Genomic DNA, 72,089 nt, shown 5'->3' with positions numbered 1-72,089 from the left:
CAGTTTTAGGTCTTGATAATCGCATAACATATTTATTAACAGGGTTACTACGGATTTAAATAATAGTAACACCTACATTCTTTTTTTTAAAGGAAAGCAACACTGACTTAAATCGTGAGATAATGTCCCTTTCCCATTATTCTCTACTTTCTGGTAAAGAATCTGTTGATTAAATATATGCAGTGTGTTACATTACCAAACAAAGAACAGTATTTATAAACATGTACGTTAATAATTTATAATGCATTTAATTGAAATCTTGCAGGTGTCAACCAAAAAAACAATGTAGTTAAAAATTAGCCAGTTTCTTTACACATGCATGTCGTTTGAGAAGAAATCTTATTTGATATTTTGTTGTTTGTATCGGTTGTCTTACATCAAACAAACATGACATTGTATATATAAAACCAAGTTTAATCAACCATTTTCTACATAAGAAAAATGCCTGTACCAAGTCAAGAATATGACAGTTGTTATCCGTTCATTTGATGTCTTTGATGAATTGGATTAGTGACTTTCCGTTTTGAATTTTCCTCGGAGTGCGTTTTTTTTTTATTTTATCTTTTTCGCAAGGAGAATGTTTCTTTTTTTTTATTGTTAGTTTCTTTTAATTATGTAGCAACTACAAGCACCATCTTACTAATTCTATTGTGAACAAATATATGTCTTTTCCTTTACGAACCATTCAATGATAAAAGATAATTAGCTGTTAAATGAATTATTTATATTGGGACCTTGTCCGTGTTATAGGTTATGCAATACGTATTCTAATAATTGCAAGGAATCAAATTTTAATTTCAGTTTACTTAGCATTTTTTTTTATTTAAGAAATATATTGTTATGTATATAAATCGTCTTGTCCAAAGCAGCAATTTCAACATAGACAATTTTTACCATTCTTGTTCGTGTTGTTTATTCTTTAGTTTTCTATGTTGTGTCCTGTGTGCTGTTGTTTGTTTGTCTTTTTTCATTTGTAGCCATGGCGTTGTCGGTTTGTTTTGGATTTATGAGTTTGACTGTCCCTTTGGTATCTTTCGTCCCTCTTCTTTTACATGGTAAGAATATATTACGAATCTAAGGTCAATTCACAATACAGATACTTAGATGCTGTTATTGAGTTGTTGTCTTACTGAAGGTTGTTTAACCATACCTCTTTACATTTGTAAATGATGGGATTTTTAAAGGCTTGAATCCAGCAACATGCAGCCATAGTATGTTCAAATATTCTAATATCTAGTTGATACTGCAGTATTCATGTTTAAAACTCTAGCATGAGCGATCATTATATTGCTTTATAATAGATTATTCCATAAAATCCTTATTTTCATTTCACGTGTCATATAGGTTCGTTTGTCCAGGTCAACTGCTGTAGCTTACAGCATTATTCTTGACACTTCCGTTTTCACTTGAAGTAATTGTTATATCAATCTATTCTTATTGTTTAAATATTAATTGCATGAATCACCCATTCTCTTTATAATGTGCCAACATAATGTACATGTATACATGTTTTCATGTTTCTATTAGAGCATACACATAGAAGAAGGGGACATCGATCTATAGTTTTGTTCAATTAACTAACTAATTAAAATTTAAAAAGGAGGGATTTTGTACATAAAAAAGTAAAATAACAAAAATACTGGACTTCGACGTAAATTCAAAATCAAATGACAATTGCAAAAGCTCAAACACATCAAACGAATGAATAACAACTGTCATTTGCCGGCATTTCATTATGTAGAAAATGGTGGATTAAACCTGGATTGATAGCTAGCTAAACGTTTCACTTGTATGATAGTCGCATAAAATTTCATTATATTGACAACAATGTGTGAACAAAACAAACAGACATAAAAGGCAAAAAATAAAAATAAAAATAAATGGGGTACACCATTAAAGTATTTATTGAAGACAAACACATATTACGACACTATCAACTAATAATTTATAGGTTATGCTTATGTACAAAATGCATATACTGATATCTTTTTGCCCTGCATTGTCATTGTAAAATACCGAAACATTACAGTCCTTTAGAAAACCTCGTGGCAAATGTACATCTGAAACATAGATCTTTCAAACTGTTCTAGCCAGAAATGATATATTATAGCCTTCAGAAAGGCAGATAATATGAAGTGTCTAATTGTTATGTTCACGTTTGTATTAGGTTTTTGAATTATTATTTTGCTTTGACCATGACTGAAGATATTTTAATTGTCGAAATACACATCTGGTGTATTAAAACTTATAAATTTATAACATAAACATATTTATCTTTCCCATGTAACATGTAGACTTATATGGGATCTGATTGGTTAAAGGACTACACGTGGTGACTACATATATTTGATATAAGGTGTCCTAAAAAATATGGGGTTACTTACCATTTAAGGTTAGTTACTATATGGGGTTCGTAATGAGTTATACCCCTTTCAATGAAAAAAAGAAAGAAATCTGAAAGGTGCCACCGAAAACAGCCGAAGACCTCCAATGGGTTTTAATACACGGCGAGAAAATCCCGAACCAAGAGGAGAGCTTTCGCTGGCCTCGAAATTAAAATGTGTATTAGTTCAGTGATAATGGACGTCATACTTAACTCCGAAATATATAGAATTAATCACTTTGATAGGCTGCTAACCAAAGAGCAGAAAACAGACGAAGGCCCCCAATGGGCGCTGTTCTAGTGACCTAATACGCTATATATATGGGTGTCAGTGAATTCCATATGGGGATCTAAGCTTTTCTAAATAATTTTCATGTTACCCTTTTGAAATACCTTTGTAATTTAACTTATATATAATGAATCACTGTCAAATAATTATTAGATATGTTACAGTACTATAGAAAACATGAACAAGGTTATAGAAGTAGCACAACATCATATATCAGCAAAAATTGAAGTGCAGAAAATAGTGTTATTTCATACCATAGAAAACTTCTTTGGGTTTCTCCTAAAGCATGGAGTGGAATGCTGAAATTTTACATTCATAATTTTCTCTCCCATATTTGTGTTGTGTGTTGATAGTACTTTCACATCTGACGAATTTCATTTCATTTTCCTTTCGAATGTTTATTTTTACATGTTTAAAAGAGAGAATTTTCTAAGTATTTCATTGTTACAAGAAAATTTTATATTTCTCTAGGCTAATCAATGTAACTGGTGTTAATTGTACATTTCGAATTTCTGTTATTTCTTCCATTTATAACCATTAAGGCAAAAAAGAGGAGCGAAATATACCAAAGGGACAGTCAAACTCATAGATTGAAAATAAACTGACAACGCCATGGCTTAAAAATAAAAACACAAATAGACAAAAAAATAGAACACAAGACACAACATGGAAAAATAAAGACTAAGCAATACGACCCCCACCAAAAACTAGGGGATATCAGGTGCTCTGGAAGGGTAGGCAGATCCTGATCCATGTGGCACCCGTCATGTTGCTTATGTTATTACAAAACCGGTAAATAGTCTAAATCGGTAGGTCACATTCGTGAAAAGGGAAGGGTAGTGTAGATACGACATAAGGAACATATCCGTTATCTGCGAAACGGTTATACCGTAACGGTCAACCAACTCGTGATGGCGTCCGTAAAATTTACGAAGGGGTGATTTCAACTTCATCATTTGGAACTCTTGATTTAATAGCTTCCTTGTGAGCAGTAACCCTATATCAAGGAAATCAAGATAGGAAATACAAGCTCGGGAATATCGTATCAATTGGGAGATATATACTCCGTATGCAGGCGCTGCTGGAATGTTGCTACATAGAAATTGAAAGTTCACAATTGGAAAGCTGAAATCATCTCTTTTGTCGTAAAGTTTTGTTTTCAACCGATCCTCATTGTCAATTTCTAGATGTTAGTCAAGATATGAGGCAGACTTAATTGTATCTGTAGTATCCTTTATCTCTAGTTCGATGGGATAGATTATTTCAACATAGTCACCAAATTTTGTATTATTTAGTGAGAGAACATCATCTTTATGGCGGAACGTAAAGTTAAGGGATATTGCTAACTTCTTATATTTCTTCCTAAGAAGTTCCCAAAGTTAGATATTACAACACGTGAATACTATTTGATCAAATTAATGACATGGAACCTGCAGTTTTGTTTCTCAAGATCCCCCCCCAAAAAAAAAAAAAATAAAAAAAAATGAAATTATGTGATAGTCTGGCGAAAAACAGCACTTAACTTTTGCGTAATTTAAAAAAAAATGTTTATACTAGGAAATGTAGTATTTACGTGAGTTTAGCAGACTGAAACGCAGATTTTAGCAACATAGCATTGTAATATATGCACATGAAACTTTTTTTCTTCCTTTTTACCTTTTGTATTGTATTGTTTCGGTGCACACATAATGCCGAATGCCTTCATGCGTGTCTGAGACACAATACAGGCCATGAGTTTACTGTCCTACCATGTAGGAGCACTGTTATGATAATAATCACCGAGGATTGCCTATACCCGCTATGTAATGTAAATATCAAAATGAACAAAATGAGAAATATACACCAAGATAAAAATGCACTACTAGTAATCAACCTTATATAGTGATAATAGCAAAATACGTACTGTTATTATTAATGTTTTAATGGTAATAATCGGTAGTTAGATATAACGATAAATCATGGCGAGAAAAACACGTGTATTGATACTTGTGTTGTTGCTTAAAAAAAAAGGTGAACTTCTATTTCAATAAAATTGTAGACGGTTTTTAGATATCTCCATTCATATTTTGGTTGTGGTTAAATAATTTGGTTTTTGTGGTGAATACTTAGGAATAATAAGTATACTGATAATATTTACTTAAGATTATATCAATTTTGAAATATAAATTACATATGGTACAGACAACAATAAGGAATAGAAATATTTACGATTTGATCATCTTTCTGCGGTTCTTTTCAATTCGTAGAAAACTCAATTGAATTTACATCTGATTGTAAAACTATATACTATAAATCAAATTTGTATTGATAAAGAGAACTCAAAGCTTCACGATACATGAATCGCTCACCTGGTAAAACTGTAACGTTTTATGGAGAGTATATGATGCAGCATTAATGACACACCCTGCTTTAAACACGCCTAAATACATGGTAATTCGACAGTTCTTATGAATACATGACTACGCAAAATGAAGTTAAAAATGAAAACCGTTTTTTGGACAAAGGCAAGATCATTATCGAATTTAACAACATATCTGAGAGACAACACAGTAAGAAATAATAGCACTTCGAATTTTTGGCGGGACCTTAGCAGCCGAGCGGTCTAAAAAGTTCTTTCTCCAATACCTATAAAGCCTGTTTAAACGTAAAGAAAAAACTCGTAGCAAGACGCGTTCCACAACAACCTCATTTTTTTACTAGGTTTGCAATATTTTCTTTCGATGCTCTGGGGTTCTCTCCGGTTTCTCCGATAAAATCTAGCTGAAAGTGGCGGGAAACACAAACAATCAATCGATTGGCTTTCAAATGGTTAGGTTTGAGCGTTCCTGGTGAATGTAAATACAGAAAAAGCATGTCGGACTCACGCAATTAATAAATTGTTTGTTCTTTTTTTTCTATTTAGTCCATCGTACTTTCCCTTTCTAAAAACTGGTGTGTAGGTATTGTTCTTATAGTGTTATTGTGGATAGACAGATTTCAAATAGTTGCATATTTACTGAGAGTGGGTTACATTTTTATTCTTCTGTTGTGTACGGTTTTTTAAGACCTTTTGCTTGAGAAAGAGAAAAGATCGCCATTGTCAACCAGTAGAAATAAGCCGGTATTGAAAAAATAATATATTAAACTGATTTGAAATTCTGACCATCCACGCTGAATAAACTTTTACCATGAAAGATACCAACGTGCATATTTTTTTACAAAGAGTTATGTAAGACAATAATTAATTCTATACAACCATTGTACAAATTGAATGAGGATTAATTTTTGAACAATCTAGATAATTTGAAAATGGTCACACTCCCAGTATATTTTGATAGTTTGATAATAGATAGTTCTTCTCCCACTTTTTTTTGTTAAATAAATTTGTTTAAAAAATAATTATAATAATGATGATAAGAATAGTTTATAATAATTGTAATAATACTTATAATGATAATGCGGATATCAAAATTATAGAAATTATTCAAAAGTATTATATGTTGCTAGATCACCTTTTTCTAAGACATATAGATAATTCGGAGATAAAAATTAAGAATGTTTTAGAGAAAACAAAATATGTTTATTGCCTATTTTAGAATATTAAAAAGTTCCTGTCTACGCAAATATGATTTGAATGTGTTTCATCTGTGTTTCATCAGTTTTTCCTTCTTTTTTTGTATATTTCTTATATGTAACTATTCGGCATTTTCTTTTTGATAAAAGTTTAATATGTAAATATTGTTAAATATTGTATGTATTAAAAGTGAAGTTATAAATGCTCTCTCTACACTTATGTATATGGTCATAATTATAAATATTACTGAATTTATGTATAAATTTGACAACATTAATATTTGGATATTTTCAATCCATTGTAAAAGAAATAAAAATTAAAGGAAAATAATTTGGTTCGGCATATTTTTTTTTTGTAAATCATAAATAATTGACGAATTATCATTAATGAATCCTGAATCAGAGTTATTGTTCCGCCCAAAGATGAGACATAAAATAAACAAAACTCTCAGACATGCATTTAATCTGTTGGCCAATAATAACAAAGTTAGGTTTGTCACATTTAATATCGGATTACAGACATAATGTCAGGAAGCATGTCTGCGCATACTATTGCGCATCTTACACTTGTGTTATCTAGATAATGATGGTATGACCAGTAACAAAAGCGATCAATAATTAATTTACATATATTTTTGCTGAGTAAGATCTATACATGTGCAACGTGCATGAATGCATGTATCTGAGGCATGTATGCATATTAAGGCGCACATTCCCATTGATTTATGTGATAGAAATTGACAAAACGCACTTTGTGACATAAATAATATTGATTTATGCGAAATATTTCAGGTATTAAACGGAAAATGCTTGTTAAAATGATAAAGTTGTTAAAAAAAATGGCAGTGTTCATACATTTTAAAATTGCACAGTTAAAAAAAATCATAGATGGAATGAATATCAAAACAAACCAGTTTAATCGTAACTACTTCATACTTTATGATTATCTTCTAATCTATAAAATGAACTTGAAAGGAGTCGCAAATGAAAAAAAAGAAATTCATATACAAGAAGTATTTTTCCAAGAATGTACGAAGAAGTACTGCTAAAACCGTTATTTGAGATAATAAAAATTTGCAACAACAAAAAGAAAATAGAGAGAGAGAGAGAGATAAGGGGGGGAGAGAGACAGATTTTACACTTTAAAATACTTATTTCGGGTATTTATTGCGGTATTTTCTATTGATTGATTTTGTGCCTTATTATCCTAGTTTATTATAAGAAATCCAAAGCCAGTGACAAACAAATATATTCAAATAAGTATAGCATTCAAAAAAGTAAATAGTCATCAGTCCGTCATTTTCTTCTTTATAACGTGTCGTAATTAATCCACCACTCATTTTATCTATATTTTTGAGACATATTGATTTACACGATTTCTTTTCTTAAATTTCATTTTAAATTTTTAGTTGTTGGAATTCGTAAACCTTATTGATGCCTCAGTTTGCCAGTCACTTTGAAACGAGGAATTTCATTGGCTAATTTATAATCACATTCAAAAATGTGTCTATTGAAAATAAAATAAATCATGTTTTATAGTTTGTTTAAAATACAAACTTGACTAGCAATTAAAATTTATTAAAATTTTTCCACAAGTAAATACGATTACATTTCTGTCCTTATCATCTTAAATGTTTGGTTTTTTTTATCTAAAGTTACAAAATGCCAATCAAGCTTACTTTTGATCGAATTGTAAAATCATACTTATTATTTTCTATCATGAACAATGCACTAAACTGTGATATTAGAATGATATTATAAATTAGATGGATATGAAGTGCAGTATGTGCTTTTCTTTTATGAGCGTCAATATAAAAAAGAAGATGTGGTATTATTGCCAATGAGACAACTATCCACAAAAGACCAAAAATGACACAGACATTAACAACTATAGGTCACCGTACGGCCTTCAACAATGAGCAAAGCCCATACCGCATAGTCAGCTATAAAAGGCCCCGATAAGACAATGTCAAGCCCATATTTCGTCTTTTATTTTTAATCACTATGATATCTATTCTTTTTGCTTTTAAATTTTATGATGTGAATAAATAAAATATTTTAGTAATTTTGCATTAATTAAAAGGATTTAGAAATATAACAAACAGAGGAAGCATACAACTTTCCATTTACTCTGTTTCAAAAATATAATGGATTTACAAGATTTAAGTTAGGTAGTCGCAATTCCATCCTCTTTTCGCATTCATCACGACCAACAAGACCAATGCAGCTGATGTATTGACCATTAGCTGCTTAACCTTTTCGAACACAAAAGAACCTCCTGTCAGATTTCTGAGATTGCTCGTTTGCTCCATCTCAAATTTCCTGCGTAGAGAATATTGGACATGTTTGTCTCTTTCTTTTAACCATAACGTTGTTTTTCTTCTTCGACTGATGATCTTGATTGCTGCTTTTGCAAATTATCTCATGCTGGTGATATCTGTACTTACATCGGTATATCAACAACAGAAACGAAGAGGACTAACTAGTACCACAATTATATTATCTATAAGCTTACTCATATAGTCTTTATACAAAATATAACACTCAAGTCAAAAGGTTGAAATTTCAAGCAGACAAATTAAGTCTTCACTTATTCACACTCTCCAACATACGACGATGTGCTTTACTTCTCAGAGTTTTGTTCGAAGAAAGTATTTTCAAAAATGTTTCACCTGAACTTTTTGACTTTTAACTGACTGACATTTTAATAGCTGTTATGTTTTTACAGTTTTTGTGGTCTGCTTTTTCTTCCGAACAGAAAAATAGTCATTTCTTTCGCCTTTTGTAAGTAAGCTGCCGCCTAAAGAAGAAAGAAGACTAACCCAGAACATAATCTTTACAAACAACAATTGTGGCTCACCACAGCCTTAACAACACTTCTGTTCTTGACTAGTTCTATAGAAATAGTACCACTCCTAGTCCAACTCATTTTATGAATTCAATAGTCGACTCAAACTGACTGCATTATGTTAGTACATTGGCTATAATATGACCCCACTGTTTACCAATGTTCTAAACTACAAACAGGACACACGTTCTCCTCAAGACACCCGATATCACTCTCCATATTAGGTAACAATTTGTACTTCTTACATTGAAGGTGTTCCTTGTTTGTATACGATTTCCGTTTTTGTTTGTTCATCTTAAAGAGAGGCGGGAGATATCAGAGGGATATTAAAACTCATAAATCGAAAATAAACTTACAACGCCAAGCCCATGGTTAAAAAAGAAAAATACAAACAATAGTACACAAAATACAAAATAGCAAAATAAAGACTAAGCAACACGAACCCCACCAAAAACTGAGGGTGATCTCAAGGTGCTTTGGAAGGGTAACTAAACCCTGCTCCACATATGACATAACCTCTGTCACAGTAAGATTTTAAACAGTGGCTGCAGACACAGCGGGATATATTCAAAACTGATAAGTAAAAAAAAACCACGAACACTGTTATGCTAAAAAACAAATAACGACAAATCAAAACCCGAACGAGTCCATAAATTGAAAATTGAAGATTAAGCATCATGCTAAAAGGTAACAATAAGGATGTACAAAGCAGGATTTATCAAATCCCATGAAATTAAATTTTCCGTTAAATATCTAAACGGCTGTAATAATTGAAAAAAAAAACTGTTTGAATTAGTGGCATGACAGTTATTGCTAATAGTTTGTTTCCTTTGAAGATAAAGCCAAGAAATGCTCAATTTCTCAAAAACAGATTCGTTATTTGATATATCAAAACAAAAAGTTATTTTTAAAATTTACTATGTTTTAATCCATGTAATATATTTTTTTCTAAGTCAGAAATGTAATATGATATTTGTCCTCTTGACCTGACATGCATGCATCTGAGTACCTACAGGAAACAACTAAGAGCCTGAAGCCAATTTTCAAGGTTTTCTAAGATGTAACATGAGTTGGGGGTATTATATTACACCTAAAACAACTATTTGTACTTTTAATTTTCATTGTCTGTAAAATGTTTTGTTTTGGTAATTTGGTAATAAATTGGGGGTGTGACAATGGTGTCTTGTGAGGACATAATAATGACTTGCAAACATTTCCACTTCACCTTTTACATATAACTTTTACATCGTTAACAAGTGTTTATGTATAAGGGCCAACCGTTACAACTAGGTAGACTGCACAATGCGGGATTCCGCGAATTCAATGTTGCAATTTCCCTTAAATACATTACAGGGAAATAAAGTATATATTTCGCTGAATTACTTACTTGACATGCATTCAAAAGTTAATTTGGTAAACAAAACATTTCAAATTAAGGTTGTTTACAGAATACTAGTATACTTCGTCTGAAGATCAGCAACATGAAAACAGACAAACAAAAATATGCTGATTGCGTAATACCACCAATAGAGAAATTATCGATGCCTTGACTAGGCGACCACATCCTTTTATACATTTCGAAGAAACGCCTTTAAACAATTTTCCACTTGTTACACCACTTGCGGCTGTCTTTATGATAATAAGTATTGTAAAGTATGTTAAACAACTATGCGGTTTACTGTTTTAATTGTGGTTTACCAACATCTATACTGTATCTGCAGAATTACTTTTCTTCTCATTATTATCAGTATATAATGTTTTGTGGTTCAATTTGCTTTATCAATGCATCATGTGGGATAAGTGTAAAAACGAATCTTTTATTGCTTAACACCTGCTTACATTTGAGTGTGTCTGATTAGGCTGAACTTACCGCACTTAGACATCATTATCTGGTTCTGTACAATAATGTTTGTTAGTCTATACCTTCAGAGAGATCTGTTACCGAACTTTAGTGGTAAATTACCCCTGTGACCATTTACATCCATCCATTGGTCGTCTTAATCAGACTCCGGACATTAGGCTTAGGTCCATTTATTGAAAGAAATACGACGAGTCCCTTAACTAAAATTATTCAAGCGATAATTTTATGTCCTGAACAGGGAATTTCAAGTCTCCAGTTTTTAATACAGATGGCGTTACTTATTGTTATTCCTTTTAAATTTTGGTATAAGATTATGAAAACTTAATTGCAAACGTGGTGCTTTTATTTGGTGTTGCAAAGTCTTTTTTTTAAGGTATAGGGAGCAATAAAGGTGATTTTTACGGATGTGAATTTAAACATGGATGCAATTTCCGTTCATAACTCTTCATTACAGAATATTGGGTCATTTTGAGGTAGTTTCAAAACTCATTTCTCTATGATTCAGTCTATAGTAAAGATGGATTCGTCTTCAAAATAAACCCAGAATGAAAACTGGATCTGCAATAAACCTGGGACTATTATACTAACGGGACTGGAAGTGGTATAATTAGTATAATAGTCTAAGAATAAACGTAGGTGAATAAAGGTCGAAGAAGGTGCAATTGGATACCCTCACGTTATACAGACATGAATGAAATTAAACAAAGCTATTTTGGTTGATAGATAAACTCATTGAAATTTTGTACCCATAATCTAAGGTATTACCTTAAACTTGTAAATTTTCTACAGAATGCCTTTGTGAACTAACAATTGCGGTTAGTTGATTTCGAAGTTATAAATATAATATCTAACTTCGTTTTCAATAATGCATAATACTATTTCTCTAGTCGGTTAATAAACTTGATATTTTAAAACCTAATAATGAAACCGACAAGAAATGAATGAATTATTTAAATCTCTTTGTTGTTATAATATGTTTTGATATAGATATAATTGATGATATATCATAAGAACTCTCAATGTGTTTCCCCTAAGCCATTTGGAAAAAACCAATACGGTTAAACTACTAAATTAAACTGGTACAAGCCACCGTAGATTTGAAAATTAAATCTGAAGATCCAACATTATGTTGTCTGTGAAATTGGGAATTCCATAGACAAGTGGAAAATCCATAGCATCAATGGTATTCCTAGTCTTATAATTTTATCAAAATAAGATCTGTCTATAAATCATTTGTAAATTATTATCTTTGTTGATACATTTTACGTTTTAATTTGATTTAAAGATTAATATGCATATTATCTATATAGTCACATTTCTACAATATAAATCTTTTATTTTTGAATACCAAAAAAAAAGAAGAAAAGATTAGCATATCCAAGATACATTAACGCTACAAATGTTGGTTTTTTTTTTGGTTTTTTTGTGTGAAATATAATCGAATATATTAAAGGATAAAAATCCTGCATCTCTGGAATTAGACAAGAAGTGAATAAAATTGAGAATGGAAATGGGGAATGTGTCAAAGAGACAACAATCCGACCAATGAGCAGACAACAGCAGAAGGTCAACAACAGGTCTTCAATGCAGCGAGAAATTCCCGCACCTGGAGGCGTCCATTTGATCACTGTACCAAGTAGGATACTACAGGTTACCCAGTTTGATACTGTACTGTTCCAAGTATGATACAACATTATATCCATTATTATGCTTCACTGTATCTGCAAGATACAACAGGGTATCCAGAATAGTAGGTCCGAGTACACAGTTATCGTCCCTTGATTTTCGTTGTCCCCCTACTGTGGACAGTGTGTTACTTGTCAATTTTTTTATACCCCTTCCAAATTTATTTATTTATGTTTTATGCCTCAAGTAGCAAGAAGGGGGATAAAATAATACTGTAAAAAAATTTGATTCATGAATTATAATGTAAAGTAGTGATTTGGTCCAGTTGAAAAAGGTAAAAAAAAATAGCATTTCGGAAGCTGTCAAAAGATTTCAAGCCCCCCTTCACATAAAATTGTCCATATTTTGAGTTAGAGCTGATGAAGTTTTCTATAATTTTGATATAATTTGTCCCAAAAGTAGTACAACACACTGTAAAAATATTATGGAGAAAGCGCAGGTGGGATTTTTTTTATTTCCATTTATTGTCTAAAGGAAATGCACTACGAAATAACTGTGTACTCGGACCAGTACGCTGTATCAATAGGGGTACTACATTATATCCGTTATGATGCATCTCCCGATTTAGATACTACACTGTTTTCAGAAGATAATACATGTACATTGTATTAAGAAGAATGCTACACTTTATCTAGTAGGATACTACGCTATATTCAGAAGGGGTATACACTTTATCTAGTAGGTTACTGATTTTTTGAGTTAAGCCATTTGCTACCGATGTTTACAGTTTAGTTTTATATTGTGCTGTTAGACCACTGTCCAATGATAGAGAAGGGCTGAACGCTCACAAAAATGTTTTACACACAACATTCTTTATTCTCAATTGAATTGTTTCACATTTTCACTGTTGTGGCCTTTTATAGCCTCCTGTGCGATACGGGGTTTCTTCATTGTTGCTTTACGTGTGATTCCCTATATTTGCTTTCATCGACTCTATTTGAAATCTGATGATTTGCCTCATTTCCAATCATACCACATCTCTTTAACTTCATAGAAACATACATTTTTACCTTTAATTTGTTTGTGTGATTCCTGTTTGACCAACATCTGAAAAAATTGAACAAAATACTAGTTATTGATCAGAAATTATATACGAAAATGTTCTAAGTAGACTACTCTATGGTCGGGTTGTTGTCGCTTTGACACATTCCCCATTTCCTTTCTCAATTTAAAAAAAGTAAAAGAACAAAATGTCTTGGTTCTTACATATTCGTTGCTACTTAGTGTCTAGCCTGGGGTCCTGGCTACTGATTAACTCCGCTACATGTTCGACGCAGTATGATTGGGCCAGGTTTCCAGGCTACTTAGTGTCATGAACTGATCATCATATCATGTTTCTTGAATAGGATAGGGACTAATTGAACGAAAAAAGTTATTGGTTGATTGATTAGTGGTTCCTTAACGTCCAGTGTCAAATATTTCATACATGTACAGGATGAGAGACTGAAAAAGTAACCACAATATATGTCTTTATGAACATTTGTTTAACCAGCAAGTGATGTATCGTTTATCTCTGTTAGTCCTGAGGAAGATCTGATCATTTATTTACTTCAACTTTCAAAATGAAAATAAGATGTGGTATGATACCAATAAAACAACTATTCGCAAGAGACAAATTTACGTGTATTTTGTAACTATCTTCAGAATTTAGATGTTGGTTTATATATATCTTCTGAAGTATTTTTTTATCGTTGGCCTAAATATATCAAAAACTAAAAAGTAAAGAATTTTCCCATAAATTTAAGAGAAGAACATTTTTAGTATAAACACAATTTTAGTTCTGATTAATCAAACATTTCAATGCATAAATGTGATTGTTACATTATTATTTGTAGAACTATCTACGCTTCGAAAGAATATTATGATTTTGCCTTTATTTTTTTATTGACAAATGTCCGTCTATAATTAGTTAAGGATGTAATTTAGCAATATTGGTGTTTTGAGGATATTTCTTACATTTTAGATAAGTTGTTCATATGGTTCTATGCTATTCCCCGTTATGTATTGATGAAAATAATGTGTAATTTGAAAAATGTCGACGACCGGTTTGATTAATAAGAAAGTTTTTATGTACCCATTCTACTTGCACGTAACATCAGTCTTTCTGTCAATAACAATAAATAGTAATCATTGAATATGTGTTGTATACTTCAGTGAGATCGCAACCAAAAAAAAAACAACTATGGTCTGATTGCATCCCAATTATCACCGAATTAACCTGCCATGAATAGTTTGACACATAAACAGTACGGGATCTAGTTATACATCCGGAGCTCTCAATATTACCATAACTGTTCATTACGCCTTGTTCAGTAATTCGTTTTCGTAGAAATGATTTGTAGACCGTTGATGGATTTGCCGGTTTTTCTTCGTCTTATGAATTTTTATCCTTTGGAAAATAACTCTCGAACTTAAAGCAAAGACATTTTTGACTGTACATCTGACAATTTGGCATCAAGAACAGCAATAAAACCGCTGTGGCTTTGCTTTTGCTTTTTTATTGTTCGTGTAGTAATATTGTACACCACCACCTTTATTTCTATTACGGACTCGACTAACAAAGAGGTTGATAAAACAGAAAAAGTAATATAGGAAATTTGGATTGCCTGAATTTACTTTGATGTAAATTTACAAATTTCTTCATAAGCAATATAATTGTGACTGTTGAATTCTATGAAAACAAAATGATTTCAGTTTATCATTTTAACTCGAAATTTAATTAGACTCCATTAACTTTTCTATAGCAAGTCTGTTAATGCCACAAGGGCTACTCTTTCTTACTGATAAAATAATATTCCTGTCGATGATTTATACCGGAATAAGATAGGCAGTAAGGTTAGTTTTATGCGCCGATTTTGATGTATGTCTTGTCGTTGTTCTCGATGAAACCGCAGTGACCTTGCCTTTGAATTTTATTTGTTCGTGTAGTATTTTGTGTAAAAAAAATCCTGAACTGGTACACCGCCACGTACTCGACTAAGAAAGAGGTCGATAAAACAGAAAAAGTATGAATAGAAATTTGGATTGCCTGAATTTAATTTGATTTAAACATTTACAAAGTTTTTAATTAGCAATACATTGTCAATTGCGACTGTTGAATTTTGTGAAAACATCATATCATTTGGACTTGAAATTTGTTTAGACTCAATTAACTATTCTTTACCGAGTTCGTTAATTACACCAGGGATACTTTTTCTTACTCGTAAAATTACATTCCAGTCGATGATTTATATCAGTATAGGGTAGCTAATAGCTTTAGTTTTTCACGCCGTTTTTTTGTGTATATCTGCTTACCCTTCCGGGTCACCTGAGATCACTCCTAGTTTGGCGAGGTTTGTGTTTCATAGTTTTAATTTTTCTATGTTGCATTTGTGTTCAATTATTTCTCTGTTCGTCTATTTCTTTTATAGCAACGGTGTTGTCAGTTTATTTCCGATTTATGAGTTTCAATGTCCCTTTGGTATCTTTCGTCCCTCTTTTGACGTTGTTCTTATGTTCAGTCGTGATGTTGTTCGTTTTATTTTGGACTTGAGGTTTATCATTGTCTCTTTTGTAGCTTCTCCTTGTTATTTTCTTTGTTAGTACGAATCTTGTTGATGTTGAAACTTTTGAAACAATACAAAAACAGTACAACATTACTATATGAAGTTCATGCACTTATATGTTTTTGCTTGTAAGAGAGACCGTCTAGACGAATTATGTTCTTTTTAAAATAATCATCATTTGAACAATCGTACTAGTGACTCTGAACTAATAATAAGTAAATACAACGTTAATTGTAACAAACAATGTCGCTTTTGTGTTCTTCTACATTATATTTTGCATTCTAATGCAACATCATTTGTAACGTTCATTTTGATTGGATAACGTCAATAATTGGCATGGCATCAATTCGTACAAATGTTTTAATAAACGAGTTGACTCTTCTTTTTCTATTGTTAATCATCCATTTCTCGATGACGCTATTCTCGATGACGCTATTCCGTTTGCTTATGAAATGTACATCTCGTTTTGTTTGCTATAAGCTCAGATCAGGTTTCAATGGATATCATAATGTTTTCATAGTCAAACTATTTTTACACAGGGATACATAGAATGAAAAAAAGGTTCAAACTTTACTTGTTTTTTTTTTAGTTGTTGCGTCTGAAATCAAGGCGACATAGAGGATAGACGGTATAAAGGACAATGTCAGATATTCAAAACTTTTATGGAGAAAGATTGATGTTCTTTTTTTTGCGTCTATCAGTCCTCTATTGTTTTCATTCTGTAATGTTAGTTAAGAGGGAATACTGCATTCTGGGTATCTGAATCATGTTCTCTGTTGTTCATCTCGACATCTGAATTGTTCTCGCTGTGTTTTTAATGCACATTATGTTTTACTTTTTTGTCTTTGATTAAATTCGTTGTTTAATTTTACATTTACCTTTTCGTATTTGTTAGTTTAAAAAAAAATATGATTAGATCTAAATCGGCGATTCTGGAAAAGTAAATTCCTTATGTACTATAAAAATAACTCTATTATATCTAGGTACATTCAGTGAGAGGTTTAGATAGCTATAAAAAAAAGGTCTAGTCCATCATTTTCTACAATAGAAAATGCCTGTACCAAGACAGTAATGTGAAAGTTGTAAGCCATGCGTTCGATTTGTTTGAGATTTTGATTTTAGAACTTAAGAACGGACATTCCTGAGAGTTCGGTATTTTTGTTATTTTACTTTTTTCAGGTGATTTTTTTGAGAAAAATAGACGAGACGTTCTTTGACAATACCCTGGCTCATATTTTTTGGCTTTGACATTTGTTTAAAAAGTTTACTTCAAATTTATGTATAAAAATATACAGTTTGTTTTGTATGCTTGTATTGTTTCTTTGCAGTTTTTTGCTACATCTGCTCTTTTTGAATTGTTTCTTATCTTTGACTTTTGGTTTATTCTGTCTGATTTGTTCATGTGTTTTGTTCTGTCTGTGTTTTTCGCGAGTATTTGTTGTGTGAAGCTGTATAAACTTTATAGTTCAAAATGAAAGATCATAATTGTTACTTCCTTTCACCTACATTTTAAGATCTTTGGAAAGGCACACGTTCTCAAAATTATTTTATTTAAAAATATTTTAAAAAATCGGATTATGTTTTTTTATTTTTATTTTAATAAACCCTTTCAAATATAAAAATAAATTTGTTCATAAAATCAATTATAAAGTTTTGTTTGATTTTTTTAACATAAGTTACTGATGATCTTGACTAATGGATCTATATTCTCTACCCGTTTTAACTGGCTAGTATAATTTTCGTATGAAACAAAATTCAGACAAATTTTTCCCTTTGTCAAACAAAAGCATCTTACCAAGTTTTTATTTTTTAACGTTCGGATATATTGATGATTTTTTTATGTCACTCATTAACCAACATTTCAACGTGTTCTTTTTTCCCCTCATAAATCCAAAAGCACTTGACATTAAGGATACCAACGAACATTAAAAGTCTGCTACATATCCGGGTTCTTTTCTCCAAATACACACAAATGAACGACTTCAAAAGTGATAACACACGAGGGATTGGTCGAACGATAAGTTGTGTCTGCGTCTCAATTCAGGAAATACTTTTTGTGGTCTAGATATTAAGATATCAAAATCTTCGTCTGATACGTTTTATGAATACTAATTGTGTCTTTTCGCTATGTCTTAATTCGGACAATGATAAGTGCATGGGAGGACGCTTCCTGTCGATACATCTGACCTCGATTCATGCGGAATTCGTTGTGATATCCTGTGCTGTCTGTCGTTGATAAAAAAAGATGTTCGTTGTTTTTCTACGGTTTTCATGATTTATCGACTATTATATTACTTGTTTGTGCGTTTCTCTGTGATGAGTGTTCTTGCGTGTGTTTGTGCTGTACTTTTGTCACTTAGTGTTGAAAATTTTATCGATGTTTTTTTAACATTACCATATAAGAGGTAGGTTTGACTGGCCATTAAACCAGGGTCAACCCACAATTTTTTTCTTAAAATGCCCCGTACCAAGTCAGGGATATGGCAGTTGTTATCAAATACTAGTAGTTCGTTTCTGTGTATGATGTAGTTAAATTTTGTGCACTTCAGTGTTAATATTGTTCCTTTGTTTACCTCTTATAATTGATATGTTTCCCTGGGTTTTAGTTTGCTGTCTGAATTTGTCTCTCAACCAATTTATGACTTTTGATCAGCGGTATTCTACTATTGCCTTTAATTACCAAAAAAAAAAAAACCCCAAAAAAAATCCTAATAAGGAAATCCACGGAAAATCCAAAAGGAGAGTCATTTATCAAATGGCAAAATAGACACCTCAAACACATCAAAAGAATGGAAAACAGCTGTCATATTCCTGATTTGCTACAGGCGTTCTATACAAGAAAATAGTGGATTAAACCTGCTTTTATAGTTAGCTTAACCCCTCACTTGTAATACAGTAGCATACAGTTCCCTAATATTGACAATATAGTATAGGTAGGTACACCTTGGTTAAGTGAACATGTTTTTTTTTTATTTTACAAAATGTACTTGGATGAAGAGTTGTCTCATTGGCATTCATATCACATCTTCTTATATCTATGCACATAGAAAACATGTTTTATGCATTATTTTCAGTAATCGAAAAATATTACGTAGACCATCATTTTTGTGATAAAAAAAAGTATTTGTAATTTTGACTCAACTTGTATCAGATGATTGTACTTTTTCTGACTATTTTTCTCCCTTCTGTTGGTTTGATTGTATCCTGTTTTTTCTATTATTCGGTGTGTTTCTGCGCAAAACTAAAATATCTGTAGTCAATGAATATAAACTGTATGTCTCCTACTCTAATAACAAGATTTCAGTCTGAAACGGTCAATTGGGTCTGACATGCTATTTAAAACAACATTTTATATAAGGCAGATTAATGCATACGCATGTCAAATAATTCAATTCTTTTTCATATGATTCTGTTTATTTTAAACGAAATACAAGGAAGACAAACACATTGTAATTCATTTTGCCTGTAAAAATTAAGTTGTTGCAGGAAAAAGTCTGGTGTCCCACATAAAAAGCCTGGTATATTTGATGAATATTTATAGGAGTTTCATTTATTCAATTCGAAAAACTGACGTTTATTTATAAATTTTACGTTCTGACGAATTGGTTGTGAAAAGGTAGAACTACCGTATAGTGGGTTATTTTAGCGAGTGTAAAATTTCGCGATTTTCATTGAATAAGGTATACGAAATATTTTGGCTCTAACTTGTATGACGGATTCAAAACTGTTATCAATACATTTGCATGTGCCGTTTAAATTGGCGGAATGTTTTTCGGCAATTTTGTTCTATCCGCGAAAATAAGCGAAAAATTGCACCCCGCGAAAATAACCCGCTTTACAGTATATCATGTTAAAGTGACTCTAAATATGTACCCGCTCAAAATTATATATTTGATATTTGAAGTTATTTGTAAATGAAAGATGTTTAACATTAACATGGATTCAATTTAAACAATCAGAGTGAATTCTGCGGTTTGATAATAAAATCAGAAAAAGTTAGTTGAAAAATAACACAGATATCAATCCAAATATGATAATTTAACTAGAAAACAGTAAATGTAATGAGCCAACGTAGACAACAGTTTGAAGACATTAATGAAAATATGATAATAGATGTGAAAATATAATAAAATGTGAAAAAGACAATACAACAATCTAGATAATAGTTAAAGTAGATAACGGACCTTTAGCTGTCTCATTAAAAACTATACTAAATATCCGAGTTTTTAATCTAGACAATTCAGGAAAAAATGACAACTAGACAAAAGTGAAATTTGACAAATTACTTATACAGCATTACAAAGTAAAAAAGAGTAGATAGGGACACGGACAATCATTGTTCAAAAGAAATAGCTGAACTAAAAACAATAGTCAGCAAACAAAACATAGCTAAATATTGAGCATTATTAAAGCTAGCTGATCAATTCATTACAGATACCAAACTTGCACTTTGTACGCCAGACGTGCGGTTTCTTCTACAAATGACTCATTAGTGAAACTCGCGCCAAAAAAGTAAAAAAAAATGGTCAAATATATTGAAAAAGCAGTTCATGCATTTGTATTACCCTTAGACAATAACTTATTTCTAATGTAGACCTTTATGCATCCGGCGTACTAAATCATAACACTGGTATCTTTGACGTCTTTCTGTCGTCGGTACATGTGATTTTTTGGCCCATACGTCTTTCTGTCGTCGGTACATGTAATTTCATGGCCCATACGTTTTTCTGTCGTCGGTACATGTAATTTCATGGCCCATACGTCTTTCTGTCGTCGGTACATGTGATTTCATGGCCCATACGTCTTTCTGTCGTCGGTACATGTGATTTCATGGCCCATTTTTTTTTCATTTAACGATATGCAAACGGTTCCATTTCTTTTTACTTGCATACCACATCGTGGTTCTAAGAAAATAAATGGAACCAATACGTCACTTCTAGGTTTCGTCCGGTCACTGACTGTGTACTACATGTGTTACATGTTCATAAACATTAAGTAACTTGAAGTCGCTAGTAAAGCAGACAACTCGTGTTAATGACTTCTGACACATATATACAGCTTGAAACTACCATATTGACATTATTTTACCAGTTAATCCCTGTAAAAGAAAAGAAAGGAACTCTTCTTACAAAATTGATGTGAAATGGCTCTGTCAGCTCAGTTTGATCATTTCAAATACTGTAAAATAAATTTTTATTTTGCGGCTATCCTTACTTTTTGTTTACTTTCGATCGCCATTGATTATTGTTATATTGACGAAAAGCAAGCATTGCGCACTAAATTCTAAGCTTGTCATATGTTGATTTCAAAAGTCTTTTATTATACTTATTTACAACTTTGTTTGAGTCGCAGGATGATAAGGGGTTGCCATTAAGGGTTTACAGTGTTTAACAACCCTATTTTGTTTCAAACTGATGCTGTCTCATTGAAATATACCCCATTTCTATCAAAATTATGAAAAAAAATCAGAAAGGTAAAATAAAATGAAGTATGCTAATGCTATGACTAAAAGGATCAAATGTTTATGAGAAAGGTAACATTGGATCGTCAATACACACGATTAAAAACTACATCGCAATTACAGCATGTACTTTGTTACAGGAAAATATTACTCTGCTTAGGAAACATGTACCTCGTAAACCTTTTTTTTTACACTGCATGCACTATTTTAAAATATTACGCAGATCATTTATTTTGTGGTTAAAGTAATTTAATTTGTACTTTTGTCTAATTCATTTTCTTGCTTGTGCAGTACAGTGCTATAAACAACTGTCATACAAGTGGGAGGTTGAGCTAGCCTTTAAACTTGATTTAACCAACAATTTTCTTCGGAAAATGCCTATACCAAATTTAGAATATGGCTTTCGTTTTTCACTTGTTCCGTTTATTGATAGCGATTGATTTTGTCAGTTATTATGACCCCTTCCCCTCCCCTGTTGTAATTTGCTCTGGAGTTCGGTATTAGTTTTCTTTGTTATTCATATTGTTTACAATTATTTCCTAAATAAAGGCGACATACGTTTACCGGTGTTCAAAACTCACTAAAAGAGTAGGAAGAGACAAATGAAGGTAACACGCAGTAACTTGAAGAATCGCATAAAATCCAAAAGTAGTTATACAAGCTACGTCGACATGATAAGTGTTTCCTGTTATGAATAACCCGCCAAACCAATTTACACATTCACACTTAGTAAAATTGCACAATCGGGAAAAGGACAAAATCGGGAAAAAGACAAAATCGGGAAAAGTACAAAATCGATAAAATTGTTTTGCGTTAGAAAATCGTAACATTTGGTTTTTGATTTAGTTAGTTTTTCACCTTGCTTAACTTATTCGTTGGATAATGAATAGCATAATTTTGAAATCAGTTCGCACACCTGAACCATTTTTTTTGGTTAAAGACCAACATCACACTCAAAGGGGATCTAAAACAATTATCATCGAAGTACAACTGATTCGTCGTCTGAATTGTAGACAACATATGTTTTAGAATATTGTAATTACGTGATTATTTTGTAATGTATCGAATACTAAAATACATACGTAGATGTCTACTGATCATACTGTGTCACAAATATTTATTGAATATTTAGCATGCTTCACACTAAATTTAGCCAACTTCAGTAACTATCAGAAGACGCATATTATGTTTCAATACTGTTTAACCGGCATAAATGAAAAAAGGAAATATAAGACCTGGTGTTATCCCAATGTGACATACATTCAATATTATGCAGTTTGCCTTTTGTTTGAATGTTCGTTGTTTTTGTAGTTCTTCTTTGTGGACAAGACAGTGTTTGATAATGGTATTCCTTTGAATGCCTTTTTGTCCCAATAAAGTTCAGAATGATTAAACAAAACCAATAGTTTCATTAATGCAAGAATAAGGCGTTGAAATATACCAAGAGAAAGGTATTCTTGATAAAACCAACAGAAAAAAATGATGTTCAAATTGGATTTAGCAATAATAATTTTTCACAAAAAGTTTGACACCAAAATGAATGACAAACATGATTGCTTTTCCATTATTCTTTCCTTAATGGTGATGGTAATGTCCCATTGGAGTGCTCATTTCTCAAAGGTTCAATAAGCATGTGCTTATATTGACAGATCAGGTTTTGAAGAACGCGATATTTTCATTACTTAAAAGCTTTAACGACAAGAATATTCTTGTCATACAGTTACTTGATGGGGATTAATTCTAAGAGAATGATTCTTTTGCCTGAATATAATTGAAAAGGGTATTTGAAGTCTAATTTCTATGTAATATTATATAAATATGATGTCGGTTTATAGCATATGAGTAAGAATTAGCGGCATTTTTAGTGTAACTTATTTTTGTCGCGTCTTAGCGAATAATATGCCTGTCACTAAATTAGTTGCAAAATATTTATAGCAATCTCAAAAGAAAAGAGAGGGATGCTAATTTTGAAAGCATTTAAAGTCTACTTGTGTAAATTAATTAAATTTAACAACTGTTTTTTTTTGTTGTTGTCACCATTTTGAGAATGTCTGCTACAAACGATGTGGTATACATGTACTTACACAGTAATGTGGCATTCACAAACTAGCTAAACGACGTTTTTCGCCGCCAAGATCAGTTATGCTTTTCGTAACAAATAACTAACAAACAAACAAAAAACAAATAAAAACAGCATTTATACCCTTTTTTATCTAGTTATCGCCCTTTTCACTCTCTCAAAAATTCATAATTGCGATAAAAAAATTAAAAAAAATATTTCTGCATTAATTTGAATTTGGATTAATTGTGCAAGATTTCATACTAATTTTTTTTATCAAAACACATATGCAACTAATTCAATACTTTAAAAACTATAAAACGAAATTCTGCAGGTTGAATATATACCTTTTCGTTTGAAAGCATTGATTTTTTTTCGGCAAAAAAATCAAAACTGTGAAACTCTGTGTTATCAACTTAAACAGGCAAAAATTTAACATTAAAGTAAGTCTTGCTGGTTTTTTGATCATGCATATTTCGATATCGCATATCAAAATTGATACTCGTTGCTATATATCTTAGAAAATATTTTTAAAAAGCAAGAGTGTATCTTCCTGACGTATAGTTCTGATTTTGGCTATATTTGATAACATGTGATCTGTAACCTTTGATAACTAAACAGGCTTAAATATTATGGTAATAACTATAATGGTGGCATATTTTTATTTATTGTCATTGATGGCGATTTTCATATTTATAGTGTGCAACTCGACTAACAGTTTCATGGGTATTTGTCTTCGAACTCAATGTACTTCTTAAGTTTTGACATTGTCAAAATACCGATTTCTGCTCTGTTATCCCATTTCATCATAAGAAAGAATTTTATTTGAAAAAACTAAATAAGACTTTGACTTTTCGAAAAAAAATTGTTTTCGGCAATACAGATGTTCTTGCATAATGTTATATTTAAATTTAATAGCATGTTTTTTTGTTTGTCCTGAGATTAGAAAATTATAACATTGTGATTTCTCAAATATTACTTAAGAAATAATTCCTTCATGTCATGCTCTATGCTCATTTTAACATGGGTAGGCATTATATTTGTCGATATTTTACACTGAGCGTTAGCAAGGTATAAAATGTGGTCATATATAATGCCTACCCATGTTAAAATGAGCATAGATCGTGACATGAAGGAATTATTTCGATTCTAATAGGACAAATACAGTATTTTTATAGGTTGAAGCGTACGAAAATACCGTAAAAATCTTTGGCTATTCCCGTTTCCTCCCCGAGGAGTCTGTACATTACATTTCAAATTTGATAAGTTTAAAAACTACGAGCAGGGAAAATATATGTTGTTTTATAAAAATATATAATAAAAGTTTATGTTAGCTGCTTAAATATATATATTTTAATGGCTAACGATGGAGATAACGTTAATATATATAAACAGTAAGTTCGTGCGCATGTGTCAAACATATTTTGTGCTCATTAGAACACGGCTTTGTTTACAAAGCGTAATAAGGACGTCATATTAGAATGCTATTTTAAGGTTGGGGGAAGGTTCAAACACTCAATGACCTATATCTCATTATATCTTGCTATTATGGAAAAAAATACTATAATACATATGGTGTAAATGGCAGACTTTTTAAATTCATTTAATCCCCGGGTCCATTTAATGTTTGACATTTAGTTTTGTCTATTTATGAAGATATAATGATGACTCCTAGATATTGTTTAAATCTTATTTATTGTTCGGGTTTTTATAGGTCTCATGGACGTATACAAAGCATTATATACATAGCGTCGAGGCACATTGTCGTTTTCGTCTTCACTCACTTCTTTAGGATTTATCCTTCTATGCCATACCGGGGTTATACTACAAATGTCCAATGAAAAAGCCAGACACTCCAAAGAGTATAAAAACTTAACAGTAGAAAAAAAGTATCAACTTTAGTCCTGAACATAAATGATTGCTTCAATAATACCGAATCAAAACAATATTATTACCAACATTTAAATTCAAATTATGCAATAGTTCTGTTTTATCGAAATATTGCCTTCATTTTAACATTTTATTATTAAATATAAACACGTAGGTTCTTAACTGAATATTTAAAAAAAATATTCAGCTAAGTTTGAAAAAAAATGCTCTCTATGAGAATACATTAGAGGCATAAAAGCAGTATAGTGTGTTGATGTTGTCTAAACAAGATGGGTTTTGCTAATTTTACCTTTAAGGTTTGTGAATATCTCTGAAACCATCCACTGAGAGATACCACAAATCTTGATCTGATAAATGATTACATGACATTGTCATTATTGCCTTCAAGAACAGTATTTTGAAATTCCCCACACCAACAAATTGGTTATTATTTCGTCAACGATTTACACCTTGACGTGATTGAGAAAACTGATGTGTACTGTTTTTTTTTATCGATAAATAATTACTGTAAAAATATTGGTTAAATGAATCAGTGAATCTAAATTAGTTGTAGGTTAAGCACTTTTTTTAAAATTGACTGTAAAATAAAAGACCTTATTTACATGTAATTTTAAGCAAAGCATTATTATCATTCAAATACAAAAAGCAAATCTAGCTTCAAATTTCATTTTTAATACGTTAAGATACAAGATTGAATAAATAGTTAAATGCCCATTTAGAGATAAACATAAACATATATATATTGGTTAAATGAGTCAGTGAAACAAAAAAGTGTTTAATATATGTGGTTGGATAGTGAAATATCCTAGTGCTTCTATTACTGTTTACACTAAAAAGATCAAGTATTATAATCTTGGTAACTTTGATAACTATAAGTTGTAAAAAAATAAAAATATTTTTATCTTCACTTATCATTAAAGCTATATGTAGATATTTTGCACCCAATTAATGAAAATAACTCCCTAAATATTTTTATTTTATTTTATCAGTGGCTATATAACTTTACTATTTCTAAACTTCTTGTCTGTCTTTTTTCCAACGTTTTTAAAGTGTTTTATTGAACATTTTGAAAATATGCCTTGAAAACCAATTCTTGACTAATGAAGGAAACAGTAGTATACCACTGATATAAATTCATAAATCGTTTGAGACAAAGCAAATCCCGGTCACAAACCAAAACCGAGGGAAACACATCAACTATAAGAAGAAAACAACGAAACAACAGAACACTGAAGTGCTACAAAAACAAACGACAATGCAACATACATAGACACGAACTAAACAACCGCCATATTTCTGACTTGCTACAGGACATTTTAAGAAAACATGATGAGTTGAACCAGGTTTTTGGGCTATCTAAAAGATCCATATATCTAATGATCTGAGCATATGTATGTACACTTTATTTTGTGAGTTTTATTGCGATTAGCCTGACCGTTAAAGGAGAAGTACATACCAGACACAAAATTTACATTGCTATAAGTAAAATACTTTATAATGATAATAATGAAATATTTTTCCAAAATCTCATACCTCAATTAAGCCTAATTTTTGATTCACTTCTTTACTATCTTAATAATTTTTTCAAACAGGCGAACTGGTTTAAACTTGTAATGGTAACTTGGCAATATTGGTAATATCTGGGTATGTCTAGAAATTTAATAGAGGTTGATGTATTCACCTATTTAAATAGTAAACAAAAGTAAGTCACTGATGATCTTATATTTCAGACAAATAATTCGTTTATAATATTGTATTTATTTTGTGATTGATATTGAAATGTACGAATTATAGTTTCAGTGCTCTGTTTTTTTCTAATAATAAATGTAATGCAAAACTTCATTCATTCAGTATATTATGCAGAATTTCAAAAAATAAAATGATTTATCTCATCTTTTGATACCTTTTGATAAGGTTTTAGGTATATTTCTGGGGTGATTTGACCAAAACATTTCTTCATGAAAGTCGATCCAAGATAGTTTTTGCTATTTCGATATTTAATTATAATGATATTGATATTAAAGTGAGACACTTATTTTCTTATCGTTATAATCTTTGTCTGAGAGAATTCAGATTAGTTCTTCTAATAATTATGAGCAATGGTTAGAACAATTAAAAGTTTACGCAGTGTTATGTAGTGCAGTTTATAAAAGTGACATTATTGGTCAATTATTACGTCTTCAAATTGAACAATTTCATTCTCAATAATTTTTTTCAAGTTTGGTAACTTATTCCACATCTTTACGTTTATATTCATATCTGTCATAGTTCATCAATGATAGTTGTCAACTAATACATTTATAATGTACGTATTTAACCTTTGTTGTAGATAAAACTCTTTTATCACTGACTGTAAATTAAAAGACTTTATGTACATGTAATCTGAACCAAAGCATTATCATAATTTTAAATCTAAATATGTCCATGTCTATACTGATATTGAATGTATATTGAGGATATTACTATAACACGAAAACATGCTTGATCCATTATATCCTTTATAAAGTATAAATGAAATGTTGAATATAATAGAAGCATATTTTTGATATCCGCTATAATATCATTCAACTAAATGAATAATACAATCTGCTTCAAATATTTGTAGGAACTATATGCCCTGTTTTTCGAAGGTATCTATGGACTGAGACGGGTCCGAAAGTCGTTTAGTCCTACACAGTGTTTTTTTAAAAGTGTATTAAGTAAGGACACGTCTTACAATTTGTCGTTCGTTTAGGGCACCATAATATGTTTTAAATGGTTTCAGTTTATTTATAAAGTAAGAACTTTTACAGCTATAGTGATTGATAATTCATTTTACTTAAGTAAGACTATTAGTGCTTGAAATGTAGCACCAAATGAGATGGTTTAATGAAATAACAATTCTAGTCCTCTGCAATATCATTGTTCTTTGAATATGTTCCAATGAAATTATAGTGTATGCGTTCACAGTTTTTACAATCTTACAAAACTATAAAGTGAGAGATTAATCTAGCAATAAAATTCTTCAGAAAAAATCTGAAACCAAGTCAGATATATACGGAAGTGCCTTCAAATGGTTCTGTGGGTTGATATAGCCAAGGGTTCCTCCTCCTTTGAAATTACTTTAGAGTTACGGGTTTTTTTTAATAAATTTTTAAGATATTTTAATGTATGTCTTATACAGGCAATAAAGAGTTGTTACTTTTGATTGAGCAACTAGGAAAATTGATTATGCTATATATATGCACACAAACGTTTATATTCATATCTGTCATAGTTCATCAATAATAGTTGTCAACTAATACATTTATAATGTACGTATTTAACCGTTGTTGTAGATAAAACTCTTTTATCACTGACTGTAAATTAAAAGACTTCATGTACATGTAATCTGAACCAAAGCATTATCATAATTTTAAATCTAAATATGTCCATGTCTATACTGATATTGAATGTATATTGAGGATATTACTATAACACGAAAACATGTTTGATCCATTATATCCTTTATAAAGTATAAATGAAATGTTGAATATAATAGAAGCATATTTTTTATATCCGCTATAATATCATTCAACTAAATGAATAATACAATCTGCTTCAAATATAAGTAGGAACTATATGCCCTGTTTTTCGAAGGTATCTATGGAATAAGACGGGTCTGAAAATCGTTTAGTCTTACAGTGTCTTAAGTAAAGACACGTCTTACAATTTGTCGTTCGTTTAGGGCACCATAATATGTTTTAAATGGTTTCAGTTTATTTATAAAGTAAGACAGCTATAATGATTGATAATTTATTTTACTTAAGTAAGACTATTAGTGCTGTAAATGTAGCACCAAATGAGATGGTTTAATGAAATAACAATTCTAGTCCTCTGCAATATCATTGTCCGTTGAATATGTTCCAATGAAATTATAGTGTATGCGTTCACAGTTTTGACAATCTTACAAAACTATAAACAACAAGTGAGAGATTAATCTAGCAATCAAATTCTTCAGGAAAAATCTGCAACAAGTCAGATATATGAAGATGCTTTTAAATCTGCTGTGGGTTAATATAGCGAAGGTGTCCTCCTCCTTTGAAATTACTTTAGAGTTAGGTTTTTTTTTTAATAAATTTTTAAGATATTTTAATGTATGTCTAATACACGCAATAAAGAGTTGTAACTTTTGATTGAGCAACTTGGAAAATTGATTATGCTATATATATGCACACAAACGAAGTTTCATATTTTAATTCTGGGAGGCTGGATGTTTTTTTTTCTTCAAGCTAGATTTTTCAAAATCGCGTGAAACTGCAGCTACGGATATGATAGTTGTTTTCCATTCGTTATGTTGGATGAAATAGCCGACCCTTTGATTTTGCCAGGATTCAAGGAAATCCGCTTTTGTTGATTTAGAGATCGAAATTATTGTTAATAAAAGTTATAGAATAGTGGTTATTGTTTTGTATTTGAAGCTTTGCAGATGTCCGTCGTCAGTTTTACTATCGTATATATCCGTTTACCAGTAAATGTTATTACTTCTTTTATATATTTTTAGTATTGATATTTAAATTTTTAGAGGTAATTTTCTAATGAAGAATAATAAAATATTACTTAATACAACTTAGGGACACTTCTGATTTTGGATTATTCTCGGACAGCCTTTACTTAGGTCTTAGAAATATCTTAGAATCTTTCTATGATAGTTATAAAGTCTTTCATAAGATATGTCTGAAAACTTATCTTTGAACACTTTTAAAAACCGGCCTTCTTTGTCATTATCATGTTTTCAGCACGTTATACCTTTGAGATTAATACAATCATAAAAAAGCAACAGTAGCTTACCAATATCTCAAGTGTTAAGACAAATCAAGATAAACCAGAACTAACGGAATTTAATGAACTCCAACAAATGAGCACGATCAGATTCATCGGTAGTGTAAGCGGCTAATCTGCATATAAATTTGTTCTTTATAAACAACGTCATCAGGCTTGGTTGACTTTTGTCCTGACGTCATAATAGGAAAGCGAGAAATTTTGACGTCATAATATTGAATTTAAAAAAAACTGCGTTAAGGGGGCTCGCGGGTCTAAATCAAGTTTTTTTTCCTAATATAGGATTTCGCTAGATTTTTCTATAAATTAACTTATCTGATACTTAAGAAGAAAATAAAATTAAAAAAATGGGGTCACCGTTCATTTACGCTCACAATCTGCCTTCTAGAGAAGCATACATTTTTGTAATTGTACTTTTATTCTGTTATGTTGAACTAATAGGAGAAATAAAGGTAATATCGAAATAAAGAAGAACCTAATTACAGAAATCGCTAAAATTTTACAATAGGCTAGTTTAAGAACAGCTTATTTGAAAACAGAAATAAAAAATATAGGTCACCGATGAGTTAAAAAAGATATTTCAATTTAAATGCCAGAAAATGGCATTTTTGCATCAAAGGGAGATCATTTGGAGCTTTTTCAATGATATAAACATTTCAAAAGTCATCCGGGACAAAAACGAATTATAATTTTTTAATGACTTTTGTCCCATATGATAAAGTAACAACTAATAAAGTAATAAATAAAACGTGTAATGAAAAAAAACAAATGTTTAATTTTTTTCTGAAATTTGTATACCCTTGAACCTCCTTAAACGAGCTACGAATAAGTAAAAAATAATACAACTTAACATCTAAAAATAAAGATATAATTCTTATTCCAAAGTAAGCAAGTATTATTCTTTCGTATATGTGGGGTTTTTTTTTATAGTTTATTCACACATTTTTTGTATTGAATTTTTTTATGAAAATTTTATTGACATCAATAACAAATGAAACATTTTTTATTTCATCATTCAAAATAATTAAGACATATCGTACAGACAGCTGTATATGTTGAAGAGTATATGTTGATATCTTAGTTAATTTATGTCGATGGGTTGTTGTCTTGTTGAAGAATGCAACAATTTTGATTATAATCCTGGTACTTTTGATAACTATTGCTTTATTCATTTTTTTCAATCCAGAACAAAAATGCTTATCCCTCTCAAACCTTTGATATAAAAGTAAACGTTGTTTCAACTACAAAATCTATAGGAACAAAACTCCGAAATTAATAGCTTGCTTTCTATGTTAAATTCTGTCATTTGAAGCATTTTTATATATTTTGCCTGAAGTTTGAATTCAATGATAGCCATTTCAGGCCAAAACTAAACTTTTTCCTCAAAATTGAGCATACCTATTCTTGCACATTAGAGCGCACTGATTCAAGAAATTTAGTACAACAAAAAAAGTTATCTTTCTGACTTGAAAACAGTCAGATATGCCCTTCTGCTTCAATTCATACATTTTGTTTATTATTCAAAAACTTATACTGTGGTGTAATTTGATAACAAAACATCTCAAATACTTTATTTATTTACAAAGTTACAGTTATGCGTTAGAACTATTTTGATTATACCACATCTTTTTATTCTTATACTTTCATGTATGTTCTTTCAGACAGGGCCCGATTTAGAAGTTCTCGATAAACATTTCATCGCATTCCAAATTACTAGTGTACATAATATGTTAACGGGTTTTTATTTTGTATCTCTTAGCAATTGTAGACGTTCATGTCATTTGGAGAGATTAGTGATGTGCATACCTAATTTATCCATTTGGCTGGTTATTCCATTGGAATATTTCATCTCTCTTCAGATACATGTTAATGTTATTAAAAATCCAAATTGTAAAATTTCTAAAAAAAAATTAACAAAGATGAAAACGACTGCAAATATTGTTCTATTTTTCAAAAACCAAGGACAGTTATATTCCGCTTTCATCTGATTGGAACATGTTATACCTGGTAAAGTCATGGATAAAAAGATCAAATTTTTTAAGTCAGCAGACTTAGATAATTTATCTATTTTCCTTTTAGTTGCATATTTGTTTTTCTTCTTAAGTTTCTATTTAAAAACAAAAATAAGACTGAACAGTAAAAAGAATAATAAAAAAAACTACTATAACATTTTATCAAAATGATAAAAAAAACCAAAAAAAAAACACGTCAGTACCCAGAAGTAATACTTCAAGACCATTGTGTATTATTTGTGAAACTGATATGGAATATTTATACGTCCTGTTCCGATGAAGTTTTATTTTTAGAAAAAAGACGAGACGTTCTCCTTGACATTTACAAACTATATATGACACTATTCACCTCATAACTAAAATAACTGAAGATATCTTGTAAGAAATTTCAGTTTTCTGATGATAAAAGCTTCTATGCTGCAAAAATCTATGTGATTTCAAATTGTCTTGAATTAATGTGTTGTAATTGTATTAATGAACGGGTGTAGAGTTCACGTCAATAGAAAAAGAAGCTTAACAACTGAAATAATAGAAGAATTCTAGACATTATCACACAATACATTCTTTATAAAATACACGGACCTGATATTCAACTGTCCGAGGATTTGCTCTAAGACATTAGCTGGTGAAGACTGTATTTTATTTTTAATCATAGACCCACTCTTTATGATAAGTCTTACAGCGCCCGTATCATAATGTTCTTATGATTATCACAAGTTATAAGTATGTTCAATTTTAAAACGTTGTTTCCTATTCCAGATTAAAATACTAGTTATTCACACTATTAACTTCAATATTACTACGATGATTGATGGTGTAAGGCACATAATAATTTATATACTGTTAAGGACCACCATAAAATACATGTAGCAGAGGTAAAAAAAACAGAAACGTTTTCCATCATGAATATGTTAATTTAAATGGAACTTTTATAATAGGATATTTATAGTAAACTATTATAATATGTGTGAAGTATTTGGAAAGTTTAATGCATTGAGGAAAGTTTTTGAAATATTTAGGAATTCTCTAAGGAATTTAAAAAATGATACAGCAAATTATGCACGTGTATATATATATATATGTTAACATATACTTTTTCACATTTTTTGGTCTTTTGGCAAATGTTGTTTGTGCTGTATTAAGACCCTTCTACAACGAAAATTGTTATACATGCACACGTATAAAAATTGCGATTTTTATCCAACGCAATCATATGTTTGAACGTAGTTTTCAATTTAGACTTATTTATATATATATATATATATATATATATATGTTTAGTATAGCGGTCCTAATCACTAAACTAGTATATATATTTGTTTAGGGGCCAGCTGAAGGACACCCCAAGATGAAGGGAATTTCTCGCTGCACTGAACACCTGTTGGTGACCTTCTGCTGTTGTCTGTTGGGTTGTTGTCTCTTGAAATATTCCCATTTCCATTCTCAATTTTATAAGGCAATCAATGCATTCAACTTTTTTTTTTAGCTTTGCATGTTCTCCTAACACGATAGTTCAAACTAAAAACAATAAACAGACAATGCATACTCCATTATTTTGCAGTAGTAAAAGTGAGACGATAGTCACTAAAGAAGCAATAAGTAGAAATAAAACTAACATCGCATTGCCAAAAAAAGAAAAAAAGGACAAACAAAAGTGCGTAAATGTTTTATTGTTGTTGTATTGTTTTGCACAAATCCACTTTAGAATATTTTGACAGTAGCAAAATAAATGTTTTACAGATATAAATGTGAAGAAAAAAATATTATGGTTATATTGAGATGATCTGCAAACTTGCGTTCTGATGTCGTAACTTTTCAAAAATATTTTAATCCTAGGTTAAGTCACTCTCAAAATTTTACTACAGTAGAGATTAAAGGACATAAAGAAATAGAGTTGACCATTCACAACAAAAATTATAACCAACTCTACAAAAATTCCGAAAAGATTTTGAATATAGATTTTTTTTATATTACTTTATAGCAAAATTATAAATAAATACGATGAAACGTGGGTAATGATTTGAATTATTTATGCTCAATTATCAATATTTGTCCCAATTAAAAACTATTTTACATTTCGTATGCAATAGAAAGTTGAAGATTAACTCCACTTGTTTTGCATGTATATTGTATAAAAGAAATATAAGTAACATCAACCTTTTATTCAACATACTTGAAATACAATTTTATTTTACAAAGAATTGTAATTAGATACACATTTATTTAGGTGTCAATATTTTTTTTGATTTGTTGCATTTGCAAAGATTATCTAAAATTTAAAACTGCAAAATTTTCTAGTTTTACCAACACGTACACACTTTTGTGCTCAATATCTTAATTTCAAATGATATGAATTTGTTCTAACTTAATAATGTTGTTGATTGAAATAAAGCCTAGAATTTAAATACAATTGATTTTCAAAAAAGTCCTCCCTAAATCCTTGCTAGTTGAATATTCTTAGAGTAGGTTTTTAGTACAATTTATTATTTTTTTTAATACAATTTACTGTTATTTAAGACATAAAAAATAAATCTAAAATGACATTTTTTTAGCTAAAAACGAAAAGAAAATTTTAACTGTTAAAACAAATTTAAATCGTATAAAATGTAGCACACCGATGGATTCATGAAAATGAATATTTGTTTTGATTTTGTACGCATCAAATTTTTTATTATTTATAAAGGTATTTTCTATTATTTGAAAATTATACTTCTGCTAAAAATGTCAAATCATTCACAATCAAAAAGCCGATTCCAGAGAATAAATAAAAAAATGCATGTATGAATATTAAAATGAGTAGATGAATAAATAAATGAGACATTAATTCATTACAATAATTAATGAGAATTATTATTTGAAACAAACATACATCTATTTTTATCGAAATTTGTCTTAATGAATATCCATTATGGATAAATTAATAAGACAATTCGAATCTTAGTATTCACGGATATTTCATGAGGAATAATGCGTAAAAATTCAATAAATTAACTCTGTAAATTAATTCTGTAAACAAATGTTGATAAATAATTTGATACCAAAGGTTATAATTTCGTCTTATCAAAGTTAACTTGATTTGATATTTTCATGGATAAATAATATTTTAACATCGGGAAACTAATATTACCTAAATCTACGGTAAAATTATAAACGCACGAAATTTATTTCTAAATAAATATATATTTAATATAAAAAGAAATATCTGAATTTGCAAATTTTCAGGTCAAATTGGTATCTTTAATTGATTAGAAAAGCATTTATTTTACTTCAGAATATTTCCCTTAGGCATACCCCATATTTTTATCAGAACAAATAGCTAGAAATAAAAACGTCTGTGATTGGATAGAATTTACCCACACCTATTAGCATAAATGCAGCATACCATAGCAGTATGGAACAAAGGTAATATCAATTTTAATATTCGATCTTTTTAACACTAATTATTGTTAAGTTTTTTTTATGAAAGAAAATAAACAAGCATTATATTTTAAGAAGCTTGGGCTTTGATTTGGGATCGGTGGAAGTTAAGTACGATTAGAATAGTACCAGCAATCGCATTCAGAGGATAATTTATTGTGAAAGTGCCATGTTATTTCCAGACAAAGCTTCTATATATGAATTTGTCCTTGGCACGAGTGCAATGCCATTTACGGAAATAGCTTATATACAATTTCTTCATTAACATTCTACAATCTTAAAATGAAATTTTTTCTTAATATTAATTTAGGTTTTTTAAACAATGCATTTTCGTGTTTTCGAGATATGTAGGTCGTAGTAGAAATCAAACTGCTGCTATTTTTTTCTTTTAGTTTTCGGTTTGTTGAAATTTTGAGAGAAACAATTGTAAAAAAAAAAAAAAAAAGTTTATTCCCATTAAAACATATATATTAAAATCTAAGGTGAAAGTTTTATAAAAAGCATAAGTGAATTAAAAAAAATAATGAACTTAATATGCAGCAGTTTTTGGACTCTTTAAGATATGGTTGGATGAATAATAATATAATCTGTAATTTTAAATAGTGGAATAAATAAGGCCCAAATGAACACTGCCTTACAGTTATTGCTCTTTTATTTTTATTCCAAAACACCAATATGTCTCGTACAAAAGCAATATTACTAAAATATGAAAACTGTTAGACTGATGATCAGATGAATATGAATTAGATAATATTTGAAAATACATGTTTTACTTGTTAGGAAAATTCAGAAAAAAAGACAATTAAAGACACGAAAAGGAAAGTGAAAAAAGAAAAGAAAATTTTATTTTGTTGCACACTAGTGTCTCTGTTGTTTCGTTGTTTTCCTCTTATAGTTTTTAACCCTCGGTTTTATTTGTAACTCGGATTTGTTTTCTTTCACTCGATTCAAAACTTTCAATCAGCGGTAAACTACTGTTGCTTTTGTTTATTAATATGTGTTTTTATTATATTACATTATGAAATAGGGGGGGAAATTCTAATTGAATAATTTTTCTTCCTTCAAAAACACAAAAACAAGAAATTATAATGGACATCTATTGTATTTATTATTATTTATAAACTGACACAGATATTTCGACCTAAAAGTTAAATTTAAAAGTAACCAAATATGACAAATTAAATGACTTTTGTGTTCATTAAAATTTGGTATAATTTGGAACTGCTAAATCTACACTTTTTGGGGATATAATTATTTGTTTATTTTTGATATTGATTCTCATGTAAAAAGAGTTCGTAAAAAATCGACTGACTTAAAAAAAACTGGTTGAAAAAACTTTTTTTCTTGTTCAACGAAGAACTAAGTGTTTTTATAATGTAGGTTTATTTAGATACACCCCTTAGGTTGTTTGCTCAATCGGGTATGTCCAATTTACATCGAGATATTTAGATTGATGCAAAGAATATATTTAATTAAATGAGGTCTCTCAGCAATTTCATCATATATTATGGTAAACCTAAAAAAAAAATGCAAGATTTCCTATCACATCTTGGTGTAAATAAAAATATTATTATGGATGAATCCAAAAAATAAATGAAGTAAAAGGTGGTCGATACAATTGATTTTTCTAGATAAAACTGGAAAAGCGTGACAGTCGAATAAAAAAGATTGGACACATATACAATTGAGACATATTAAAAGTAAACAAAGCAGGATTTTAATGGGAGGAAACTGCAAATGAAGGTATCTGATTTTTTTTAGATTTTAAACAAAATGAAGAAATCATTTATTTATTTCACTTTTTTGAGGTGTTTATGATTTTAAAACAATGACGAGTGAAGACATTTTAGGTGAACAAATAAAAGCAGGTGTAAAATTGAATATTGATACAGATAACAGACAAGAAACGTTCTTACCTTCAAATATCCAGACAGACAAAAGTATTACGTAATCTGTCAATGTCTGGTTATAAAAATAGGCAAACAAAGGGAGACTACTCGTGTTTCCTTGCAATTATTTTAAATGATTCGAGGAAACATTATGATCAATGTAAGTAACTATGTCAAACTACTTTTATTTGCAGTCATCTCATTGATTTTTGATATTTTTTTTTTAAATATTTTAATTTATTCTGATAATATTAAGCATATACACAGATGCTATACATGAGGTGCTTCACTTCATATCAAAACACATAGGGATATTGCTAAGATTCAAAGAAAGAAATGAAACATATTTTACATTTTATGCTAATTCCCTTGTTTCCCTTTTTTCTGGCATTTTTGAAAATTACAAAACCTCTAGCTTGTCATGATACTGTTAAAACCTTATTTTTTTTATTGTTAAATGTTAATAAGAAAAGGTTGTTTACTGGACACTGAAAAAAATACATTTAAGAATCTAATGTCTTCGTACAGGATTTGTTAGACTATATATATATATATATTATGCATATCATTAGCATCTCTTTTTATGGTCACTATGCCACCACTTCCACATTTAAAGAATTATGATATACATGACGTTTTGTTAGTCTTACTTTTGATAATAGTTTATCCCTTTAGCTCTTATCTTCCAATGTGAAGAACAAAAGTCTGTCTGGGAAATATCCTTGCTAGACATGACTAAATCATTTAAAATTAATTCAAAATTGTCGTCTCAGACTATCTGTATATGATTCACAATTTTTCTATTATGCCGGGAAATTCGTCATGATTCATCCTTTTAATTGGTTTTTCTTCAAAAGCCTATAAATTTCAGTTTGTGACAAAACGAGGCTTAATACTGTATTTTCAGTTTTAAAATGTCCATGGATCAAGGATAAGGGTGTTTATAAATAGTTTTTATTAAAAAGTTAATTGTAAATTATATTCCATACAAAAGACCTCTCCACTTAAAAAGTAAAATTCAATATTTGTATGCAACTTCAATGTCAAGGATGTTCATCTTAGCAACATGGAGACATCAAACATGACCTCTGTGTTTACTCTGTTTCTATCATTGTCCTTTGTCTTTTATATATCGACACGTTGCATGCAGAAGTATTCAGTTAGTACACTTGAACAATGATATTAAAAGGAAAACAAATATGCTTAAAATGCGAGAACAGATTTATACAAGTTGAACTATAATACTCCATTACTCGTTTGAAGGAAATATGATTTGAATGATACCACTTGGGTTATAAAAGAAAAATGTTTTCAGAAATACAAAAACAATATTTATTGACAATAAGAAATGACGAAGACCTATTTTTTCTTCAAAAAAAGTTCACGAGAAAGGAATTCCATATACATAAGAACAGGTGCGTCGGTATGCTTCTATCAAACCCTGCATTCCTCTGTTCTGCAAGTTCTTTTCAGTCGATTAAAGGGTAATTTCTAAAAACGGACCAGATGTCAAGGGAGTAAATATTTACAGCAGGCAAAGCAGTCACCCTATGTTGATTGCTATACTTTTGCACTTAATAGAGCATTTAAATAGTCTTCCAATTCCACCCTACTTAGGAGAGCAATTGTATGTTCTACCTTTCGACTTTAAAATTATATATCACTATACAATAGATACATTTAAAGTCTGCTCCATATCTTGACTTACCTCTAGACATTGACAATGAGGATTGGTTGAGAACAAATCATTTCTACAAACAAAATGATTTCAGCTTCTCAATTGTGAACTTTCCATTTTTTATGTAGTAACATTTCAGCAACGCTTGTATATATAGTATATATTTCTTAGCTGATACAATATGTCAGATATTGATAAAGCGTTGCTGCTACCGAATTAGACTATTTACCGGATTTGTTATAACACGAGCCACACGACGGGTTCCACATGTGGAGCAGGATCTGCATATCCTTCCGGAGCACCTGAGTTTACCCCCAGGTTTTGCAGGGGTTCTTAATGCTTATTCTTTAATATTCTATGTTGTGTCACGTGTATTATTGTTTGTTTGTCTTTTTCATTCTTAACCATGGCGTTCGTTGTCAGTTTATTTTCGATTTATGAATTTGACTGTCCCTCTGGTATTTTTCGCCCCTCTTTTAAAAGGAAGCTATCAAACCAAGTGTCCAAGGTGATGAGATTGATATCCTCCATTCAATAAAGTGACGAACACAATCACGATTGCTTTGCTGATATTTCACAGATTACGAAGTATATGTCTAATTGTCGTTACCACACTCCATTCCTCTATTTAACGAATCTAACCTACCAAATTAGACTTATTAGTTATTACCTATGTTGTACTTATATAAGCAGTACGACAGGTGTGTTATATAAATCAGGATCTGCTTACCCTTCATGATTACCTGCGATCTTATCTTGTCTTGGCGGGGTTTGTGTTACTCAGTGTTTTATTTTTCTATGTTGTGTTTTGTGTACAGTTTTTTGTCTGTTGGTCGATGATTTTTGTTATCATAAAATTGTCAGATTATTTTCGAACTATTGACTATAATATCCCTTTGGTAGTAGTTTCAACAAATTGCATTTGGAAAAGGAGCAACAGGAATTGTACACAAGTTATTACAACAATATATTGACGTCATCTCCACATACAAGTTATTACAAGATTATAGTGATGTCATCTCCACATACAAGTTATTACAAGACTATAGTGACGTCATCTCCACACACAAGTTATTACAACATTATAGTGACGTCATCTCCACACACAAGTTATGACAACATTATAGTGACGTCATCTCCACATACAAGTTTACACTCAAACTACATTAGATAAAACATGTAGGAATGTATGAAATACAAAATACAAAACAAATAAATAAATAAATAAACAACAAAAATTAGAAAATATAAAATACAAGATAAATGAAGTATATGATGAGACTGGAATGACGTGATGAGTAAACAAGTAGGAATTCAGATAGAATGTTCAAAATCTTTGAGTTATTCTTATATAAGGTTGTACAAACTAAACAATTTCTTTTTTTTGTTAATGTTATTGGTCACCGTCACCAGACATTATTAGCACAATTGATAAAGCATATATTTCAATTTAAAAACATCATTTCTCTTGCTTCTTTGTGAAGGGCACTCGAAAGAAAAGTGATTGCTATCCTCCCTTTAGTACAACTTTTGCCTCTCTTTGCGGAAAGTCTACTAATTTCACCTTGCTTACGATATTGTACCCATTGACTTTAATCATGAGAGGATTTATTTATATTTTCCTACTGAACTTCATTTAGAATAGTATTAATGAGTATTTACCTTTTAACATCATAAGGGAAAGCTTTTAGATATTTTGTCTATTGGGCCTTAATTTTGAGAGTAAAACAATGTTCTACCCTTTGACTAACTTTAAGATAATCAATTAAAATAACACATATAGCAGTTAGTAAGTTATTCGAATATTGGACATTACTCCGATGAATCAGGATGTTATCTTTGAATCTTACTTAGAAAATTAATCATTTGTATCTTTGAAACTTACGCAGGTGAGCATTGTGGTTATCTGGATAGGAACATTACTTATAGGGTAACATTTACATGTTATATCTAAAACTTACTTTAGGATGTACACTTGTGAGGAGCCAAATATTTTAAAATTAAACTCATTTCCTTAACCAAATTTTTCGTTTATATTTCTGTAAAAAAAAGTAAATGATTAAGAAAAAATCATATGGTGCTGCACTTCTGTTTTTGCTATGGACATTTGATAGTTATCAAAGGTACCAGGATTATAATTTTGTACGCCAGACGCGCGTTTCGTCTACATAAGACTCATCAGTGACGCTCATATCAAAATATTTATAAAGCCAAACAAGTACAAAGTTGAAGAGCATTGAGGATCCAAAATTCCAAAAAGTTGTGCCAAATACGGCTAAGGTAATCTATGCCTGGAATAAGAAAATCCTTAGTTTTTTCACATTGAATGTATCCTTTTTAATGATTTACCAATTTTTCATAAATTTGAACCAAGTTTTGGGCTATTTTCAATAAAAAAATATCGTTTCACAATTTTTATTCATACCTTCACTGAAGATCTGAATAAATTCAATTAAAAAAAAAACAATGTTTAGTGTTAATATTAGAAAGTTTTATAAAATTTTGTTGCTTTTTCTTGTCAAATTGACCATGCTGTCCATGTTGTAAATTAGGAATTTTCTCTTCAGAAGAAAAACCTCATTAAGAGAGCAAAACAGTGTATGTCCTCAACATTTGCTACGTTGTGACATGCCTCACGAAAGTATTAAGAACCTTTGTTTGTTAACATACCGGTTTTCAAAAGTCATAAATCGATTGAGAGAAAACAAATCTAGGTTACAAACTAAAACCGAGGGAAACATATCAACTATAAGAGGAAAACAACGAAACAACAGAAAACTGAAGAGCAACAAAAAAACAAACGACAATACAACATGAATAGAAACGACATGTTAGATAACAAATGCCATATTCCTGACTTGGTACAGGACATTTTAATAAAAAAAAAATGGTTGGTTGATCCTGGTTTAATGGCTAGCCAAAACTCCGCGCTTTATAATAATGTGAAATATACCACTAAAATGATATTACATAACAGGACTACAGTACAAATAAAGAGCAAAAGAACTCTTATATAGAAAGATATTGTCAAAGCTAAATTGAGGTCTGGAGCTTGCATGTCAGTAACTGCCAGTAGTCTATATTAATTGAGGTCTGGAGCTTGCATGTCAGTAACTGCCAGTAGTCTATGTTAATTGAGGTCTGGAGATTGCATGTCAGTAACTGCCAGTAGTCTATGTTAATTGAGGTCTGGAGCTTGCATGTCAGTAACTGCCAGTAGTCTATGTTAATTGAGGTCTGGAGCTGGCATGTCAGTAACTGCCAGTAGTCTATGTTAATTGAGGTCTGGAGCTTGCATGTCAGTAACTGCCAGTAGTCTATGTTAATTGAGGTCTGGAGCTTGCATGTCAATAACTGCCAGGTCTGGAGCTTGCATGTCAGTAACTGCCAGGTCTGGAGCTTGCATGTCAGTAACTGCCAGTAGTCTATGTTAATTTACGTATCATTGTCACTTTGTTTAGTTTCTTTTGTTACCTGTTCTTATATCAGACTTGGGCTTCTTTCAAACTGACTTTTATTGTGCGAATTGTTGTGTGTATGTATTTCTACATTGGATTGATGTATTGGGGGTAGTTGAGGTATAAAAAAATATGTTTAACCCCGCGGCTTTTTTGCGCCTGTCCCAAGGGAATTTTCTCGCTGTATTGATGACCCATTGGTGGGCTTCGGCTATTTTCCCCATTTACATTCTCAATTGTATTGACAATTTCTTTTCTCTCCAACTATGTTTAGGCTGTGATGTTGTTGATATAATTTAGCATTATAGACAATAAGAGGTATACGAAAATACGTGCTATCTCGATCTTTTAACACACAACTGTTAATTCATGAAAAATACATTGTTGTCCAAGCAGACAAATCACATTACATAAACTGCCTTGATAAAGGAAATAGCTATAGGTATTGACAATATATTTCGATTTTTCACATATACCCCCATGACAGAAGAACAGATGAAGAATTTGACTTTTGTTCACTTTATTAGATACCTAAATTGCATAAGGCTCCTACAGAGAAAGTTATGTTGCTTGATTACTTACTTCAAATTGTTAATTTACCATTTATATGTTGCAAAATAACATCCGCTCTTGCATATGAAGTGAATATCCCCTGCTCCCCGCGCGTTAATGATGACACTATTGAACCAAATTCGTTGTGGTAAAGTTGCCACAATTTTACGGACGAATCCCTAAGTTGGTTAACATTTATAGACAATCTTTTGTATAGATAACGATGGATATGTTACAAGTGTCTTTACGAAAATACCGTCCCGTATACTATTGACTTTTGGTCGTTTTTTTGTGTTCTTTTTTATGGCGTTCTATGTTTATCTTAGAATTATAATTATTACACTACTGTGACGGTTGGTACCTATTGAAACGTTTAAACCCGGTGCTTTTGTTTGTACCTATTTCAAGTCAGGAACTCGATGTTCAGTGGTTGTCGTATGTTGCTGTGGTTCTCGTTTCTCGCCTTTTTATATATAGATTATTCCGTTTATCCTGTTTGAATGGTTTTACACTAGTATTAGAACCCTTTACAGCTTGCAGTTCATTGTGAGCCAAAGATGCGTCTTGAAGAACGTACCTTGACCTATAATATACTTTCACAAATTGTGACATGGATGGAGAATTCTCATTGGCCTTCATAACACATCTGGTTATGAATATTCCGTTAGTGTCTTCCGTCTCTCTTTTGAACCTTATGCAGGGTAACTAACTTAGCAGCCTTTTTATTAGCTGGCCCTGGACCTTACATAGAAAACCGGAAAAGAGAATGAAGTATGTTACAATAGGACTTACTGAGATTACTAAAGGATATCTACGTTTGAATTTGAAGTTTAATTTTACCCTCTTGGTCTACTGTTTGAAAGTCCCTTATCAAATGGTAAAATCAAAAGCTCAAACATATCAAACGAATGGAAAAAAAACTGTCATCTTCCTGATTTGGTACTTCTTCTTACGTAGAAAATGGTGGACTGAACCTGGTTTTATAGTTAGCTTAACCTCTCACTTGTATGATAGTCGTATAAAATTCCATTATATTGACAATGATGTCTGAACAAAACAAACAGACATTATTTTTTACTTAGATATAAGGGTAGTGAACCGATGTTTAGTGCAGAAAATAGACGAACAACTGTATTTAATCAACTACTTATGAACTACGAACCTGATTTGAGTTTTTACCTTACATATTAGAGCTTTCGACTATTTTTTCTTTAATTTTGCAGTTAGTCTGTCAATGTACTTATAAGTAATTAAATTTTCGGCAATTGTTTAAGTGAGTAAACTGCTCTTTTTTCACTTGATCGGATCTTTATCTAATACAATAGAAAAAAGTACTTTAGAGCCGGTTAAGTATAAATCAGACAAGAGAAGCAATATATTTTATATTATCTGAAAAACAGATAACAAAACACAGGAGTAAGCAAAACAAAAATAGAAAATATCCTATCAAAGAATTTTGATAATTGGTAAAAGCAAGCTTGCAGTACTAAACCTGCTGATGTGAACGTCTGAAAAATCAACTACATATTTTACGAAGAAAACATTTGAATATTGTGTCGTGGTCATAATTAATATATCACTTGCATGAGGGTATTAAGAAGATATCAAGGGGTAAACAACTCAAAGTATTGCCACAAACAGAGAGTAAAAATAAACAGATATGAAACACTTATGTTATTGTAAATTGTCAAGAATCCTCAACCTATAAGCCAAAAAGCGTTCACAAAGAACAGTCACTTTAATGTATGATCAATGTTACCTGTACACATTGCAACCTTACTGTACCTGCAATAACGTAACTAGAAATCTGAAATCTCAAAGGAACATAGATTAGACTGTTGGTTTTTCCGTTTGAATGGTTTTACACTAGTAATTTGGTGCCCTTTATAGCTTGTTGTTCGGTGTTCCGTGATCAAGGCCGTACATTGACCTACAATGGTCTTTTATAAATTGTTATTTGGATGGAGAGTTGTCTCATTGGCACTCACACCACATCTTCCTATATCTATGTATCATTTAAATTTTACAAAATAGCACTGTTTGCTGTCTGTGTGATAAAATCTGGTACCGACAGTACCCCAACATCGTCATTGACCATTATGTTATAAATAACATCCAAGTTATCAGCAGAAGTATGTATGACATCAATTAACTACACAATTGATTAAGTACCGTCCCTGTATTACTTACTTTCTAGAAACTCACTTCCTGAAGCTCGAACCGCATTTGAATGTTACAAGTGAATGCAAATTATATCTCTTGTTTGGAAGTATGCTGGTGTAAATACTAGTTTGAGCAACAATGAGAAGTAAATAGAAGACAATGTGTTACTTTACAAACATTTGCAGCTTTATAATCTAGTTCAAAAAACAAAATATTTAGAAATTTTACATTTATTAACTGAATATTATATTTAAATCTGGAGGAAAAAAGACAATTGATAATTGACTCTTTATTGAGACTCATTGCGACGAAGAAGTTCTATTTTCCGACAAGGAAATAATCTGCTTCTAATTATAAATTTAGAGTAAAATTGATGATTCCGGAAAATACAGACAAGAAAACAATATCTAAACAAAAAATCAACCGAGAGTTCAGCCGTATAGGATGCATCTGGGAGATAAAAATGGTTTGCAAATATTGAAAGCGTTTTATACCAAAAAAGTTCAAGCAATTTATGTATGAATTCATTTAAGACTTGTTATAAACTGATATACCATGTTTTATTTGCTTCTGACGTGACTCTGTTCGATAGATTTTTATAGATATGTTCAAACACGAAATCTTGTAATGATCATCAAAGATATGAATTTAGGAATTCAAGATATAATTATTTCTAAGGGTTAAATTCGGTACCTCGAAAATTAATTTCTGATTGGAAGTCAAAGAGAGAATGAAAATCATGTTACATTCTTGGACATGAATACTTTAAATTTTTCACTGATAATGCCCAAAATAATTAATAGCATTCTCCTGATGAAAACGTTTACTTTCACATTAAATTGGGAGCCTGGTACAAATAAAAACGTAGATGGCAGACTTTAAATCGTACTGAAATGCATACACCTATACACAAGGAGGAATTAATCGAACTCTTGTCATCCAAAATTTCAATCTATTCTTCTTTTTGCCTTGTCACAACTTGCTAATTATGACAACGATTACCAACCTCGGCAAATTTGATAAAAATGTACTAGTCTCTCTACCTACTAACAACAGGATATTGAATGGTCTGCCAAGTGTAATGAGATCCTCTTTGTATATATTAATTTCTTTAAAGTAATACAAAGAACGGCTCCTAAATGGCTGGATACAAGTTTCCCAAATCTGTATCCACAATGTTAATTCATTTACAATTTCAGCATCAGTAATGCTTGTTTCTTAGATACGTTTGAATTGACTATTTTTATTGTTTGTATCTGTTGCATTGAGTTGCCTTGTATTTATCGTTTGTTACATTACAGTTGCCTTGTATTTATCTTTTTTGTTTGTTTGTCAAATATAAGTGGTATCAGCATTTATGGTTGGTTCTTATTGTTTGTAAATGGCATCAGTACTTATGATTGGTTTGTTAATAATGTTTGAGTTGAACTGTCGCTATTTATTTTTTTTGTGTTTGTTTGTTACATTTAATTGTTCGGATTAACTGGTTTTTTTTATATTGTTCATTCTTGTTTTTTTTACTTTTACTTTTTGTTTGTGTTCCTTTGTTACGTTTGCATAACTGGACTTGTAACTTAGAAATTTTTACAATTTCATTGTTCGTGTTCATTTACGCGAAGATGGCTGTTTTAGGGGCATTTATTATTAGAAGAAAACTATCTCACCCCTCTTATATGCCTTTGATATTTATGGAAATTATTTCAGATGAATGATTGGATGTTGTTATAGGGTAAATGTTATTTTCGCGTGTCATTTTCTGGTGACCACTTTTCTTAACAAGTTTTACTAATGCTTTAAAAAATAAGGTGCATTTTTATTCACATCTCCTTTTTGTGATCATTAAAATACAGGTTTTGTATTAGGTTATAGTGGGAAACAGGATGTTTCAAAGGTCTGAATAGTCGAAAAAAAAATATTATTAAAATTCTATTCTTAAGTTTACAGGAAAAAATGCAGAAATGCATTTTTTTAAAGAATGTATTATTTTCTAATGAAGGTTCGTTCTTATCTTCGTTGGAAAAACCAAAAAGTCCAAAATGATATGACAAACCAGGCTAAAGCTGTCTGAGAATTAGTAAGGCAATGAGCTTTTAATCATTTTATGGATATTCGTCATATATTGAAATACCAAAAGACGATTAGAAGTCACTATACGGTCTATTGATCCACACGTAGTAGGAGCTGCTTATCCTTTCCGGAATACGTATGGGCTTTGCTCATTGTTGAAGGCCGTACGATGACCTATAGTTGTTAATGTCTGTGTCATTTTGGTCTCTTGTGGACAGTTGTCTCATTGGCAATTATACCACATCTTCTTTTTTGTATTTGATTCTTGAATTTTGGTTAAGTTCATGTTGCTTTGTCTGACATAAGATGTTTTGTCCAGTGTTCATTCATTTTTGTTTACTTGTGTACTTATATTTTATTTAATTCGTAATCTATCGAGTAATTATTATACACTATTGTTTTGGCTATTGTACAATATGTCTGTGAGGTATGTGATTAAATTTCTGGCAATTACTGCCACATTTAATTTTTTTACGAGTAGCAGGTTTCATTAGTTTTTAAACCATTGTTAACTCATAATTTCCTTCGGAAAATACATGTACCAAGTCAGCAGTATGGCAGTTGATATTTACTTGCACCAATTTGTTGATAGCGTTGATTTTGTCATTTCCCTTTTTGAGTTTATCTTTGAGTTCGTTCTTTGTTGTACTTTATGAGTGATTTGTGAGATTTTTATGAGTTATTGTTTTTCCTTTCGTAGTTGCTTTATATGTTTGTTACGCTACTGTCATTTTTTCGTATAATGCAGAATAACAAAAATACCGAATTCCGACGATAATTCCAAACGGAGAGTTCTTTAGCAAATGACAAAATTAAAAGCTAAAACACATCAAATGAATGAATAACAACTGTCATATTCGTGACTTTGTAAATGCATGTTCGTATTAGAAAATGGTTTTATAGCTTGCTAAACCTCTCAATTGTATGACAGCCGCATAAAATTTCGTTATATTGACAACGATGTGTTATGATTTGTTGTAATTTTTATGTCTCCTACCTACTAGATAACTAAATAATAAAATTGAGAATGGAAATGGGGAATGTGTCAAAGAGACAACAACCCGACCAAATAAAAAACAACAGCAGAGGGTCACCAACAGGTCTTCAATGTAGCGAGAAATTCCCGCACCCGGAGGCGTCCTTCAGCTGGCCCCTAAACAAATATATACTAGTCCAGTGATAATGAACGCCATACTAATTTCCAAATTGTACACAAGAAACTAAAATTAAAATAATACAAGACTAACAAAGGCCAGAGGCTCCTGACTTGGGACAGGCGCAAAAATGCGGCGGGGTTAAACATGTTTGTGAGATCTCAACCCTCCCCCTATACCTCTAACCAATGTAGTAAAGTAAACGCATAACAATACGCACATTAAAATTCAGTTAAAGAGAAATCCGAGTCTGATGTCAGAAGATGTAACCAAAGAAAATAAACAAAATGACAATAATACATAAATAACAACAGACTACTAGCAGTTAACTGACATGCCAGCTCCAGACTTCAATTAAACTGACTGAAAGATTATGATTTCATCATATGAACATCAGGCACAATCCTTCCCGTTAGGGGTTTAGTATCATACCATCATAACATATATGAGAAATACCTTATTTAAAATTTAAAATTGGTATTTTTGAATTGCTTCCATAAAAATCAGAGATCGCTTTATACAAAAAGAACGTTTCGTTATTATATAAGACATGTAGATATGGTCTTATTGTAAATCAAATAACTATGAGCACAACCTATCAAATATAGTATGACATAAAAGACCCGGATATGAAAAACCAATGGCCTGATTTATTTATATAGCAACAAATGAGAAAGCAACAACCACAAACACTGAACTATAGGCTCCTGTCTTTGAACAAACAAATGCCGTATATGGCGTCGATAAAAATATTTCGAACGTTGACCTAGCATAGGACATTGAAGAAACATGAAACAATCTTTTAAAAAAAACGATAAATAGAACTTGACTCATCAGATCGAAACAAAGCACGACAAACGTACAGATACAAAGTACCGATCTAAGAGTGCTCGCAGTGTGCCCGTATTTTTATTGTCTAGACCAGTGGGCGATTTTGATGTCGACATATGGTATAAACTGTAGATACCATATGTTGCTGTCTATATCACCTGCGCATTCCGTTTGATGTTTATAAGATAATGATTGTTTTCACACCCACTTTTGTCTGATGTGTAACTGGACTGTTTATTTGATTTTCATACCAAAATAGTGGGTTGAATCACGTTTTGTTTTTGTGGAGCAAACATCTTTTTACAGAACTTTATAGTTACAGAGAAATGATGCTTCACAAGCATAATCTCATACTCCAAATCAGATACATCTAAATTTTCAAAATAAGAGACTGTGCATTGTGTTCGAAACAACATGTTATAAGGGATATCTGAAATTGTCTAAAATGGCGTTAATGTGAAAATCTTGTTAGTCTCCAAACACAAAATAAATCGCCCGTCGTCAACTCGAGAAGCATTACTCTCTTACTAAGTTTAATAAAAATAATTCTACTGACCATTTAGCTTAGCAACATTGCTGTCACCATATGAGATATCAAAATTAGTTAGTTGTAAACGTATTTATTTTTGCCATTCGATAGGGACTTTCTGTTTTGAATTTTCCTCGGAGGATTTTTGTGTTTGTAATTTTTAAGGCTTTGGCTTTAAATGTTTTCATAGCTCTTCATCTTTTAGTAAGCTACAAAGTAAGTTATGAATATTAAGGCCTCGAGCATCACTGAAATAAAAATGATTGTTAAAATTCGAATCTGGTGCAGGGAAAATTGATACCGTATATGTTATAAACTTATTCTCCAACAATTGTGTATTAGTTTTACTTAATAATTGGTGGAGAAGAGACTTTTTTTAAATTTAATATTCAATTCACGAGGTCAAAACTAAACTGACTAACTGCAAGTATTGCATTTCTTTCCAAATTGTAAAATAGCGAGAAAGAATAACAAAAATAATTTGGAATTATTGTCCTTCATTTCCTCCAACTGATTCATTTTTTTTTTAAAGTTTACAAATACATTGATATATTTTTTGTTCTATAAACACAATATGGTCTCAGAAGAAAGCCTGGACAACTCTATCCTATTCAATATAACCGTTCCTTGATTTTTTTTCTTTAAAAAATACATGGCACACTAAGGTTTATGACATGTTGACTGGGTTTTGCAATCATTTCAAATATTTTTACTAATAAAATGCGTTTTATGATTTTGAGATGTGACTTATTACTTTGTGAATATGCTAGTTGTTGACAACATATAAAAAAGAAGATGTGGTATGATTGCCAATGAGACAACTATCCACAAAAGACCAAAATGACACAGAAATTAACAACTATAGGTCACCGTACGGCCTTCAACAATGAGCAAAGCAGTCCGTTTCTATGTGTGTTGATGTTTGCTTTTGTAGTAGTTCAGTATTTCTGTTGTTCCGTTGTTTTCTTTTTATAGTTGATGCGTTTCCCTTGGTTTAAGTTTGTTAACCGGATTTGTTTTGCTAAATCGAATTATGACTTTTGAACAGAGGTATCCCACCGTTGCCTTAATTTATAGATTAAATGGGTCCGGTGTATTCTATTGTTTTTGCAACATTTTGTATTTTGTCAAACTGTTATTTCACATGTCACTGTAATACAAATGTACTTATTACGTGTTGTGTTTAAAACTTTTCATATCTTGCCACTTATAGTTTTAGGCATCTCTTCCGATTATTTCTATAGATTATCGGAAATGAGTAGGTCCGGTAAGAGCCTATTTTGGCCTCAAATTTCATGTTCGTCCGATGACATATTTTGGACACTTTTTAAACACGTAAGTGTCTATTTCAGTCAAATCAATTATTTTATGTTAAAGATTTGAAATAATTAAGTAATTTAAGACGCTCAAATGCTAGCTGCTGAAATATGAAAAATCAATCACAAAATGTCATAATATGTAAATTTTCAGATGTTTATTGGTCAAAATTGGAAATGGTCGTACCTTGTTTACTCTCAACCTTTATATATGTTATGTATTATGGCCACATCCATTTAATACGGAAACCGTTTAAAATCTAACTTAAATGATAAAATTATGAAGATTTCAGTAATTCAGCATGATTTTAAGATGTTAGTACCCGATGTATGTGCATTGTATTGGGAAAAATAGCCCATATTTATGTAGCAGAAGTATTTGACTTTCCAATAACTTGCTTAAATTTCACATTTTAACAATTTTGTAAAACTGCTATATTTTGGGGCCAACAAGGGGTCTTACTGAGCCTAGTCCTTTGTCAAAATGGTGAAATAATCTTTGTATAGGTATTCTTGCTTTCTAAGCAATACTTAGATACTGTAAACCAACTAATTTTTGCGAGCGATTTAATTTCGCGACTTTCGCGAGTAGAAAAATAACGCAAATATAAATCGTCGCAAATATGTAGATCTTTGATCTATCCTTATGTAATTATATCGACTAGATAAGAAAATTGCGAGATTAAACCGACGCAAAGTGGACTAGGAAGGGTTAAACGCGAAATAAGTATGCGCGAAAATAAGTTGGTTTACAGTATTGAATGACACTTACTAACGTCCTACACCAAGTCAAGAAAATGGCAGTTGTTATCTAATAGTTTGTTTCTATATAAGTCGTATTGTCGTTTGCTGTTTGTTGCGCTTTTGTGTTCTGTTGTTTTGTTGGTTTCCTCTTAAAATTGATGGGTTTCCCTCGGTTTTAGTTTGTTACCTTTGTAACTTTTGAACAGCGGTATACTACTGTTGCTTTTATTTAAAAAAAATAAAAAAATAACCACAATATCGAACTCCATGTTACCCGGATTTTTTTTCTCTCAATCGATTTGTGACTTTTGAACAGCGGTATACTAATGTTGCCTCTATTTACTACCTTGTGTACACGAAGTAGGTGAAATACTATCATTCGATTCTTATTTCAAACCGTGTTCATCTCACAATGATCGACAAAACGTCTATTGGTGAATTCAAATGTATAACTCTAGTTATTGATATCATTTATTGATATTCGTAGTAAGTCTAACTTTTAAGGATTATGAAAATAATCATAAAACAGTAATGATTTGTATTGATATAAATAAATTCATCATATGTACAAGGACTGGAATTTTATATAACGCCAGACTCGCGTTTCGACTTAAAAAGACTCATCAATCAAGCTCGAATAAACCAATGATAAAAAGGCCAAATAAAGTACGAAGTTGCAGAGCAGTGAGAACCAAAAATTCCTAAAAGTTTTGCTAAAAACAGCTAAGGTAATATATGCCTGAGGTAGAAAACCTTAGGGTTTCAAAAATTTCAAAAAGTTTTGTAAACAGTTAATTTATAATTATGACCATATCAATGATAATTCATGTCAACACAGAAGTGCTGGTTTTATTGTAATACGATCACTTGTTTCATTTCTTCTAACGATAGAACTTGAACAATTTATAAAGTAGACATAGAAAAATATACAGATTATACTTCAAAACGTTATTACATTATAACATATTGTCATGAAGAAATACAACTCCTTGTTGCATCTTGGAAGACAATAATCATGAAAAAGCGTTTTGTGCTGTCTGTTATGTCAACCTATTAAAGAAAACGATACAGCTTCAAAAATCAAAATGAATCCTTACAAAAACTCGTTTAATTCAGATAAATGGAATGCATTAAAGTACATGTAATATCAAGTACATAAATTGTTGATAATCAAATAATGCATTATCGGTCACTGTATTTGCACGACTGAACAAATTTTTTTATATATTTTTTAACGAATAAGCTTACAGATTTGCTGAGAGATGTCGCCTTAAAGTGTTCTCTTCGTAGTCATATTGGCCTTATAACAAGGCCCACAACTAGTTTTATCCAATAGTGATTCTTATATTCAAATCAAAGCGAGAATAGCATGAATAGGTGAGAATCCCACACCTATAGGCGTGCTTCATCTGGAACCAACATTTTAAACTGTCTATAAAATGTTAAAGACACACGCTGGAAATTTTCACAGAAAAGGGAAGTTACCAGCGATTAAATGAGGTCATCACATTTTTTTTTTATTTAGTACTATGTACATTCATCGGTTACCCTTTATCATCTTTTGAATCAGAGATATAACTCCTAGTGGAAACATTTCAACTTAATCGTTAATGATACAAGTCGTGATTCTTTAGCTTTGTAGACTGAAGAAATATTTCCAAAATATGATAGAAAACCAATTTCTACAACGACCTTTTTATCTTGTTCTGTCAATGTAACCCCTGTGCCAAAAAAAAAAATAATGTAGACTACATCAACGGTTTCTTAATCTGTCTTATTTTGGCAACTACATCTGTACATGTCAGGATCCCATCATGGTGATTCTTGGCTATGTATTAATAACGTTGTTGTCTTACTCATCTAACTCTGTAATGAGTCTATGCAGTTCTGTGGTCAGTGGTCAGGTGGTTTAAGTAGGTACTACTGTAATCACTAGCCAGTCAACACTGAGGTTGTGAGTTTGAACCCCACTCGTGCAAGTAGTGCACTCGATTCCAATCTAAATTGACTAGGATTTTCAGTTTTCCTATTGAAGGTCGATGGATTTCTCCGGCCATTCCGGCTTCGTCCGCAAATAGAAACTTGCAGCCACGAAAAAGCCAAAAAGAAGTGTTTAAAAGAAGCGTTAAAACACCAAAAATTTAAAAAATAAATCTAAGTCAAATGAACCGAGGTTCTTTTTTTAACAATGGTCGGAAAATTAGTGTATTAATTGGTGTGTATATACTTAACTATAAGTCTTCGGTGCTCATTAAAATAATACAAAATGAAATATTTTTCATTTGGTATGGTTTGTGGTTTAGATTCTTTGAAATATAAAAAAAAAATTAAGTTTCTTGTTTTATATTTGAACCAACTGCCCTACAAAGGACAATGCTGGCATATTTTATGTTAAAGTCTTGCATATTTGCTGATTTAATGTTCTTTAGAATACTTTCTTTGTTGTTAATTTTATTCCAACATAATCAGTATTGTTAAGAAATGTATGATATTTAATTCAGTTTGATAAACTATGTATCAAAGAAACATATAAATAGCACGAATACATTGAATATTTTAAGATATATATTACGTAAAGAAAACTAAAAAAAACAAGAACAATAATCAGTTTTCAAACTTTTTACGACAAGTAGCCAATTGTCCCAATTGTAGAAAAGTTGGTACATATGATGTGGCTCCGTTTTTATACATCCCGTTATTGTGTTATTGTGCTATGGATTTTGTTTTGCTAATGGGCTTTGTCTTTATGGCTTTTTGTGCTTTTTTGTTACATATTTGTTTGTTTGATAGGGATTAAGATTATAACACAATTTTGACTTCTGTACCCCTATTTTTGATATTTTAATCTATCCTGTCTGTTTGTTTTGTTCACACATCGTTGTCCACATAATGGAATTTTATGCGTCTTTCAAACCAGGTTTAATCCCCATTTTCTACATACGAAAATGCATGTACAGTCATTAAATAGTAGTGTGGTGTTAAATCTGTCATTTCCTTTATCTTATTGTAAGACAAGTCTACTATTCTAGTAGTTTGGAAATTTTGTTGTGTGATGTCCTAGTATCAACAAATACTTCACATCATCAAGAGTGTGTTGAAGCTTTTGATTTGTCATTTGATTACGGACTTTCCGTTTTGAATTTTCCTCTGAGTTCGGTGTTTATGATAATTGTAAGTATTTGAGAAGAACTTTCATGATTTGACATCAACACTTAAAACTTTTGAAAATATCATTTAAACGGGTTTGGATAAATTATTCTTCTTCTCAATTATATCAGTTTTGTCAGTTTTCAGTGTTTCTACTAGGCTCTGATTTTTTAATAAAAGTAAACCTTTTTTCTTAGTTTATGATTGCAGTCAAATTCTTTGCCCAAAGAGTGATGTAAAGTCTGCACTAGAACATAAGAGAATATGAACATTTAATGATTGCATAAAAATATGTGTATTATGGTAAGTTAAGAGAACAAAATTAGACTAAGCGCACTTTAACATCACCTGAACTTTCATTGTAGTATTGTACTATCCGTAGATACATTTGCGTATAAACTTTAACAAAAGTTATGTTATTGTTTACTATAAAGTTTTTAAAAAATAGAAGTAAAACATAAAGTGTTATTATACCTTCAAATTCCAACTCCTGTTGTTATTTAGGATGGAGCAGAAGGCCATAACATTGAGAAGTGTTTATACAAATAACTACCATAATGATAATGAACCCATCGTTATTACGTGTGTTTATATTTTCCAGGGACAGACAGAATAACCTGCAAAGTATATGCACAAGGTCAGGGTTTGTTGATTGACGCCAATGAAAAAAGTAAGTAGATTAAATTATGGAATATTTTTAAATTCATGAGTTCTTAAAAGGGAAACTTCCTGCTAAAAGGTAGCCACATATCAAACTTCGAGAAGTTTGTTGCCTTACTTTCGCATGAGGATATTTTTGCCATTGTCGTCAGCATTTCCTGTACTGGCAATGTATTACTATATAACTTTTCATCTCCTTTAGACCAAGATATTCGCAGACAATTTCTTCTGCCTTTGTTTCTTCAACACCCTTAATGAATCTTCGTACTATCCCTAAGTTATCCATATGCTTAAATGTTACTTTGAGTGCTGTTAAGATAATTCTCTAATCCTTACTTGATTTATCCTCTATCTGACCTGTCGATTGTTTTTATCTAATTGACGTATGGTTCGTTTGACCTCAGTTCTTCATTGGTCAAAATTCGCTACGTACGTATCAAACTTTCTTGCTTTCCTCGGAAATCCCAATTGTGACATCATGAAAAAATGCAATCATGTCTGATGACGTCACATAGAAAGAACGCATCTTTCTGAAAGTTGTTTGAAAAGAAGGATTAAGATTGTCTACATATCATGAAAAGCATTAGAGAACAGATTCCACCACCAAAATATCGTGCACTCTGCTAAACTCGGCGAGCCACGCGTTTCAAATTTGTAATTTTGACTGTCTCGAGTGGATATATATTGTATCCAATTCGATGCAGTGGTATAACCTATATAGCTCTTAACTGTTAGCTTCATTCCATTTTCTAACGCATCAATATTGACTATGTTTCACAAAGAGGAAATAGAAAAGGGAAATGTTTGCAGTTCATTATCACTGAACTAGTATATATTTGTTTAGGGGCCATTTGAAGGACGGCTCCGGGTGCGGGAATTTCTCGCTACATTGAAGACCTGTTGGTGACCTTCTGCTGTTGTTTTTTTCTATGGTCGGGTTGTTGTCTCTTTGGCACATTCCCCATTTCCATTCTCAATTTTATCTATTAATCGTTGTTAAAATTGTTCACTCTGGTTTTTGTTGTTTAAGTCAATTTTATATTAATAAAGACAACTGTTGAAGTCTGATCCTTGATAGCTGGCTCATAATTTGATACACAAAAATCATTCGTTGGGTTTGAATCAAGAAAGTTGAAAGGACAAAAACCTGAATTTGAGGGACAAGAGATGTCTTCCAGTATTTACAATCACATTAGGTGTAAAATTTTATCAAAGATACCATGATTATAATACGATATGACAGACGTACGTTTCATCTTTATGATATTCATCAGCAACATTCAAATCTACACAGTTTGAATGGTAACTCAGATGAATTTAAAGTGCATGAAAAATCCTAAAATATAGTTCCCATTTTGTATGATGACATATATGTCTGGGTAGAACCGCATATTTAAAGTGTTTGATTGATTTCTACATCTTAATAACAGTAAATGTTCATGAAAAAATCTTATTAATGATATATTAGGTCAATACAGGAGCACTGTCTACTGGTCTAACAGTACCCTCGGGGGCGAAAGTCATCGGCGATATCTTTCAATATAATTCAATAAGCCAGAGGCACGTTGCGAGCACTGACTTTTTGTGCTGATGATGTCCTCTCGGATGAGAGGTTCTTCACCTGAAAACATAGTGTTGATATCTATGAGTGTTTCGTGTTTGGGTTATGTTATCCCCTGAAAAATTATGTATGGCTTCAATAAGCATTGCATAAAAAGCAAATCTGAGGATTTACCTTGTTTGTATTAGATATCTTAGCTCCATTACATTTCTTCTAGGTACTGATGTTGTTTATTTTCTTAATTACTGTGGATTCATTATGAGTCTTCGGATACCAATGTTATAGGATTTATTGTGTACTAGGAAACCAAGAATTTACATATTCAACAAATTACAACTTTTCGAAAAGAATATATGCAGACTTTGTAAAAAAAAACGAGATTAAATATTGGTACCCATGAAAATAAATAAATAAAAGTAAGTGTTTTTGAGTTCCTGTTTTTTCTTTGTAAATTAATTACCTTTACTGCTTAATGCATTTTTGGTCGTGTTCTTTTGGCGTTGCTCGGTGCTTGCGCATCCCACCGATGTGTTGTGCCGTGGTCATTTTTTTTTGTTTTGTTTTGTTTTGCTTGTCTTTCTTTTTTGTTCGTGCGCTAAATGTTTGTTTAATAGTGGTTAAGATTGTAACACAAAAGGTTTAATCCGCCAGTTCTACTTTAGGAATACCTGTGCCAACTCGGGAATATTACAGTTGTTTCCCAGTCGTTTGGTGTGATTGAGCTTTTGATTAGGCATTTTATAAGGGACTTTACGATTTTAATTTTTTGTATTTTTGTTTATCTTATCTTTTGCTTACTTATATCGTTTTAAAACACATGTGAACTGTGACTCTTAAGATATTTAAAAATGAATCAATATTAATAAAGGTACAACATTAGATGACAGCAAAGTATCGATACCCTCGGGAACTAAACGTGCACACGCAGAGGAAATAATTTGGACGCATTAATACACAGAATATCGAGATAAATGTGATGCATCATACATAACGTGGTATTGCTTCTGTCACCTCTGTGGTGACAATAAAAAACAATTTAGACAGTAAACGAAAAATGGCCACTCTTAATTACTTATATCTATACCTCTTAATGCTAAATTAGCACGTTGGTTATAGTTTTAAAATCAAATTAATTCATTTAAAGCAACGTAATAAATGTTAGCATACTTGTCTTATTTTGTTTTTACTTTAAATTCATGGAATTGACGCAAGATAAAGCTGACAGTTATTTCTTTAGATGACACCGCAAATATATTTAAAACCAAGAAAAGCAGCTTTTACCCACACTTCATTAAGCGGAATATAGCAACCAAATATTTCGATTTCTATATGATATAAATTAGACTATAGAACATCTCATACTTGACAGCTGTTCATTTATAGATAGGGGCAATAGTGGTTTGTCGATATTTATATTCAAGTTCTATGTTATGCTAATTCTGAACAAACAGTATGACATTTTTAATAATTCTAATTTTTTGCAAATTCAATCTGTTTATGTAAAGTGGTAAACGATAAAATGAAAACACATCACACAAGCATACAACAAAATTTTGGACCAATGATAGTTGTCAAAACGTCTCCTTTCCTTTTAAAAATGAGGGAAAAGAAGATGGAGACCTAATTCTTATTTCACTTATTAAAAAGAATGTTTTCATAGTACACTATCATTGACTATGTTCAATGGACCGTGGAATAAGGAAAAAATCTCTTATTTCGCTTTAAAATTAGAAAGATCATATGATAGGGAACATGTGTACTAAGTTTCGGACTTCAACTTCATCATAAACTACCTTGCCCACGAACGAACGAACAGACGCAAAAACCAGAAAACATAAAGTGGGGCAAAAAAAAAAAAGAAATCAAAATGCACGCCTCCGGGTACGGGAGTTCGCTGCATTAAAGACCCATTGCTGGCCATCGGCTATTGTCTGCTCTTTGGTCAGGTTGTTGTCTCTTTGACACATTCCCCATTTCCATTTTAATTCATTATTTGTACGAAACTTTAAATGACTTTCGTAGGTGTGTCATTAAAAAAGAAATTAAAATGCACGCCTCCGGGTACGGGAGTTTCTCACTGCATTAAAGACCCATTGATGGCCTTCGGCTATTGTCTGCACTTTGGTCAGGTTGTTGTCTCTTTGACACTTTCACCATTTCCATTTTTAATTTATGATATGTACAAAACTTCAAATGACCTTTCCTCACGTATGGAGCAGTATCTTTTCATCCTTCTAGAGCATATGTGATCAACCCCAGCCTTTGACGTTTTTTTTCAACTTTTAAAGTTCTTTATTTTATGTTGTGTCAAGTGACAATTTTTCCGGATTTTATATAAAAGTCATGGTCAGATTTCGTCTATTTCTGTTGAGACGTCAGAATCTTTGTAGACAAGCTTTTCTGTTGGTGTGCAGTCATAACCTATTGTATATCTTTTTCTTGATATACAAGACATACCGATATATTCGTTTACATGTTAATGCGGCACTAAGATATCTAGTTGTTTTATATGTATTGGATTTTTGTACACTCTTTTACTTATGGCAATTGCACCTATCAGCTCTTATTTTTCTTAAACGAGTATATATTTTCAACTTTGGGGGTACAAATGTCGATATTAAACTTTTTTACTGACTATATGTGTGTGTTAACATTGTATTAATTATTATTGCATGGACCAAATTAAAATAAAACATGCAGGATTGATTACAAAAAAATCTACTTTTGGATTTCAAGTCCATAATTCGTAACTTTGTTATTGGTTGACTTTAAATATATTTCATTCTTTTTCTTTTTGATAAATTGCCTTTTTCATTAAATAATTATTTTTTTTGTGATCCGGCTTATAGCTTTAATTACTGATTGGTTTTACTTATTCGCTGATTTTGATTTATACTGATAAAGTTTGTGAAGATGTACAATTTACACCGAATTATGCTTTCACTTTTTCGTTATAAAACTTCACTTTGGGTAGTTACATTGATCTTGTTTTAATGATTGTGAGAATTTGATACTGTTGGGCTACGTAAATTGAAAAAGATATTCAGGTGATAGTTCTAACAAGAGGCAAAAGTAGTCTTATGATGTTTAATGTCGTGAGGCTAATTAAAAACTAAATAAAATCATATTTACTCCAAAAAGGATCAAGACTTGTTGCATGGAAAGGATAAGCGTCTTGCGTAATCCACCATGCAGATTGTAGACTCAGAAAAATGTCACAAAAGAGAGCAGGATACAATCAGCTGTTCATATAAAGTTCAGATGACTATCATGGTACCATACGATCCAATCTCGGGAAAGGGAATATATATTAAAAACTGTACACATCAGATCGGTTATCTAATTGTGACAGTGTCCGTGAAACTGATTTGAAGTTGATTTGTGTCGTTTTTTTCTTATATCCCTGTTGTATCGGTTGCAGGATCTGCTTACCCTTCCGGAGCACCTGAGATCACCCATAGTTTTTTGGTGGGGTTTGTGTTGTTTATTCTTTAGTTTTCTATGTTCTATGTTGTGTCGTGTGTGCTGTTGTTTGTTTGTCTTTTTCATTTTAAGCCATGGCGTTGTCAGTTTGTTTTAGATTTATGAGTTTGACTGTCCCTTTGGTATCTTTCGTCCCTCTTTTGTTGTGTATCTAATTTTTTTTTTACAAAACGTGAACACGCTCCGATCTGCATCAATTGAGTTGTGGAGTGTCTTTGTAATGATACTAGTAGCATGTAACTACTGCAAAAGGCAAGTTAACAATGGGAAACTGAAATCGTCACCTATGTCATAAAAATAGATTTTACGCACTAATATGTTCATTTGACAATTAGAAAATAAACTGACAACGCCATGGCTAATAAAGAAAAAGACAAATAGACAAATAAGAGTACACAAGACAGATCATAGAAAACGAAAGACTGAGAAACACGAACCCTACTAAAAATTGGGGGTGATCTCAGGAATCCTCATCAATGTAGAAAAAACATACTCTAATTTTTCGAAGTTTCAAGGCCATCTAATTTTTTGAAGTTGATCGTAAACCACATCGCACACTGCTGAAATGATAATAGGAAATCAGTAAAATCCTAGACAGATGGATCAAAACTGATTTTTTTTATTTGTATGGCATATATTGAGGCTGATCAGGCGTGCATTCAAAAGTTCAGTCAAAATCTACGTTATATAATGAACACAATGGTTTCTTACGCTTTAAAGAAGTCCGATGTTGTGGATGCCATATTCGTAATCAAGTGTACAGTCAAAAATCAATATTTAGAACGTATAGATATCAAACTTGGAATTCAAAGCTAAAAGTGGGAATTCCACATTTACCCCTACATCACAGACGAAAGAGAAGAATGTAGTAAATCTCAAATCCGCCCTTCTCTCCTTTCTATTAAAAAGAACGTTGAAAATCTCCAGTTTTCACAACATTCTAAAGATCTACTTCAAAACCTTCAATCGTACTCACTTAAATATTGCAGTTACATCAAAACTTAATGATGCTCTGTCCTTTTGTGTTACCTTGGTTTGTAACACACAAATACCACATTTAAAAAAAAACCACGAAAAAAATATAGTATTATTTAATTTGTTTTTCTTATTACATAATCCTTTTACTTCATATAATCTTATAGTCATATAGGGACAAAGGACACAGTTTTAGATGGTGAATATATTTTTACCGCATTTAAGCCCAAATGGAATAAACTGCAGATTGGACACGTTAATGTCATCATTAAGAACCAACGCATCCTCAATTCAGAACCAAAACAACACTTCTTAGTAAATGACGATACACATCTTGCTTCTTTTGGTGCAAAGAGTGTTATCCAACATTGTTTTCTATTTACCTTTGTTGTGTTTTTCTGAACGTAGATGGCATTATCCAGTATTGATGCCCTTGTACCTATATTTTTCACCACTTTTCTTGTGTCTATGTATTTCTGATATAGTCAGCACAAATCCATTATTGTTTCCTATACGTGTGTTTTGATGACGTAGCCAACATTGTCAAGTAATGTTGGATTTCCTCATATAAGTGTATCCAGTATTGTTTTCCTTTCACCTGTCTTTCTTATGACGTAGACAACACAATCCAGTATTGTTTTGTGAGGGTTTTTTTTCATGACATAGGCGGCATAATCTAGTACTGTTTTTTTTAATCTGGGAGTTTGATGTCACTTGTATCGATACATTATAAAATTACTCTACTATTATTGCTTAGTACGTTTTTCATTGAAAGTTTTTTTGTACAATAAATTGATTTTTGAGGCTTGACTGAATGCGTAAAATACTTGTTTAATCTGTCTAAAGTGACGAACATCGTCGGGTCCAAATATAGCTTCACAAATGCAAACTGTATATACCATTGTTTTGATTTTGAAGATTTTATATTGACTTCAAAGAGTTCAGTTGGATTTTTTTTGTGTCGTTTGGGTACTGACTTTTTAACGTGCAAACAGCATCTCCTCATATTTAAAAGCAATATCAAATCCAAATATTGTAGCATGAAATTCCTACAAAGTCTAATTAAAAGGATACGGGGGAGTTTTTGAAAATCACTGATTAGATTTTTAACAATAAATGGGCAACCTTTATATATAGGTTGATTTCTTAACGAAAAGAATGATTTAAGGGATAATCGTACAATTTGCCTGCGTTATAAATAAAATTACAATACAAATCATAAATGAATTATTGTAGAATATATCTGGAAGTTGGTTTTCCATTTTGAAATGATAGATAACAATATCGAATGACTCTTTCTCTTTGTGAAAGATCGTACGGTGACTTATAAACGTTCACATATATTTCATTTGATCTTAAATGATAATTTCTCATCGGCAATCATATTTTTTGTCTTTATATTTAAATAATAATAAAGTGAAATAATTTAAATATAAAAATCCCGCAAGGGGAAAAAGCTTTTATATTGAATCGTTAAAATTTTAAAGAAAAATATTGTAGCAGGTTACACTAGGTTATGACCTTGATTTCCTTGTTATTTATCAGAAGTAGAAATTAAACAACGATTGAAATGTTAGACGTCACTGCAAACGCACACACATCGAACTATTTGAGACCTGTACAACCGAAACGGAGAAGTCAATGAAAGGGAACAGAACATTCAATATGAGAACTTATATAGAAAAACTTGTCAACGCAAAATCAAATTTCCTTTTATATATGTAAAAGAGGGACGAAGAATACCAAAGGGACAGTCAAACTCATAAATCTAAAACAAACTGACAACGCCATGGCTAAAAATGAAAAAGACAAACAAACAACAGCACACACGACACAACATAGAATAAACAACTTGAACCCCACCAAAAAACTAGGGGTGATCTCAGGTGCTCCGGAAGGGTAAGGTGTACAAGGGAATCGATGTCGTTTTTATTGGGTTTGTTTCATTGCTGTCGGATCTGCGCATACTCAATGTTAAATTTTATTCAAACTGATGATTTTTATAGAGATTGTGTCGTTCGTTTTGTAGACAATTGTATTTTTCGAAAACTTTACTTTTATTACATTTTTACCTGTAGGAATCTTTCATCCGCAATTGGATATAAAAGTTACTTGCAAATCACGCAATCAATGGCAGAATAAGCATGCAAAACTATATAAAATTAAAATCTTAGGATTATTAGTTGAAGTGAAATTTGTTACTAAATGTTCATTCCCTAACATTGGTATCACTGCTACTTGAGAGCACATAACATAATTCCAATTATTTTAACATTTGTCTTTCTCGTTTAAATTCTGGTTAAATTGTAATAGCATCGGGCTATCAATTTTGTATTGCTATCATAATTATCAAACGAAAGAAACCACAGAATAATATTCTGGTAGACCGCGAAATAAAATATTAATTTTCCACCCTTTGAAGAGCAAAGGTGAGCATATAGCCGTTAAATTATTTTTCGCATCAGTCAAAAATCACTTCTTGTGGTTAGCTGAATAAAAGCTTTTCACTTAAGTGTTGATGAAGATATCAAGTTAAGCGAACAATGACACATGTTTCATACAAATTGAATAATACATAACTCATAATGAATGCTATTGCTGAAAACCTAAATCAATTGTGATATTTTTTTTACTATTTCTTAAGATACAAACGTTTACATCATCTTAAACAGTTTATGCTGACTTTGCTTGAACAAAAAAAAATAGAACATGGGCAAAGAAAATCAGAGTTGGTTCGAGAAGGGTGGAAGAAATCAATAGCAAAAACAAAGACAAAAAGTCACAAAACTTCTATTTGAAAACTTAGTATTGAATAACTCTCAACAGCCAGTTTGATTTAATATGAGTTATATCATAACAAATAAACTCATCATAGATATCAGGATCAAAATTTTATATTCACGCCAGACGCGCGTTTCGCCTAAAAAAAAGACTCATCATTGACGCTCGAATAAAAAAATTTAAAAGGCCAAATAGAGTACAAAGTTGAAGAGCATTTAGGACCAAAAATTCCTAAAAGTTTTGCCAAAATACAGCTAAGGTAATCTATTCCTGAGGTAGAAAAGCCTTAGTTTTTCAAACATTCAATGTTTTGTTAACAGTTAATTTATAGTTATGAACATATCAATGATAACTCAAGTCAACACAGAAGTGCTGACTACTGGGCTGGTGATATCCTCGTGGAAATAAATCTCCACCAGCAGAGGCATCGACCCAGTGGTTGCAAATAAACTCATCATAGATACCAGGATTAAAGTATTATATTTACGCCAGACGCGCGTTTCGTCTAAATAAGACTCATCAATGACGCTCGAATAAAAAATGTTTAAAAGGCCAAATAGAGTACACAGTTGAAGAGCATTGAGGACCAATAATTCCTAAAAGTTTTGCCAAAATACAGCTAAGTTAATCTATTCCTGAGGTAGGAAAGCCTTGGTTAAATTTTGATGAAATCTCCTAAGGTACGAGGTTTATGTTCATATTAAATGTAGTTAACAAACCTTGGTGCAAAAAAAGGTAGGAAATATTAATTTTGAAGTGAATTTCATCTACAAATAAATCCTACAGAACACTCGAATTAAAACATTTAGAAGGCCAAATCACATTCGAAGTTGAAAAGCAATAATAAACACCAATTATTTCGAGATATAGGGCCAATTGCGGATTACTAGTGTAATAAATGATAATTGTTTAACTGTTTAAGTTTTTACTTGTTTAAATTAAGCATTTTCGTTACTAAAGTTCGTCACTATTTGTAATTTCCTGTGGTGTTTGTCGTTGATGGAGGATGTTCGTTGTTGTTCTGCGGTTTGCATGTTGTGTCGACTATTATATTATTTGTTTGTGCGTTTGTCTGTAATGAATGGTATTGCATGTGTTTGTGCTGTACGTTCTGTCACGTTGTGCTGTCATTGAAGTGATGGTTTTCAACATTGTCATAAAAATAGGAGGTTTGTTTTTATGTTGGCGTTTGTGTTTTTACCACTTCAGAGCTTCCAGTGTTCATTTGTTTTGCCAGTTTTCCGGTTGATGTGTTTCCCTCGGTTTTTATTTGTAACCCACATTTGTTTTCATCAACCGATTTATGACTTTTGAACACCGGTATACTTCTGTTGCCTTTATTCAGTTATTAGAATAATTCAATATTTTACAAACAGTAAATATAGGTTTTACTAAAAAGCAAGAAGATGGTAAATTCAGAGCATTTCCCTTTAAAAAAACTACATTCCGTTCTATATATCGATTTAAACACGGCCAATATTGCTGACTATGCGTTTTTTCATTGTTGAAGACCGTATAGTGATCTGTAGCTGTTAATGTCTATGTTATTTTGTTTCCGGTGAAGAGTTATCTCATTGGCAACAAACCCACATCTTCCTTATTTTTGTAAGCCCCATATTTAAAGGATTTTACTTAATCTTTTGGGGTAAAAAATCATAGGTATCAAACATTTCATAACACCAATTTTCAAACTTAATGATTCGTAAAACCCAAAAAGATATAAATCCCATAATAGTAAAGCATCATATAATTTCTTTGAAGAATATGATTTATTAATTGTATGGTAACAAAAACTTTTTAAAATTAACGTCTTAATTTAGTTATGCACTTAAGTGTTGCAACTTCATGGTATACAATTGTATATCGTATCTTTTGATAAAAATTTATGATTCATCTTTTGGTGTTATTGCTACTTTTGTCACATGAATATTTATTTAGGTTCCAACTTCTAAGAAAGCAAATATATATATGTGTTTGGTGTTTTATAATTATTAAATTGTGATTACGTGTGTGATGTCTTCCCCCTTATCTTTTTGTTTTGTACGTTGTTCAGAGGTTTAGCGCGCATAATCAGTTGATACGGTTAACGTTAGATTTAAATGCAAACCAAACGAGCTTGAGACGTACAGTGAGTTAGATGTTCAGGAACACTATGTGTCAACTTCGATCTCTTTTATCCAGGGACACAAATTGTAGTGTTAGTTTACCAAAAGTACAACCGTATTACCAAAACTTTGCAATAAAACTTTTTAAAACGGAAAACAGTTCATGAATTGATTAAATCGTACAGTTTATGAATAAGTTTATTCGTACAGATAATGAATTGATTGATTCCGACAATTTATGAAATGATTAATTCGTACAGTTTATGAATTGATTAAATCGTACAGTTTATGAATTGATTTATTTATGAATTAATCAATTGGTTCAGTTTATGCATTAATTTATTCATACAGTATTAGTTCCAACAGTTCATGAATTGATTAAATCGTACAGTTGATGAATTGGTTTATTCGTACAATTCATAAATTGATTAATTCGAACAGTTCATGAATTGATTAAATCGTACAGTTTATGAATTGATTTATTTATGAATTAATCAATTGGTTCAGTTTATGCATTAATTTATTCATACAGTTACTAAAATTGTTAGTTCCAACAGTTCATGAATTGATTAATTCGTACAGTTCATGAATACGCAGCTCATTTGGTCAGTTAATGAATTGGTTAATTTCAACAGTTCATCAATTGTAATATTCCTGCATTTTTTGAAATGCCGATAGTTCCAGCTGTTCATTTCCTTATATAAAATAACATTAGTTTTCTTTTCATTAAGTAAAGAAAAAGTCAGAGGAATTCTATTCACAATTTTTTGTGTATTTTATGGTCCTTCTACGTCGTTGATATTTTTGTTAACAAAAATGCTTAAACTTCAATGCAAATTTAAAAAGGGGAAGTCTTTAAAAACTAACAAAATCAAACTGTATCGATCAACTGTATCGATAAACTGTATCGATCAACTGTATCGACCAACTTGTGAAGAACAACTGCCATATTCCTGACTTGATACAGTCACCGAATGAATTGGTGGGTAAAACCTGGCTTTATAGCTCGCTAAATCTGCCACTAGTATGACAGTTATTTACAGATTCGTTATACTTTATATATAAAAGTAGGTAAGCAAATCATCCAGATTTAATAGATTAATGGAAAAAAATGAAAAAAAGTTGCTGCTTCGAACGTATTTTGCTGTAGGTAAATTGATTCGGGTCTATTTGTGGCTAACTATATTGACAATTATCGCTGTTTGAAGAAATTGCACTAGAAAGTGTACGTTGCACCCGAACTCAACATATCTGCATGCTAACTTGATAATTAGCCAGCATTATATAGGGAACCTGCAAACATTCCTTGGTGTGCTTTATTTGTAATATTCCTATGGTCTAGACGACAGTTGTTACGATGTATAAGTACAAGAACAAAAATAACTGTTTGAGTCCAGACTTTGATAATCTATTTGAAAATGTGTCCTTATCATCACACCAGGCGGCTTGAATCTAAATTAAAAAATTAAAAAGGTTTTAAGACGAAAAGGGGCAACTTGGTTCACAAGTTTATAAAAGTCAAACTATAATCTGGTAAAAATTTAGAAACAAAAAATTATCTATAAAATTACAATCGGAAAAACATTTCACAATATAAGGAAAAGAGGCATTAACAAAACAAAACCAAGTGAAATTAAGAAGGAAAAGTCCATAAATAAAGGCAACAGTAGTATACCGCTGTTGAGAGTCATAAATCGATGGAGAGAAAACAAATTCGGGTTACAAACTAAAACTGAGGTAAACACATCAACTTAAAGAGGAAAACAACGAAACAGCAGAAGCACTGAAGTGCAACAAAAAGCCAAAACGACAATGCACCACTCAGAGAAACGAACTATAAGATAACAACTTTTAATAAAACCAGAAAAACAACAATATTCGACTACATAAACTAACGCATAACGCTACGAAACAAAGGAAAAGAACTGTCATACTCCAAACCTGCTACGCATTTTCCGAGGAAGATGGTGGAATGATTTTTTTTTAAATATCTGACTAAGATACACACAAGAATTGTTTTAAACTATAAGCATATTTGAAGAGTGTTTTTTTTAAATGCAACTTTCTACAATTATCGCTTTAAATCGACTTTGCATAAGAGATATCGTTTTTGTATCTCGAATGTCTAAATTTGTGTTTCTTGACTTACAAAAAGATGCATCTACATTTATATGCTTACGTATACGTATATAAAATTCGAAAGGTAAGCTATGTGTTATGATTTGCTTTATCGATCATATCTTTGACTCCTTTGAAAGGTTATAAAGCAAACCCCAACGCTAACGGTATTATTAGGCAAAATATATTCAAATAAGTATCATTGAACATACATTTTCTAACATACGTCATCTTCCAAAAGGTACCCCTATGTTTTTTGTTTTTTTTACTCTAAATTGATTTAACAGTAAAACAAATCCCTTACATTACTGTTTTGTTCATAGCTCATTTGTTGGTGACCAGGCATGAATTACTCGAGATACTAAGGTTTTTCAACATCCTGGTTGCATTGGTTTTTTTTGGCCTTCCAACCGTTACATTTGAATGCCACTGATGAGTAGGCTGGCATACACGAAACGCGTCTTTACAAAGTGATGCCATTGCTGATGGGCGTTTAATTACTCAAAGACTTAAGTGTTTCTACTGTCCGGTCGTGTGGTCATAACATTTTGAATTTTATCGTACTCAGACTCGGATGATTGATCTAATTTTAGCAGCTATTTTATGTTCACATACTCGCACACACACATACATGTTGCAAAGTTAAAAACACTCAAAAACAATCTAGAGTAGCTTGATTGTAAAATATGCATCAGCATGGATAATCTACATGAATTAAATGAAATAAATATAATATCTTATTCGATCTTTTCGATTTTTAAATATTTTATTAAGCAATTTGTGAACAGATATCTGTTATGTTAAACAGGAAATGAATTCATTTGAAGTTTCAAAAATATAAGCTTTTGACTAATGTTATTGGAAATGTCGATATTATAAAAACAAAACACAGAAAGAAGTGCCCTACAATTTTCTGACATCTATTGAGATACATGTCGACATAAAAATTGTTTAACTCTTATTACAGGTAGGCAGCTAAAAGAAAACATGAAAGCAAAAGAAGGGTAAGTACTATCTGTTTCCAGTGGACTAACTTGAACTATTTGATAACAATACAATGCTAATATATAGTGAAATGGAACTGTTGCAGGTGATAAACTCTAAAATCTGTTGAAAATCGTATGCTTCTTTTTTATGATAAGCGGCTGTGAGTACGCATTTTTCGACATGTATATTTTTCTGTGGTATATGCGATATTAAACCAGAGAAATGAGAAATTAAGACGACAGTAGTTTACTCCTGTTCAATCTCGTAAATCAGTTACGAAAAGACAAATCATGAATACCAAATAGATCTCAAATCATGTCCACAACATACGACAAATAGTGTTTGCTGATACATATATAATACTGTCAGCATTGTCCGCTAACTTTCAAAACGATTTACAAGCCAATTTGCACGGACACTTTTTCAAATGACTTTGTCAAGTCTTGATTGATTCAAATCACTTTGACTTGCTGTAATCTATGTTTTGCAAGGTAGTAGTGCTAAACCGGAATTCATGGATTTCATATATTTAACCTGCCACAGAATCTAGAATGTCCGAATTGCATCGAGTTTTCTTCGGAAGTTATGTTATGCATATCTTATAAAACAATGTGCAATGGTGTCTTGGCATTTTGACTGAGTATGGCATGTTATGAACGAAATACTTATCCGTTCCAATCACCTTATCTCGTGTGTTAATGAGTTTATGCAATTCTTATGGTTCTTGTTGGGTTTTTTTTTATACCGAGATTTGTATTTTCAAAATGGATTAACGTAATTTGAGCAATATTCTTTTGTCTCTTCGTTGGTTTACTGATGTAGTTTTTCGAAAGTTCTTAAGTATGTATATGGAATCTGTGTTAATTGTAATTATGAAAATAATTCTCATGATAGTTTATTCTGAGAACTGATTTCAACCGATAAATAGGAATGCTTAAACCAAAGAATGAGTAGTGACTGAAGATTTTATAATAATTTTTTTTATTAGATAGAAGAGGGACGAAAGATACCATAAACTCATAAATCTAAAACAATAAAGGCAACACTAGTATACCACTGTTCTATAGTCACAATCCAATAAAGTAAAAACAAAGTTACGGTTCTCATAACACTTTTAGGTGTAAAATGCGTGTTTACAATTGGATTTGTAACGATATATTGGCACATATAAAACAAATAAAAAACACAATTTTTCACTTTTATCTGAATAAGTACGTTACAGTTAACTGTACAATATATATATGTATTAAAACAAAATATGTAAACGTTCATTTGTAACGCGTATTCCAAAATACAAATGACTTAAGATTTGTATGTCAGAAAACAAACCTACTGATCTAAACTATTCACCTACATTTCGGAAAATTTGAGCCTCAAATAAAATCATAAATGGATAATAGACGACGTATCTACAGAATCAATTTTAAAAAAGAAAATTATAACAAAAATACTACAATCTTATGAAAGTTCAAATTGGAAAGTCCCTCATCAGCTGTTTGCTATATTGTTTCCAGTATCAAACTATACTTCGTGGATGTTAAAAACGATCTGTTGAGAAAATGCTTATGTTTTACATTTTATCAAGTTTATCTTATAATCTTACAATCTGATAGGACTAAATATGACTTAAATCATGGATAACAAAACAACAAATCATAAAATTAAGAATGACAATGGGGAATGTGTCAAAAGGACAAAAACCCGATATAGAACGAATATAACTTAAGCCACACATAAATAATGTTAAGCTATGAGTAACCTAACTAATGGGCTTTTCTTATGTACATTTTTGTTGATATTTTGTGTTATACATTGGTATAAACAATACGTCTTGTATAGGGACATCGCATCAACAGATATTTACTGGTTTTCTAAGTGCCATTTTTTTCCTAAAGGAAAGTTACAAAAGCTATCGTTATTTATTCATTTGTATGAGGTTTGGATTAATAATTGCTAAGTATACATTTTTTGTACTTTCTTTTGAAAAATATTTCCGATGGTCCTAATGTCGCATTAATAATGTACGAATACTTTGCCCGTATAATAATTAATTCACAAAAAGTGTCATCCAACGTGATTAGAAGGGAG

The 72,089-nt window shown here is 31.1% G+C and overlaps 2 long non-coding RNA genes across 2 annotated transcripts; one reads left to right on the top strand and one right to left on the bottom strand.

Annotated features, from left to right (window-relative positions):
* Positions 1-19,559: 19,559 nt before the first annotated feature.
* LOC139525519 (uncharacterized) lies at positions 19,560-37,818 on the bottom strand. Its single transcript, XR_011664916.1, has 2 exons — positions 37,720-37,818; positions 19,560-21,262 (listed from the first exon to the last, which is right to left on the bottom strand). It is a non-coding gene; the product is annotated as an uncharacterized lncRNA (long non-coding RNA).
* Positions 37,433-70,088, top strand: LOC139525521 (uncharacterized). Its single transcript, XR_011664918.1, has 3 exons — positions 37,433-37,546; positions 55,933-56,001; positions 69,982-70,088. It is a non-coding gene; the product is annotated as an uncharacterized lncRNA (long non-coding RNA).
* The last annotated feature ends 2,001 nt before the right edge of the window (positions 70,089-72,089 follow it).

The sequence above is a fragment of the Mytilus edulis genome, chromosome 5 (genome assembly GCF_963676685.1).
Source record: "Mytilus edulis chromosome 5, xbMytEdul2.2, whole genome shotgun sequence".
Lineage (NCBI taxonomy): Eukaryota > Metazoa > Mollusca > Bivalvia > Mytilida > Mytilidae > Mytilus > Mytilus edulis.
Note: the sequence above shows the minus strand (reverse complement) of the source record. Positions and strands in the feature narration are given on the sequence as shown.